The sequence below is a fragment of the Delphinus delphis genome, chromosome 19, assembly GCF_949987515.2.
Source record: "Delphinus delphis chromosome 19, mDelDel1.2, whole genome shotgun sequence".
Lineage (NCBI taxonomy): Eukaryota > Metazoa > Chordata > Mammalia > Artiodactyla > Delphinidae > Delphinus > Delphinus delphis.
Window position 1 is genome coordinate 15262920 of NC_082701.1, and position 52195 is coordinate 15315114.

The 52195-nt window shown below is 55.2% G+C and overlaps 2 protein-coding genes across 2 annotated transcripts; both read right to left on the reverse strand.

Moving 5' to 3' along the window:
• Nucleotides 1–367: 367 nt before the first annotated feature.
• Nucleotides 368–12292, reverse strand: ACE (angiotensin I converting enzyme). Its single transcript, XM_059997939.1, is given in 18 exon segments — nt 368–563; nt 602–770; nt 1284–1468; nt 5276–5398; nt 5794–5892; nt 8289–8433; nt 8558–8781; nt 9054–9226; nt 9305–9351; nt 9354–9401; nt 9533–9615; nt 9666–9802; nt 10579–10712; nt 10903–10987; nt 11215–11337; nt 11339–11374; nt 11958–12094; nt 12193–12292. Coding segments are annotated over 18 exon segments (2244 nt in total).
• A 6926-nt stretch (nt 12293–19218) lies between these two features.
• On the reverse strand, nt 19219–38491 carry LOC132414817 (angiotensin-converting enzyme). The gene is made up of 25 exons (XM_059997736.2): nt 38237–38491; nt 37455–37622; nt 36747–36840; nt 35890–36033; nt 35279–35470; nt 34603–34700; nt 34052–34224; nt 33485–33708; nt 32990–33134; nt 32610–32708; nt 32232–32354; nt 31681–31892; nt 30926–31062; nt 29903–30061; nt 29544–29631; nt 27450–27593; nt 27104–27295; nt 25727–25824; nt 25369–25541; nt 23303–23526; nt 22864–23008; nt 22512–22610; nt 20180–20302; nt 19757–19944; nt 19219–19589 (listed from the first exon to the last, which is right to left on the reverse strand). Exons 1-25 carry the CDS (start codon nt 38489–38491, stop codon nt 19360–19362), a joined length of 3927 nt encoding a protein of 1308 aa, XP_059853719.1. The 3' UTR covers nt 19219–19359.
• Nucleotides 38492–52195: the final 13704 nt, after the last annotated feature.

The window sequence follows — 52195 nt, forward strand, 5'->3', positions numbered from 1 at the left end:
CAGCCCCACAGTTGGGCTCCTAAAGAAAGCATGACTATGAAGAACAAGTTCTGGGCATGAATTGGGGCTGGGGGATGGCTTGGAGGAACAAAGCCCCTGAGTCACTAAAACCATGGTTCCTGCGCCCCCAGGGAAGGAGGCTGGCCTGGAACCCAGGGCGTACATGGAATCACACAGTCACATGGCCTCACATACACGAGTTCACACACACACAGTTACAACTCCGCATGGACCCAGATCTGCCACAGCTGCACCCATTACAGCAGGGCACTATGTGTGCAAGCGGCCCCCTCCTCAACCTCCCCAACGTCCTCTCTGGCTTGGCCACCCTCCTCCTGCCCCCCAGCCTCACCAGTCACACTGGTGTCTAGTCCCAGCTCCACCATTCAGCTCTCATCCACGGGGGCTTCCTGCTGTGCTGTGTGAAAATCCGAACGGTCAGGCCGGTTGAGCGCAGCATCAGGATGAGGCAGAGGCCCAGCAGCAGCCACTGTTCTTTGACAACTTGGTGGGGCTCCATGGCTGTGCCTAGAAAGCAGGCTTTGGGTGGTGACTTGAGTGTCCTGTGCTCTGGTGTCCTGAGTACTGGTGTCCCGCGCACTGGTGTCTTGGGCCAGTGAGCTTTTTTTCCAGGATGTACAGCCTGTAGGCCAGCAACAGGACCACCAGTAACATGACAAAGCTTAGGGCCAGCAACACCCACTGCCTAGATTTGGCCTGGGCAGGGTCCAGCTCCAGACCCAGGAATGCCTCCCTGTCTGTTTCTTTCTCTGTGAAAGACATAGGAATCTTGCCAAGCAGGTGGAACTGGGGAGGGTACCTCATGGTGATCAGAGAGGATCTGACTGCCACGGGCCTTCTCCCTCAGCCTCTGGCACCCACCTTCCAAGCCAAAGTTGAGGGCCTTGCCTGGGAAGGAGAGTGAGAAAGAGAGCAAAAGGAAGAGAAGGAAGGGATGGTACAGATAGGGCTGTGTACCACATGGCACCCAGCAGTGGCTCCGTGCAAGGGTCGGGAGGCAAGGTGCCCACCCCGTGCTCAGAAGCCAGCCCGGCAGTCTAGCTGGAGAGTGGGCAAGGAAGCATCCGAGCGAGCTAGTGGCTGGGGCGTGGGCTGTGGTCCCGGCCGAGGCTGCATCAGGTGCAGACAGGGCTCCACAGCAGAAAGTCAGGTCATAGATGGGCTAGGGGTGAAGGCTGGGTTGCAGTAAGGGCTGGCCCAGGGCAGGCTAGGGTAGGGCTTGGGGCTAGAACAGTGGTGGGATTAGGGTCAGATTACCAAACCTTCAAAGGAACAGCTGAAGTCTGGCCAGCCCAGGATGTCCCCACGCCGCACATTCTCGGTGACCAGCCAGTTCAGCAGGGGCTTGAAGTAGGTCATGAGGGCCTTTGTACACACCTTGGTCTCCCCGGTTATCTTCTGCAGGGCCTCTGGCCAGGGCTTGCTCAAGCCCAGCTTTAGGACATCCCTGGGAGAGTGGGTACAGCTGTGAGGCTGTGTGGGGGAGTCAGCTGATGCTGCTGGGACCCCTCCGTATGCCCAACCCCGCCTTTAGGGCTGTGATACCCAGACTCTTCCAACAGAGCTCAGCACAGTGGATAAAATCATAAGCTTTGAAATAACACCAACCTGTGTTTGAGTCCTCTGTGGCTCAGCTGTGGGACCTTGGGCAAGTACTTAACCTTTCTGAACTACAATTTCCATATCCATAAAATGGAGAAAATAACAGTACCTATCTCCTAGGGTTGCTGTGTTGGCCAAATAAACACAATTCTCGGAGCATACTAGGTAGGCAATAAATGTTTGCCTAATATTATTATTATTATTATTACTACTACTACTGTGATGATTATTGTTCTCCTGGACTCAAATAAGCCTAAAGTCAAGAGGGAAACCTCATGTTTCCCATGAGGTGTTCAGTGTTAGTAGAGAGAGGTCACTCTTCAGTCTCTTCCGGTCTCACAGGGAGCGTTTGGGATGATTAGAGAGATAATAAGCATGGGATGTGTCCTGTGCACTGCCTGCAGCGCTGCAGAAATGTCAGCTCTGTCTCAAGGCACACCTAGTGCTTGGTGGCAGGGGGTCTAGCCTTAGGCAGAGGTAGCAGGAGGCGTATGTTGATGCTTCTCAACCTGTTTCCCCTGATCCGACCAGGAGAGAGGTGGGGCTGAGAGGCCCAGAAGTCAGAGTGTGGAATCTAGACTAACAGGACCCAGGTTCAGATCCAGCAGTGCTAGCTACGGGCCGCACAACCACAGTCAGTTTAACCTCTCTTAGCCTCAGCTTCTTCATCAGTAAAGCCGGGTTCCATTAATACTTGCATTTCACTGTGGTGAGGATTAAGTCACATAATGGCAGCACAGAGGGCTTTGTTGCTTGCAAAGACTTATACACATCGCTTAATAAACAGCTAGGAAAGAATGAGGTGGGGAAACTAAAGGTCAGTGGATCCTTGGAAGAAACCACTGGGGGGAAATGTAGTTATGAGCCTAGAGAAATGGAGGAGAAAAGTCATCAAGATAGAAAGAAAAAAACAAACAAAACTAACTTTAAGTTAGAAGATTTTTATCAGATGCCAGGTCCTGGGAAAAAGGAAGGACCTGGTGGGGGAAAAGTTTCAACCACTCACAGTCTGCCTACTCAGAAATAGTCTTTCAGGCTGGGCGGGACAAGAGGTTTGATGTGGGCAGCACATGAGACTTGCAAGGGTGACAACTGGGCACTGCCTGGAGCCCTCAACTCCAACGTGGCAGCAACGGGCCCCATGGACAGGGTCAGGTCCTCATGGCTGGCTGGGTGAGGCAGGGGACTTTGGGAATTTGGACCAAGTCCACTTTGACCCTCTCTTCCCAGGAGAACCAACCCAGAGGCTGTCCCACGGCAATCACATTTAGGAAGATGAGTCAAAAATAACAAAATCAAGTTTTAAGCTGTGTTAGGCAAAAGAGCAGCCAAGGATCTTGCCCCTCCCCTTCTCCCCTGCAAGCACGTGCCTGCCCCATCCCTCCACAATATGCCTAGTGACGACCGGCAAGGCTTCTACATGCTTGGTGTCAAGTCACACCCTGGGAGCCTTGTGTGCCCTGTGTGGAGTGGGGGTGGGAAGTGATGAGAATGACTGAGCTCAAAAGTCCCAGCGACCAAGCGGGATGAAGGCTCAGAGTCAAAAGTGAGTTGATGTTGGGAATTCCCTGATGGTCCAATGGTTAAGACTCCAGGCTTCCACTGCAGGGGGTGCGGGTTCGATTCCTGGTCGGGGAACTAAGATCCCACATGCCATGCGGTGCGGCCAAAACAAGAAAACACCACAAAACAAAAGTGAGTTGATGTATAGAAAATGGATGTCTGCTATTTTTTCTACTCCTGCGTTGGGGGTCAGAGATCCCTCTTTGATCCCCTGGCATGACCTCCTCACTCTCTTTACATGTTCATCAAAGCCCTTTCTTACTGCACCATCTCCTTTCTTGGATTACGGTTATTGATTTATCCTGTGGCCCATTGCCCCCTGCTGGACGCAGGGCAGGCTGGTTGGCACGTGCACAAGTAAATGTTTGCTGAATGAATAAATGATAGGCAGCCAGAGACATGAATGCAGGAAGCAGAGAGGCCTCTTACGTTTCACACATTCAGAGAAGCTCAAACCTGGGCAGTCAACTAGAATAAACTGCTGTAGTACGAAAAGATAGAAAAGCAAATAGACTAGGCAGACAAGAAGGCATGCAAGGTGTAGCCCTCCTGCAAGCAAAGGCAGGGACCAGTCCTGCAACTCCATCTGGCCTTGTGGTTACTGATGAATGGCATGGTGGAATCACAAATGTGCTCATTAAATTTGCAAAGGATACTAAATTATTGTGGGTAATTATTAGGATACTAAAAAGAGGCTTTGGGGCTTCCCTGGTGGCGCAGTGGTTGAGAGTCCGCCTGCCGATGCAGGGGATGCAGGTTCGTGCCCTGGTCCAGGAAGATCCCACATGCCGCGGAGCGGCTGGGCCCGTGAGCCATGGCCGCTGAGCCTGCGCGTCCGCAGCCTGTGCTCCACAACGGGAGATGCCACAACATTGAGAGGCCCACGCACCACCGCAAAAAAAAAAAAACAAAAAAACCCAAAAAAAAACCTCAACATGACCTTGACATGTTAGGGTAATGGACCTACTGAAATCGGTTGAAACTCAATGGGGAAAAGACCATGTCACTGGGTGGGCCTCATGTCTCAGTGGTTGGAGCGCTGATCTTAGGACCAGTGGACTAGGTCAACTTCACCAGACCAGTATCGTTTAACTTATGGAAGCAACAGGGTGAAAGATATTGTGTTCTGGAGTCAGTTTGGGCCTCAAAGCATGACTCTGCCACTTCCTAGTTGAGCGATGTGCACTAGGGGATCACATTACCTCTCTTAGCTTTGGTTTCATCATTTACGAAATGTGGATAATAATATCCATTTTGCAAAGTTATGAGCTGCTAACGTGAAACACTGTAAGAGCGCTTGTTAGAGAGCCCAGCCTGTAGCAGTAAATGCTTCCCACCATCAGGTCAGCCTCTCGCCCCACTCCAGGTTTGCTTCAGGACCAGAAAGCAGTGCCACAGAGGCAGGGATGGAAAGGATGGGCTAGATACCAAGTGCAGGAAAAAAGACTGCGGGTAGGGGGTCAAAGTAGACCACAGCTGATCAGAGTGTGCCAAGAGGCTGGTGTGAAAGCCACCTGGATCGGCCTGGGAACTGGGTTCAGATGCTTCCAAGAAAAGGTGGAAAAAGCAGAGTGCACCTTATCAAATGCTGCTGAGAGGCTAGGCAAGCGACTTGCCAGGAAAGAATAAGGGGATTCAGATGGAAGATGGAGGCAGAGGCAGGACTCCAACACTGGGTTCTGATCTGGGACAGTTTGGTTTATTGGCTATGTGAGGGAGGGAGGGAGGGAGGGAGGGAGGGAGGGAGGGAGTGTGTGTGTGTGTGTGTGTGTGTGTGTGTGTGTGTGTGTGTGTGTGTGTGTGTGTGTGTGTGTGTGTGTGTGTGTGTGTGTGTGTGTGTGTGTGTGTGTGTGTGTGTGTTAGCAGGAGGGGCTAAACAGTCTCTCTGACCACAAGGGGCTACACAAGAGGAAATGAGCTTTGATTAACATAGGAGAGACTGCAGTCTGACAGAAGGAAGAACTTCCACTAGAACACAAGCTCTGCTCAGGGGGCCTAGGGTGGCCAGGTGAGAAGAGGGGCCCTGGGGCAGGCTTCCTGCAAGGTGGGGAAGGGGAGCCAAGGACAGGGGAGGGAGGAAGGCACTCACTCCAGGAGCTTCCCAGCCAGCTAGGAGTTATAGAAGTCGCATCAGTGCAGGGGCCCCACGTGGCCTGAGGCCTTGCAGAGTGCTTCATGGAACTGGAACTGGAGCACGAGGCTGAGGAAGTACCTGGGGAGAGAAGGCGAGGCTGGCTAGGGAGGGGTGGCAGAGGTGGGCCTGGGTCCGCAGTCACAGTGGGGTAGGCTGGCCCTGGAGCACTGCAAGGGCTCTCCTTCCTAGCCTTCTGAATCAAACCTATGCTGGCCTCCCTCGTTCCTTCCCTCCTCTCAGGGACATGAGACACGCTTTCCCATCAGCTCTGCCCTCCACGCGGGAGCTGACGTAAAAGCCCAGTGGGTTCAGGGCATGGCCCTCAGAAGGCTGTGCCGTCTGATGGGAGGAGGTGGGGAGGGTGCAGGGGGACGTTTGGATCTGCTGCCTTCCTGGAAATCCTCAGCCTGGGTCCTATGCCCCCGACTCCCAACTCGAAGAGCCGGTTCTTCTGGCAGGGCCCAGACCTTTACCGAATGTAGGGCAAGCTGGCAGAGATGTGGAACTTGGCGCCCGGATCAAAGTCATCCTCTGTCCGAGGGACAGTGGGGCACAGGCCCTGGGACTTCAACCTGGGGGCGGGGGGCAAACTGGGGGCTTGATAGTGCCATCCGGTAGGGTTCCCAGAGCCTTTTCCTTTTGAAACATTTGCACAGCTATCAAAGCGACTTGGCATGCAGAGGACACTTAATGCATTTTTACTGATTAAATAAATGAGTTGAAAACACACGGGATTGGGAATCAGAACCAAATAACAATAGTGAACACTGAGCACTTCCTCTCTGCAGGAACCGTGCCAAGCTCTTCACACAGACTCACTCAACATTGTCCTGGTTCTGGGGGCACAGGAGGGAATAAGCTAGGCAAGGTCACTGCTTTCATCCTAATGATGGGGGACGGTTGTAGACCAACCAACAAGGTCGTTTCATCTGATAAAAAGTGCCGGGGCTTCCCTGGTGGCGCAGTGGTTGAGAGTCTGCCTGCCAATGCAGGGGACACGGGTTCAAGCCCTGGTCTGGGAAGATCCCACATGCCGCGGAGCAACTAGGCCCGTGAGCCACAACTACTGAGCCTGCACGTCTGGAGCCTGTGCTCCGCAATAAGAGAGGCTGCGATAGTGAGATGCCCACGCACCACGATGAAGAGTGGCCCCCACTTGCCGCAACTAGAGAAAGCCCTCTCACAGAAATCAAGACCCAACACAGCCAAAAATAAATAAATATTTAAAAAAAAAAAAAAGTGCCAAGAGGATACCAGGGGATAACGGGGTGGGATAAATTGGGAGATTGGGACTGACATATACACACTACTATATATAAAATAGATAACTTCTGAGAACCTGCTGTATAGCACAGAGAACTCTACTCAATACTCTGTAATGGCCTATATGGAAAAGAATCTTAAAAAAAAAAAACAGTGGATATATGTATATGTATAACTGATTCACTGTGCTGTCCATCTGGAACTAACACAACATTTAAGTCAACTATACTCCAATAAAAAAAAAAAAAAAAGAAGTACCAAGAAGAAAAGAGAGTGACATCCCTGTGGTATAGTACTACTCCTATTCCCATTCTACAGATGAAGAAAACCGAGGCTTAGGGATCAGGGAATTGGTAGCAGGACACAGAACAGTCATGGGCAGACCCTAATAACGTTCATGTTCAGGTCTGGTTTTGCCCCTCTGAGCTGTGTGACTATGGGAAAGTTATTGTCACTGAGCCTTGTTGTAAAATGTTGTCTGTGAAATGGGGATAAAATGACCCATCTTTGGGATGAGACAAAGTCTGTGAACAAGCTCATCGTTTCACTGTTGGCCCACTGGAGCCTTGAACTATCCTCTGAGGGAAGTTCCTCTCTCATTGACAGGTTTTTGTTCAAGGACCAGGGAGTTGCCGTCCCTCTCCCTCAACCCCAGGTTTCCATCACTCAGGTGGTGGTGGGCATGGGCGGGAGAGGAAGGAAAAGGTCCTGGGCAGGCACTTCAGATGGCTGGTGGGGGTGCCCTCGGAGGGGGCACGAAGTCAAGACTCCGCCAGTCCCTCCAGTGAGGCCTGGCCCTGTATTCAGGGCGGGGGTGTGAGGGTGAGAGGACAAAGGGAGGGGCGCCCAGCTCTGCCATCCCTGGATGGCGGTGTGACCGCAGGGTGGTCATACCTTCTTCTGTGAATGGCCAACGTAAGGGCCTGGTGCAGAGCTAGCAGGCCCATCAGGGTCGTCTGTCGCAAGCAGACCTCAGCTGGTCAGTCTGAGGCCTAGTGAAGATGGAGGAGCCATAGTCATGGGCAGTTATTACCCAAGCAAACAGCCAGGGGTCAGTGATGGGATGGACACAGGTGCCCCTCGCTCAAGACTGATGCCGCCCGACTGCTGGTGGTGCTCCTTCTGTTGCCCGCAGACAGGTCTGGGGATGCTAAGTCAGAGGCAGGTGTGTGTGCGTGTCCAGGTAGCAGGAAAGGGGGCACTGGGCCTGCCCCTGTCCCATGAGGACTCTTTCCACAGGAGGGAAGTATCTCAGCCCCCCAAACACCCCTTCTGCTGGTCCCACTGGTGGGCACAGAAAGGGAGCGGGGGAGCAGGAAGGCCTGCCCGGCAGGCAGTGTCCTGTTCTTGGAGGAGCCCAGGCGCAACGAATGTGCGAGCTTCCCGGGCTCCCAGGATCCCCAGAGAGGCTAAGGGGGCTGCTCAGCTGGCGCTGCACTCGACGTGATCCCCCACGACTGCACGCTCGGGCCCCACCCACTTCAGCAGGAATGCTTTTGTCCGGTGACAGCAAACAGCCAACGCCACCCCAGGGCTTCCCCATGGCCCCAGGTCAGCAGCATCTCACTCCCAGCTCTGCCCTCACAGGAGAGGCAGCAGCGCTCTTTAGTAGCAGGTGGTACCCTTGAGGCTGCCCTGAAAGCCCTGGGAAAGCCCACAGCAGCGCTGGGCCTGGGCAGTGCGCCCGATCAGCGGTCCTCCCCACCTGAGGTTCCACCACTCCTGGTTGTACACGGCCTTCTCGATGGTGCCGTCAAAGACCTTCCAGTGAAACAGGTCCACCAGGTAGGCGAAGGGGATGAAGGCGATCTTCTCCAGGGCAACGTTCATCAGGAAACTGACCTCCTCTTCTGGGGAAAGTGGGGCCGTTAGGAGGCTGCTCCCAGTTCCCCCTCCCCTCAGCTTTGCCTGGAGAGCCCCAGCTGCAGCCCCAGGCCCAGACTGGCCTCCTATGATCCCCTTGGTCCCCATCACCTTCATCCTGGTGCTGGTGGCTGAGCAGGGCTCTGTTGAGCAGGTGCTTATGGGAGGAGGCCGAGAGGGTGATCACCGACCCCACGGCCTCTTCAAAGGCTGGGTTGGCGCCTGTGTGGAAGATCACAGAGAGGTTCTTGTACTGCAAGAAGTACTGGATATAGCCCATCTGGTGGAAGATGGAGAGAAGATCTTCTATGGTCACTTCAGTGCACTTCTTTATCCTAGGGTTAAAGGGCAGGGGTCAAGGAGCATGGGGATGCCCTGGGAGGAGAGATTTCTCCATTCAGGCTCTGTTAAGGGACGGGGGTGGTCGAGCCAGAGACCAGCAGGGCCTTATGCTGTTACTCCAGGCCTCACATCCAAGCAGCGGCCAAGCCCTTTGCTCTCACCCACCTGGCCCACCCCCCGCCCCCGCTGCCCTCCTGAGCCAGGCAGACAGGTGGAGAGCGGAAGGAGCAGAGGCAGAGGGTGATGCTGGCCATAGGCTGAGCACCTGAAGTCCTTCCCCTCGTAGACATCCCAGGCGGATGCGTGGCACTCCACCTCCCGCCCGTCCGTTGGCCTTTCCATCATGGCATTTTTCCAGAACTCAGGAGGGGTGGAAAGCAGCCCCAGGGAGGTGACGAATTTTTCAGCCTCTTGGAACATTTTCTCAGACTTCCACTGCTGTGAGGAAGAGGAAGTGCGTGGGGCCCCACTCAGGGCTGCGGAGTGGGCAGGGGCAGACCGAGGCCGAGCGCTGACCTGGCCTCACGTGATCTTCGTGATGTCCTTGGGGTGCTTCTCCGGAAGGGCAGGACCAGGTCTAAGACGCTGACCCAGGACTGAGCCCACATGTTGCCTGGAAGGGGAGGGGGAGGGCTGAGAGGAGGCAGGAGACCAGCTCTCCCCCGCCTGAGCGCCTGCCTGCTCGCCTGCCTGCTTGGAGGCCCACTCCGCCCGCCCTGCCTCTGCCGCCAGCTGGGGTTTTACCCAGAACGTGGGCTGGGATGGGCTCCCTCGGATCGATGAGCTCGGGCCCGTAGAAGCGATACAGGGCCCGGCGCACGCAGGCGCACGCAGGCGCACGCAGGCGCACGCAGGCGCACGCAGGCGCACGCAGGCGTGCAGGTTCACGTAGAGCGGCTGCAGCTCCTGGAAGAGCTGCTCCAGGTCTTCTTCCAGTGTGTCGGACTTGTACGTGGACCGCCATAAGGCCCCCATGTCTTTGTAACCCAGGAAAGGGGAGGGGGCTCAGAGGCGCTCACCACCCTTCAGCCTGGCCTGGCTGGCAGGAGACCCAAGCACCTTCTAGGGAAGCCACTTGACCTCCTAGATCCTTAGGGGTCTTCATTTGCCAAACAGGAAAAACACCTCCCAAAGCCACTGTCCGTATTAGATGAGATCAGGGTGGAAAGGCACTTAGCAAAGTACATACTGTGTGCTCTTCCCCTTGCCTGGTTGGATAGGACCTGGGTAAAGCCCTGTTCCGCTCTTCACCCACCTCAAGCCCTACCCATCCAGTCCGCCTTCCTTTAGCTCCTCCCAAGGACTTCAGGATGCTCTTTTCTTCTTGCTGCCTGGCTCGTTCCATCTTTCAGGCCTTGGATAAACGTCAGCAAGGCTTTCCCTGACCACCTAGCTGAAGCAGGGCTCCCCTATTCTCTCTCTGCAGCCCCTTCCTGCTCAGCATTCATCCCGGCTGGCAACAACTGGAGATGTGCGTCTGTCCCCCAGCGAACTGTAAGCCCTAGGAGGGTGGGCACCTTCTTTGTCTTTTCACCTATGCATCCTCGGAACCTCCCCAGCACCAGCACACAGTAAGTGCCCCATCCCCGTTCGTGGAACCACACAATGAGTGAGCTACCTTGCCCTCCCCAGTGGCAGGGCTCAGGGTTCCCATCTCCAGGTCCTACCACCACCCTTCCCCTCTGCAGACTCTGCTTCGCCCTTCCCAGCATTGCCCTGAGCCCCACGCAGTACCTGGTCGGCCCCCGGCTGGGCTGACTGGTAGGTGTGGGGCGGGGGAGGGGCCTCACCGTTGAGCTTCGCAGCTGCAGGTAGCGCTGGAAGGTGCTGCGGAGCTGGTGACCCACAGCATCCCGCCAGCCCTGCCAGGCCCACAGCAGCTCCCTCTGGTCCCGGGAGGAGGCCGTGACTTCCTGGAGGTCTGTGCCCGGAAAAGGAGCCAAGGTGGGACCCCACTCTGGCTGGTGGTCTTCTGCCCTCACCTGCCCCAGGCACCCACTCTCCCCGCCCCCCCCAACAGGGCAGCTGGGACCAGGGTGGGAGTCTAGAGGCTCCTGGAAGGGGCTGGTGCTGAGACTCTGGGGCTGGGAGGGGTGGGCTCGGGTGCTCCTCAGGCTCCAGGGGCAGGCAGGGCCCCTCGTTCAGGCACACCTGGGCCATGCTGTCTGTGGTCTCCATGTGGACCACAATCTGGTTGTACTGGGGGGACGGGTGTCACCCAGGGCAGGCCGGTACCTGTGGGCCCACCCCGGTACGAGCCCCACCAGCCTGGAGAGGCAGGCCCGGCCAAGGCATCTTCCCGCCAGCCTCTGCTTCCCTCCTCCTCCAGAGGAAGCTCTGGCCCTGCCTGCCAACCTCCCTCCTGCCCCCGGCGGCTCCCCGTCAGGCAGCCCACCCACCCTGGAGACCTGGGGGCCTGTCCTCACCTCCCGGAGCTCCTCCTTGGGCAGGACCGCCCTGTCCAAGTTCTGCAGCTTACTCAACATGCGCTTCACGGCTGGGTCCTGGAAGCTGGCGACCTTAAACAGGAGGGCCAGCGTGCCAAGAGCACAGCGTGTGCTGGGACCGCTCCACGTCCTTGTCCAGCTGGAAGGAGGGTCACTGTGTTTGTCATGTGAGGCTGAGGGAGAGTGTCAGGGTCTCACAGCCCCCCAACCTCCTCCCAAACCCCACTTTTTTTTTAAAAGATTTTTTTTTTGATGTGGACCATTTTTAAAGTCTTCATTGAATTTGTTACAATATTGCTCTGTTTTGGTTCTGGCCACTAGGCATGTGGGATCATAGCTCCCCGACCAGGGATTGAACCCGCACCCCCTGCATTGGAAGGTGAAGTCCTAACCACTGGACTGCCAGGGAAGTCCCCCAAAGCCCACTTTAAGGGTTTGGAATCATTAAAAATTTGCTAAGAGGGAGAAAGGAGGGAGCCTGGTCCTTAAAAGCAAGCAGGGGATATCTACAAGGGGAAAGAAACAACAGACTCTTACTTAGAGATCTTTAGGGCTACCAAGAGGCCTGGAGCTTACAGTCTGTTTTGACATGTACTTTGGGGCTTCCCTTTTTCCTCTAGCTCTGGAAAGGGGGCAAAAAAGTGTGGTTCCCCCCCATCCCCCCACCGAGACCCCTGAGAAGAGCAAGGGGAGAAGGGGCTGGGGTGGAAGTGGTACCACACCATCTCCCCGCGGTTCTTCTTGGTGATGTTGGTGACATAGTTCCAGGTGGCCTCCATGAACTGGTTCCACACAACTTGGGCTGTACGCTCATAAAACTGCAGGAAGGCCTTTGCCACGGCCTCATTGTAGAGCTTGTCTGCGGAGAAGGAGACGGGTATAATGCTGCCCTGGGAGGCGTCTGCCCCTGCCTGGTGCCCTTGTTTGATCCCATGCTCCTTCAGGTCCCAGCGCTACCTGAGTTCTGATCAGCCTCAGTCCTGAGCCATGGCAAGAGCTGCCCATAATAGAAGAGCACAAGTAGGGAAGGTCCAGGGCAAGTCCATCTTGTTCCCATGGCCAGGAGAACAGCAGAGCTTGGTGAGGCTATGGGCCAATCACGATCAAGCTCCATATTGTAACATCAGGGGCCAAAGGGTCAGCCATTGAACGTCAGAACTGGAAAGCCCCCATCTACCTTCTGGTCCAACTGTCCCCATTTTACAGGTGAGGAGACTGAGGTCCAGAATGGTCTAGCCATACAACCTGATTCACACAGCTAGTCAGTGGCAGAGCCAAGAGGAGAACCAGGGCTCTTGACTTCTACACCAGAGCTTGTCTCACTCTACTCGGTCACTTCTCCCTGGCACTGGAGCCACCCTTGGCCATGACCAGGGATTGATGCGTCTCCTCCCTCCACAGGCTGAGATTACCTCTGAGCAGGTGGGTGGGAGGATGGATGGATGGAAGGAAATGACATCTCCGGGTCTCTGGACTCTGGAAGCACAGTTGTCTCTCCGTGTTCTTCTGACTTGACCTCCTATGTTCATATTTTTGGCCTTTTTCTCTCTTGTGGGATGTATGACCATCCCAGGGCTGTGCAGGACCCTTCCTCCCTTTCCCTGTTCTTACACCTGCTTCCCCAGGGAGAGCCCGATACTATGAGTTTGCTGTCAGGAGGAGGCACGGAAGGTAGAGGACCATCTACTATGATAAAAATAGTACTTTTTGGTTGTTGTTAACTATTGTCATCATGCTATACATTACATCCTCAGGACTTATCTTGTAACTAGAAGTTTACACTTTTTGACTGCCTTCACCCGTTTCACCCACCCTCCCACCCTTGCCTCTGGCAATCACCAATCTATAAGTTCAGTTCAGTTTTGTTTTGTTTTGGGCTGTTTTTTTGTTTTTTAGATTCCTCATATAAGTGAGATCATACAGTATTTGTCTTTGTCTGACCTCTTTCACTTAGCATAATGCTCTGAAGTTCCATTCATGTTGTTGCCTTCTCTTACATGGCTAAATAGTATTCTTGTGTGTGTGGGTGTGTGGGTGTGTGTGTATGTGTGTGTATTACATTTTCAGCGTCCATCAATGGACACTAAGGTTGTTTCCGTATCTTGGCTATTGTAAATAATGCTGCAATGAACATGGGGGTACAGATGTCAAGATACTGGTTTCATTTCCTTTGGATACATACCCGAAGTGGAACTGCTATATCATACGGCAATTCTGTTTTTAATTTTTTGAGGAACCTCCATACTGTTTTCCAAGTGGCTGCACCAATTTACATTCCCACCAACAGTGCACAAGGGTTTCTTTTCCTTCATATCCTTGCCCACACTTATTTCTTGTCTTTTTGATAACAGCCATTCTCAGAGGTGTGAGGTGATATCTCACTGTGGTTTTGATTTGCATTTTCATGATTAGTGATGATTAGTGATGTTGTGCACATTTTCATGTACTTTTGGCCATCCATATGTCTTCTTTGGAAAAAAAAGTCTATTCAGATCCTTGCCCACTTTTTTTTTTTGCAGTACGTGGGCCTCTCACTGTTGTGGCCTCTCCCGTTGCGGAGCACAGGCTCCGGACGCGCAGGCTCAGCGGCCATGGCTCACGGGCCCAGCCGCTCCGCGGCATGTGGGATCTTCCCGGACCGGGGCACGAACCTGTGTCCCCTGTCATCGGCAGGCGGACTCTCAACCACTGCGCCACCAGGGAAGCCCCTTTGCCCACTTTTTAATCAAATTGTTTTTGTTGTTGTTATTGAGCTGTATTCGTTCTTTATATATGTTGAATATTTAACCCCTTATCAGATATATGATTTGCAAATATTTTCTGCAAGTCTGGGGGTTGCCTTTTCATTTTGTTGATGGATTCTTTTGCTGTGCATGAGCTTTCTAGTTTGATGTAGACCCACTTGTTGATTTCTGCTTTTGTTGCCTTTGCTTTTGGTGTCAAATCCAAAAAAATTCATTACCAAGACTGATATCTAGGAGCTTACCTCCTATATTTTCTTCTAGGAGTTTTATGGTTTCAGGCTTTACATTCAAGTCTTTAATCCATTTTGAGTTAATTTTTGTCTACGGTGTAAGATAAGGGTCCAGTTTCATTCTTTTGCATCTGGCTGTCCAGCTTTCCCAACACCATTTATTGAAGACATTATCCTTTCCCCATTGTATATTCTTGACTTTTGTCATAAATATATTGACCATATAAGCATGGGTTTATTTCTGGGCTCTCTATTCTGTTCTACTGATCTACGTGTCTTTTTTTTTTTTTTTACATGTCTGTTTTTATGCCAATACCATAACGTTCTGATTACTATAGCTTTGTAATAAAGTTTGAAATCTGGAAGTGTGATGCCTCCAGCTTTGTTCTTCTCTCTCAAGATTGCTTTGTCTATTTGGGGTCAAAACATAGTATTTTTAAAAATGCAAAATACAGAGCTGAGATGGAAAGCAAGAAAAGGGACTCTTCAGATGCCTGGGAGACAAGGAGGGCTCATGCAGCAGTGAGTGGGGGCCCATGTGGTAAATCAAAGTTCATCCATGCCCAAAGGGCTGCAGCATTGGTGCCTGCCTGGGGATAGCCAGTCATAGTGGAAGTACTGCCTACATCAAGGGAGCCAGCAGATGGCTTCTTTTCTAAGGGAGCCCTGCAAGAAGCAACCATGAAACCGACCCGGAGGACATCTTCACAACCTGGTGTTGCATGGGAAGGGTCCCCCTGCAGAAGGCTGTCCCACTGAAGATGGCTCATAGGTCAAGATTTCCATGTGAAAGAGGAAGTCCAATGTAGTCGGTGTTAATAATGATTACCAGCCCTCACTGAGCATTTCCCAGGGGCGAGGGACCCTTTGAGGGCTTTCAGGACATGAATCCTCCCAACAAACCCATGAGGTAGGTACTGTGATCAACTCCCCCAGTTTACAGACAAGGAAAATGGGCACAAAGAGGTTGAGAAACTTGCTCATAGTTACATAGCTAGCAAATAGTGAAGGTGGGACTCAAATCCACATAGTTTGACTCCAGAGTCTGTGCTAAACTACAGACACAGGCATGGATTAGACCTGAGGAAGGGCAGGTGTTAGAGCAATCTGAAAGGGACTTAAAATCTGGGTTTTACACCATCTACAAAAATTAACTCAAAATGGATTACAGACCTAAACATAAGAACTAAGACTATAAAACTCTTTGAAGAAATCACAGGGGAAAACTCCATGACATTGGATTTGGCAATGATTTCTTGGATATGATACCAAAAGCTCAGGCAACAAAAGAAAAAAACAGACAAGTTGGACCTCATTAAAGTTAAGAGTTTTTGCACATCAAAGGACACTAACAACAGAGTAAAAAGGCAAGCTACAGAACTGGAGAAAATATTTGCGAATCATAGACCTGATAAGTGATTAATATCCAGAATATATGAAGAGCTCCCCAAATTCAGCAGTGAACAAACAAACAACCCAGTTCAAACATGGGCAAAGGACTTGAATGGACATCTCTCTAAAGATGATATATAAATGGGTAATAAGCACTTGAAAAGATTCTCAATATCACTAATCATTAGGGAAACACAAATCAAAACCATGAGATACCACTAGGATGGATATTACAAAGAAACAAACAAAAAAACCCAGAAAACATCAAGTGATGGCCAACACGTACAGAAACTGGAACCCTCGTGCACTGCTGGTGGGACTATAAAATGGCTCAGGCACTGTGGAAAACAGCGTAGAATTACCATATGATCCAGGAATTTCAATTTGGGGTGTATACTCAAAAGAAGTCAGAGATGTGGTGATGGTTGCACAACAATTGAATATACTCAATGCCATTTTTAACTGTACACTTAAATATGGTTAATGGGACTTCCCTGGTGGTGCAGTGGTTAAGAATCCGCCTGCCAAAGCAGGCGACGTGGGTTCAAGCCCTGGTCCAGGAAGATCCCACATGCCGCGGAGCAACTAAGCCTGTGCGCCACAACTACTGAAGCCCGCGTGCCTAGAGCCCGTGCTCCGCAACAAAGAGTAGCCCCCACTCGCCACAACTAGAGAAAGCCTGCACAGCACAACAACGAAGACCCAATGCAGCCAAAAATAAATTAAAAATAAAAAAAAGGTTAAAATGGTAAATGTTATGTATATGTTACAACAGTTTAAAAAAAAGGTCTTTAAAGGGATGAGAGAAGGAACAGGATCTGTGAAGCAAGGATAGACTTTTGTGGAAACACAGTAGGTTTGAAAGTAACAGAGATGCAAAAATAAAAAATATAGTTATTAAATTGGAAAAACAGTAATCTCGACGCACAGGCTAAGACACAGCTGGGGAAAATCGCTTGGAGCACAGGACAAAAAAGAGATGAGAAATACGAGTGGGAATGAGGAGACACAGAGGACAAAGAAAGAAGCTCCAAGCTGGGTCTGGCAGGAGTCCCGAAGAGGAGACTGAAAAGGACGAGGAGATGACGGCTGAGCGTCTTGAGAACTGATGGAAGCCGAGTCCCTGAAGTGAACAAGCTCACTGCACTGCCGGGGCGAGAGCGTCCGATGGTGCACGGAGGAATCATGAGAAATGTCTATCCAGCTGGCAGTGAGCTGCTCTGGAAGACTTTCTCTGTCTCTCTAGTGAGGGGCTTGCCCTTCCAGCTCTCCAGTTTGCAACTCGAAGGGATGTTTGAAGTGGGAGGCAGATATGAAGCAATCTTTATCAGGAGATGATGCAGTCATTACAAAGAGAGGAGACTAGGCACCGGGAATTTGTATTATCTCATTCGATCAACTGCAGCAATCATGAGGCAGCGTCATAAGAACCATCATAATTATAAGCAGCATCATAAGAACCATCTCACACGTGTGAAAATGGAGGCTCAGAAAATGGAAGTAAATCACTCAAGGTCACATAGGTGGTAAGTGCAGAGGTGGGATTTGACTCAGGCCTAATCCAAAGCCACTGGACTCACTCATGAGCGCCAGAGTGAGCAGCTGGGGGCAGGGTGGGGAGATCAGAGAAACCACCATCACCCCTGGCCTGTGTGCGTCAGAGCTGTCACTGAGAAATGACTGCTTGACGGGCAGCGCAGGGCAGGGCTCAGCCTTCAGGCCACTGGGAGAAAATGTTGGAACAGCCCCTCTTCCTGCTGTCACCACCTCCTCTTCCCTAGGCCACCTCCCAGGTAGACACGGCCCCTCCTCGCTCATCCGAGGAGGCAGAAACAGGAGTCTGAACAGTTTTAATATCTCAAGAGGCCTAGTGGATAAGGCTGTTAAGTCTTCTTTGCACCTCAGACCTTTGGGTGTTGAATGCTGCTGCTCTCACGCTGCCCACAGCTCTGACAGGCAGCAGGAACCTATGTCATTCATAAAGATAGGAAAGGGGTGATGTGACAGTGACCTTCGTCTAGCAAACAGTTTTTGAAACATCAGGCTGGGGAGGGGGGTAATTACAGAAGTCTTTGGTGGTAGAAGGGCTTGGAACTATTTAGAGGCTATGTTTATAGATTCCATTGTTCTAAGTAATCATAAACTTCCACCCTCTTGCAAATCCAAAATACCTCAACTCCACGTCATGCCCCATGGAACAGGCCTGTACAATTAAGTCTATGTACAACATACACACACAGACACACACACACAATCACAGACACATACACACACACACACACACACACAATGGCAGCTGGAGACTGGGGGGCTGGGCAAAAGCTGTGGACTAAAGGATGTTGGGGGACAGATACTAGGGGCTGGGCCAAGTCATCAGCAAAACCGAGAAGAGGCTCAAGGCCGAGGGTCTCCACAGAGGCGGCCAGGCTTTGGACAGTTTCTAGGTTTGGCATTTAAATATCTAAAAAAATAGGTCTAGTCATGTTAACTGGAAAAAAGGTTATACAACTGTAAATACAGTGTGACTCCACTTAAAATATGTGCTGAGAAAAAAAGGCTGGAAAGATATACACCAAATGTCAACAGTGCTTATCTCTGGGTTGACATAAAGGGCTTTTATTTTCTTTATACTATTCTGTGTTTTCTAGATTTTCTACAATAAACATGTAGATAAGAGATTTTTAAATGTCTCTCAAAATGATACTCCCTCAAACCCATAATGGCCTTCCAAGGAAGGCTCAGGGTGAGGGCATGTGCTGGGGGGATGGGCAGGGGTGTCCCCTAGCAGTCAGTCCCTGCGTGGGCACCAGCTACTGCCTAGCTGGGGTGACGGGTCCTGACCCCGGGCCCTGCGGGCAATACTCTGGTGGCTCTGTCCACTGTTTCGAGTGGAAATGGAACTGGGGCAGGCAGGCGCCTGAGGTGACGCCGGGGTCAGCTGGCCAGTTCTACAGCCTCAGCATGCAAGGCGCCCTCCCGAGGGAACCAGAGGGCAGCCCGGAGCCTTCCATCTGGGGGACTTAGCCATTTATGGAACAGCTGGGGCAGGGCTCCAGAAGCCCAGAATGTCTGCTTCCTCTTTGCTGCCCAGAGCCCTCCTGAGTTGGTGTCCAGGCCTGGCAGGGGCTGCCTGCCATGGCAGGACAGGGGCCAGCTGCCCCGGCTGAAGGGGAGACTGGGATGGGCGCTGGGGGGTGCTGGGGCCAGAGCTCTGGGTATTTTCCAGCCTCTTCTTGGAGGAGGATGAAGACCCCCGAGAAGTGACCCCTTGACTGTCAGGAGGTGAGAGAGCTTCCCCTGTCCCTGGCTTCCCTGTGAGGGACATGGACACAGATGGGGAGGGCAGGACCTTTAATTGAATTCAGAGAGAGATGGGGAGGGGGTTCCATGTTAGGTGGCCTGGTCCCCAGGGGCCAGGGGGCCAAGGTGGTTCGTGGTCCAGAGGACTGGAGGAGGGGGGAGGAGGGGCGGGAGGGGGAGGGGGGAGGGAGGGGGAGGGGGGAGGGAGGGGAGGGGGAGGAGGGGCGGGAGGGGGAGGAGGGGCGGGAGGGGAGGAGGGGCGGGAGGGGGAGGAGGGGCGGGAGGGGAGGAGGGGCGGGAGGGGGAGGAGGGGCGGGAGGGGGAGGGGGGAGGGGGAGGGGGAGGGGGGCTGGGGTGAGCCTTGAGAGCAGTGGCGGGTTGTCAGCCCATCCCCGGGCCTTCCTGGTCCCTGGGTCTCCCGGTGGCGCATTCCCCGGCAGGCCCGCCCAGCCCTCATCTCAGGAGTGTCTGAGCTCCACCTCGGAGCCAAACTGGGACCTGCTGTGGGGGTGGTGGAGGCTGTGGTGGCGGATGCTGAAGAGCCGGTAGGCGAGGCCCAGGGTGGCCACCAGCAGGGCGACGCCCAGGAAGAGCAGCACCCACTGGCCCACGCGGGCCTGCTGCTCCTCCAGGTTCAGGCCCAGGAAGTTGACACGGCCGGAGCCCGGGAAGGAGGCTTCCGAGCGAGCTGGGAAGGGAGGAAGGAGAGCGGGCGCTGGGCCGGTCCCGGGCCGCGGGCTGGCTTCCCACCCGCCCCCGCCCGGAGGTCGGCCTCCCACCTGCCTGAACCTGGGGGGGCCTGGCCCTGCGCAAGCCCCAGGGCGGCCTGGGGCCGAGGGGGGTGGGTGGCGGTACCTGAGTTTGGCATCCAGTTGTACTGCGGCCAGCCCAGCTTCTCCCCGTGCCGCGTGTTCTCGGTCACGAGCCAGTCCAGCAGCGGCTTGAAGTAGGTCATCATGGCAGCGGCCGACATCTTGGGCTGGCCCGTGATGAGCCGCATGGCTTCGGGCCACGGCCGACTGAAGCCCAGCTTCATGGCGTCGCTGGGGGAGCCCCGGGAAGGGGACCGAGTCAGAGGGACAGGCCTCGGGGCTCCCTGCCCGTCTGCCCCAGCCTCGTACGGGTTCTCTCTGTACCCCACCTCCCCGCGCCAGCTTCCCTCGGCCTGAGAGGCCCGCGCAGGGCAGGTCGGGGGCGGGCTGGGGGAGGGGCTCCTCAGGCCCTGGGAAGTAGGTCAGAGGGTGGACAGCAGGCAGGGGGACACCAGAGGAGACTCACGCCAGGCGCTTCCCGGCCTCCTGGGACTGGTAGATGTCGCACTTGTGCAGGGGGCCCTTGTGGCCCGCCGCCTGACACAGCGCCTCGTGGAACTGGAACTGGATGACGAAGCTGACGAAATACCTGCGGGAGGACAGGCGAGGCCTGGGACCAGGGCGGAGGGGCGGCGTCACCGCCCCCCGGCCACCACTGCCTCCGCCCCGGCACCTCCCGCCCACGCCCACGCGGCTGCCTGCACTTCTAAGCAGGGCCTACTCTGAGCGCCTCTGGGCGTCCCTCGTGGGCGAGGAGGGGCAGGGGCACTGGCAGAGCCCTTCACGGACGGACGTGGCAGGCTGCTCTGGACGCAGCGAGGTCTCCGTCCCTGGGCTACGTGCATGGAGAGGCCGGGTGTTGCCCAAGGGGTCACCTCTCTGACGAGGCAGGGAGGCCAGCCCGAAGGACCTCCTTTATCCCAAATTTGGCAGCAGGAATTCCCTGCAGAAGTCTGCCGGTCCAGGTGGGGGTCGCCTCTCCGAGCCTGGGGAGGTTGTGAATGTCCTGAACCAGCAGGGCAGGCCTCCCGCTTTGAAGGCTGGGCACAAGCCGTGTGTCACTGACTTTCCTGGCATTTCCTAAAGTGCTTCGCCAAGGCTGCTGGTCAGAATTTGGAGTGCATCCCCTCTGCGCACCCCCGCCTAGAGAATTATCTGTGCTAAGCTCGGAAGCTAAGCATCACATGGGCCTGGCTTCTGTGTGAAAGTGAGTGCCAGCTTGGAAGCTCAGAAATCCTTCGGGAAGGCGGGCGGAGGCCCTCCCTGCGGGTCATCCTGGCACACTGGCCGGGTCAGGCCTGTGCTGCGCCCTTGAGTCTCCTTGGCTCCCTGCCCACCTATGCTCTCTGGAGCATCTGAGCAGGCTTTCTCTTTCTTCCTGGACTCGGGGACAGAATTCACCCACCCTATGCTTACTTATTAGGTCTTGACTATGTGCTGACGTTGTGCCAGGTGCTGGGGTGGAGGACTGGGCACAGTGGGCATAAGCCCTCCCTCACTGCCTTCCGGGGAGCACAGGAGGCAAGGGCTGGGGTGCCCTCTACGTCCTGCCTCACGGGTGGCCTGGGCTACTTGCAGCCCAGGGGCCCCCAGCCCTCTACCCTGAGGTGTCCCCAGATCCCTACCTCTGGGAAGGGCTCCAGATCCTCTAATCACCCTTCCTAGTCCCCAGCAAGTGCTCCCCTGCAGCACATGGAGGGAAAGGGGCTGCGCTGGGTGCATTCACGCTATGGCTGCATGACTCACAACGCGGCTATGTTTCTGTATTCCATTTAAGACAGTGACTTAGGGACTTCCCTGGTGGTGCAGTGGTTAAGAATCCGCCTGCCATTGCAGGGGACATGGGTTTGAGCCCTGGTCTGGGAAGATCCCACATGCCGCGGAGCAACTAAGCCCGTGCGCCACAGCTACTAAGCCTGCGAGCCACAACTACTGAGCCCATGTGCCACAACCACTGAAGCCCGTGCGCCTAGAGGCCATGCTCTGCAGCAAGGGAAGCCACCGCAAAGAGAAGCCCGTGTACCGCAACTAGAGAAAGCCCGCGCGCAGCAACAAAAACCCAACCTAACCAAAAATAAATAAATTTTTTAAAAGAGAAAAAAAAAGTCAGTAACTTAATAATGGTGGGTTATGGCCACCAGTTCCCAAACATGCTATGTATTCGACAGTGTGATAAGAAGTTAGCTCTTGCAATGATCCTGTGAAATAGGATTCCACAGCTGAGGAAAATGATGCTTACAGAGACTGAGGAATTTACTCAAGGAAACAGAGTTGTGGAGACGAGATTTGAACCCAGTTCTGTCTGGGCCCCAGCCTATGACCCCATGCCCCTAATAATACAGACTCCCAATCTAGCTGGGTCTCTAATCCTAGTTCTAGTGGATAGAAGGTATTCCAGGTACAACTTAAGTTATATCAGAGGAAATACGTTCAGTATATAGTAAGGGAATCACAATCTTGTAAAAATAAAAAAACAGTGCTCAGGTCATGATCCGGCCGTGGGTCATGGTTAATGTTAACTAACAAAGGTCTTATAAGCATTAGCCAGTTATAGTGAAGTTTTTGTTTTCAGCTGTCAAGAGGGTGCGGGCTCTTGTCACATCACAAGAGTGAAACAACGGCCAGCCTTGGTCACAGGTGAGTGGCCCGGTCACAGGTGAGTGGCCCAGACACAGTGGGCCATGCAGCCGGGTGCCCAGGTCGCCCTGACGGTAGCTGCCGGGGGGCAGCAGCAAGGGCAGCCCGAACGCTGAGCGGAGGCGCTGCCCCTCACGGCACCCTCCTCCCTTTCCTGTTACCTGATATATGGCACGCTTGAAGGAATGTGGAACTTGGCCCCTGGGTCAAAGTCGCCTTGAGACCTGGCCACTGGGGGACAGAGGCCCTGGTACTTCAGCCTGTTGGGGAGGAAGACACATTAGAGGGAGGGTTTGGGAAGAATCAAGCCGGGAGAGTTGGTGTTTTCGATTTGAAGTATGGCGCCTGCACTGGGCGCTCCAGACTCCTGTGTGCTGTGCCTCTGCGCATCACGGCACTTACACACACACACACCCCTAGACGCCACAGACGCAGACGCACCATGTGCACACGGATACAGGTGCAAACACCCCGCCACGGAGGCCCCCCCAGCCCACAGCAGCATTCCAGAACCTGAGGCTCCACCACTCCTGGTTGTAGTTCTCCTTGGTGATGCTTCCGTCAAACACCCTCCAGCGCCACTGGTCCACAAGATAGCTGAAGGGAACAAAGGCGATCTTGTCGAGCGCCATCTTCATCAGAAAGTTGATGTCCTCCTCTGCCAAGGGAAGGGGGCCCTGGCATCAGATCCAGGCCTGCCTCCTAGCAGTGGGGCTGTGATGGGCGCGATGGGGGGAGCGGGCGGGGCGAGCTGTACCTCTCTGGGTCCTGCGACCTGCCTCTTGGGATGGTATGGGTTTCATCCTCCCACTCTCCCTGCTGGTTGCCCCTCTTGTTCCCCACTGTTCTGTCCCAGCTCTGCCTGTGGGCTATGAAGTCTCCTCTCTCCGCCTCCCAGGCTTGCCCCTTCTTGGCCCCTCTGCCCACTAGGATCTCCCCGTTCCTCTCTCACCATAGCTGCCGTCCCCACTGCTCAGCAGGTTGATCTTGTGCAGGTGCTTGGGGGTAGACACTGAGAGGGCCAGCACATCCCCAATGGCCTCGTGAAAACCAGGGTTGGCACCCTCCCGGAAGGTCACCGGCAAGTCCTTGTACTGCATGAAATACTGTATGTGGCCCATTTCGTGGTGGGCCACCACCAGGTCCTCCATGTTCACAGTGGTGCACTGCTTGATCCTGGGAACACGGGGGTGGGGAGACGGTGTGGAAGGGGGCAGTGAGGATCCCTGGGGCAAAGGGACCTTCTGTCCTTACTGGATGCAGAGCGTACCCACAGGACTGCTTTATGCAAGGAACACAGCATTATGGGAAGGAAAGCCGAAAGGGGAAATAGAGGGAATCTGGGGGTTAGAAGCCCCGAACGTCTGGTCCTCCAGACTATTCCTCTGCCCCCAACTTCCCTGAACAACTGACTCCAGCCCACACAGCCGTGTGGCTTCCTAACTGTACGAAGTATGTGCTCTAGAGGCATGGGGACCCTCGGTCACGGTCCGTGTAGGGCTTGGGTCATGTGAGTCATGTGGTTCCTCATTACGTGCTTTGTCTCTCCCAAGACTTAGGCTTCCTGAAGGAAACAACAGCGTCTGAGCTCTTCTGCATCCCTTGTGCCCAATGCCAGCAAGGATATTCATCCCAGGATTTCTCAGGGCCAGGACTAGAGGGACATCTGCTGAGCAGTCCAAGCCAGAGGCTGCATCACTTTCCATCTTCTGTGAGCCAAAGCAATTCTCCCTTGGATCTAACCAGAGCTCTTCAGCTCAGTTGACCCCCTTTGTCTGTCATTCTAGGGAAAGAGCTGCCCAGCACCCTGGTGACAATGAGGTTGGGAGCTGTCCACCTTCTGCTATGACTCCCCATACAAGGAAGATCCCCAAAGAGCCCTCACCCCCTTGATTCTGTCTGCGCCCAGCCCTACAGCTCTGGTCCTTGTGCCTTTGAAGGAAGGACCCAAGGCCAGGTGAGCCAGTGAAACTGGCTGCTTTGTTCCAGGATCTCTGTGCCCACTCTTCTCATAAGAGACACTTCATCAGCTGTGGCAGATCATCTCTGCCACTTCTCCCGAGAGGTGGAATCTTCTTTACCTTCTCTTGAAACTGGGTTGGCCTTGTGACTTGCTTTAGCCAATGAAATGTGGTAGAAGTGACCTGTCCCAATTTTAGACTTAGTCTTTAAGAGATCTGGCTACTTCTACTTTTGCTCTGGGGATGCCAGCCTCCAGGTAAAAAATAAAAAATCTGACCACCTAAGGCTGCCATACTGTGAGGAAGTCCAAGCTTTCCTGGAGAGAGATGTCCCACCAAACCCCAGCTGCTCCAGCCATGCCAGCCCAGGTGCCCAGCACGTGAGTGAAGGAGCCCAACGTGAACGTCCCTGCCCCAGCACGTGCCACACAGAGAAAAACTGAGGAACCGAACAGACAGCCGGAAGCACAGCCCCAGATAGACGGCCCCACTGAGCCACGCCAGCCCTCTCTAGCCCTGCGGAGCTCTCCACCACTGCAGAGCAGGACAAGCCATTTCCACTGTGCCTGAATTCTTGGCCCATAAAATCATGAGCGTAAGCAAATGGTTGTTTTACACCACTAGGTTTTGGGCTGGTTTGTTATGCAGCAGTAGGTAACTGAAACACTGTCCTCCAATGAAGACAGCTTCTGAGCCCATCAGTGGTGAGAGTGGATCTGTGCAAAGCCCCCACGTCCCCATGTGCCTCCGTGTTAAGGCACAGGCACTCAGGGAGAGGGCCAGCTGTACACAGGGGCCGCCTGAGAGGGAGGGAAGGCTGGCAGCTCACGTGGGGCTCACCCCCAGGACTGGGACCTTGAACGCTGGGCTGACAGAGCTGGTCAGCACTCGAGGAGACCCTGCCACAAGCCAGTGGCTAAGCTGCGGCCAGGCCCAACTCTCTTAACCCTCCGTCCCCTGTTCTGGCTGAGGAGACAGCAGCGGAGCCTGTACTTGACTCGTCTCCTTGTCCTCTGGGCTCAGGACCAGGTCCCCCTGGCCTGTAGCCCAGACATACCTGAAGTCCTTGCCGTTGAAGAAGTCCCAGGCGGAGGCGTGGCACACCACCTCCCGCCCATCGGTCGGCTTCTCCAGCATAGACTTGCTCCAGAACTCGGGGGGCACGGGCAGCAGCCCCAGGGAGGTGAAGAAACTGTCTGCTTCCTTAAACATCCTTTGGGGTGTCCAGCCCTGCAAGCAGAGGGAGCTCTGCCGAAGCTGGGGATTGTGGGGATGGACTGTGTGCCGCAGTGGGAGGGCCCTGGGAGAGGGCCAAGCTGGGAGTCTTGAATCAGAGGGCCCTCTCCCACCTGGGCAGGGTCCCCCTCCCCTGTGCCCTGGAGGAGCAGGGGTGCAAGGAGGGGGTCGGTGCGGACCTGCTTTATCATGGCCTCTGTGGCATCCATCCTGGGGGCTGAAGGGAAGGGTACTACCAAGTCATAGATGTTGGACCAGCTCTGTGCCCACATGTTCCCTGGAGGCGGGTAGAGGAAGAGATGGCGGAGAGAGGAGAGACAGGTGTTAGATCTTAGGCTCAGCACCGTCATGCAGGGGGAGGGAACACTGATCATAATCTGACCAGCCACTGCTCTGTCCCCTCCCTGTCGCCTGAGGTCAGTTTACAGGTCAGCTGGCAAGAACCACCCTCCTTTTGGAGGGGCTGATGCCTCTGCATTCACCACAAGAGTGGAGATAAGGAAGCTATTCAGAATGAGTGGAAAGGTGCAGAAATACATTTGGAGAGGCTCTGACAGCCAAAGGGGACTAAGCTTGAGCTGACATCAAGTGGAGCCTACAGTGCAAACCAGTGAGAGTCAGAGCGAGTGAGAAGCGAGAATGGGAGGGGGGAGCGAGCCTGGGCCTGGCTGCTCTGCTCGTCTTGGGGGCTCAGCTCTAAGCCCCAGCTCCCAGGGCCAGCCGGGCACCTGTGTTCCCTCCCGGGGTCTGTGTTTCTCCACCATGGAGCTGATATTCTCTGGTCTCACAACAGAGGGACCAAAAATGGCTGGTCTCTTGGGCTGCAAAGACCCTCTAGGCTGAGCAGAGCTAGACCCAAAGCTGGACGGGGGGTGGTCTCCCTCTGATTTGTCAATGGTCCATGGCCCCACCTGGCCTCTCTGTTCACAGTAAGAAGCACCCAGAAACGTGTTCCCGATGGCCCGACAGAGACAGGAACCCAGTAGCCTCTACTTTGCCGCAGTCCCCACCATCCCTTATTGTCCTCCACTGCCTGCTTCAAGTGTTCAGGGCATCTGAGTTTACAACCCCTGGAGAATGAGGCGCCCAAAGTTGAGGAGGATCTACACTCTCACAGCTCCCTTTGCCTGAATGTCGTGTCTGCCTTTCTCTCCCCACGACTACTTTCTCCATCTGTCAGAACCTCTCATCTTTCAGGGCTCTGCTCACATGCCACCTCCTGGGGAGGCCTTCTCAGCTCCCACTCACGGCCCCCTCCTCTCCCTCATGCTGCCTGGAGCTGCGACGGGTGATGTGGTCTCCCCACGACAGGCCTATGAACTCCGCCCACTGCCCCATCCCTGATGACCTGTGTAACGTGGATCTGTAGCAAACGTGGCACCAAATGCAGGGAGGGGGCTCTTCTCCCCACCCCCAGCCCCGACCCCACTCCAGCCCTGGCAACATTCCCCAGCCTCAGGTGTCATCTGCAGACCCTTCCCAGTCTGCCCTCTGCCCTCTGGCCAGCCCTGGGCTGCCCCCTCCCTCATACTGTTGACTGTCTCACTTGCCCTCACCCAGCAGGTGGGCTGGGATGGGGCCCTCCAGGTTGATGAGCTCGGACCCGTAGAAGCGATACAGGGCCCGGCGCACGTAGGCGTGCAGGTTCAGGTAGAGCGGCTGCAGCTCCTGGAAGAGGTGCTCCAGCTCGTACTCCAGGAATGGCATCTCGTACATAGATCTCCAGGAGTCCCCTCCGTCCTTGTAGCCTGCAGAGGGGACACAGCCAGGCTCTCAACACCTGACCAACCCCTGAGCGTCCTGCCTCCTCCCCCCTCACCTCTTGGGTTTCAGAGGACCTTTCTGAGGGCCTCGCGGGGGGCTGGGACCCGACAGCCTGTGACACTGGCAGAGAGGACTCACCATTGAGCCTGGCAGCCTTGTTGCTGAGCTCCACATATTGGGGGAAATATGGGAGGATGGATCTCCCCACCTTGTCTTGCCAGCCCTTCCATGCCCACAGCAGTTCTTCATAGTTCCGGGATGTGGCCATCAGATGTGTCAGATCTAGGTGGGAGGGATTGGATGGCTTTAAGCCTCCAGCTCTTGGCTCACCTCCCACCTCCTTCAGAGGTGGAATAAAACTGGAAAGGGACTGCACAGGCAGCAAGTCGAGGGAACTTGGAGACAGGCTGGTGCCCTTTCCATGGGGCTTACAGGGCGCCAGGCCCGGGGCTCAGCGCTTCCCGTACACAATCTCAGGCAACTGCAGGGCTGCAACAGCCCTGTGAGGGATGCCCTTAATCCTCTTTCCACGCAAGCGGTTTGGTGACACGGCTGCGTTCCCCAGCCAGCAAGTGGCTGAGCTGGGGCACAAAGGGCCCAGACCCCAGAGCCGCTGCTCCCAACTCGTTCCCTGCCCACCACCTCCCCGGGAGAAATGGCTTGGAGGTCAAAAGACCCGAGTTCTTGTTCGGTTTCCTCCTGACCTCGAAATCACCTTGGGTGAATCAAGGGACCCCTCCTTCCCTGACTATGAAATGGGGATTATGCCGGCCCAGGGGCAGGACGCCCCTGGGCAGGGACAGTGCCTCCTTCATCCCCACGTCCCCACAGGGCCCAGGGCATCTTTCCCACATTGTGACTGGACTGATTAATAAAAGAACAGCTGTGAAGGCAAAGTACAGAGATCCATTCAAGCATCATCAGGGAGCCAGAAATCTTGCGTTTGTGTCCTGTCAAAGCCGTGACTATACGAGTGGCCTCCTGGCTTAGGGATTACACGGAGCTCACATCTACCTCACAGAGCTGGGATGAGGATGGTGTGAGCTCACGTGTCGGTTCTGAAGGTGGCTCCCCTTCCTGCCCGGCCTGGCCTGAGACGGAGGCCTGAGGGCATCCACACCTCATGGACTTGTGCTCTATCCTGAAACATGCTATGCGCTACCTACTCTTCACAGACAAAGTACATTCAAGTTAATTTTATTGGGGGAAAAAACATATCTTGAGAATTTTGTCCTCTGCTGATGTGAGTGTTCTGTTTTTGTGGGTGCTTCTTATTTTTACTACTGGCAGTGACCTGATGGCCCAGCCCTGGATTAAGGGGCTGACCGATGGGGGGTGAAGGCCATACTCCCTTTAATGCTCTTCTCCATAAATGCACACAAATGCACATCCCCTTCCCCCCACTTTGCGTGCCTACCCACATACACAACCCTCAGGCCAAACCCTGTCCCAGGAAAACTGTTTCTCTCTCCTGTTTATTTTCCATTTCCCCTTCTGTTTGTCATTGTTCTAATGTGGGAGCTGGGCGGAGGGCCAGGAAGAGACTGCTTCTGGGTGGAGACTCCTCAGGAAAACTGTTTATGCCTCTGGCTCCTCGACCCTGGGAAGCACGGGTCAGAGAGGGGAGGGGGTGTATCTGTGCGCAGGTACTGGGGTGTCAGGGCTGAGCTCCTTCAAAGAGGAGAAGGTAAGAAGGACCAGCCAGTCTTCTGCGAGAGAAACAGGACAGGCCAGAGCTGGCCCACTCCTTCCAGTGACGAGTGGCGGCAGAGGGAGTGAAGTGGGAATGGCGTGGACGTGGCTTCTGCTGGCTGAGGCTTCAACTTCTGGGTGGAGGAGGGGGCCAGGGAAGGGCCAGGGAAGATGGGGAAGGTGGATCGGATCAAGGAAAGAGCGCAGACGGGAGATGCCTAGAGTTACTCTCCCTACTGGGGAGTCCAAGCCCCTGAGAGATGAATTTGAGATACACCTGCTCTGAAGGGCAGAGTGGAGGGAGGAACAGAGGGGACCCAGCGGGAGCGGACGGGCGGAGCCAAGGGCAGGGCAGGGGACCAGGGCAGCGATGAAGGAGGTGTCGGTTCTAAGCAGGGGCAGAGGAGCACCACCGGTGGGAGACAGGGAAGTGAGTCTCCCGGGCGCGCGGACCCCGTGAGTCAGACGTGAACTCCGCCCTTTCACGGCCAGCACCCCTGACCTCCCCAGGCCTCCCTCTCACTCCCCACGTGTGCTCACCAGGCTCGAGCTGCAGACAAGTGCCGTTGCTATGGCACACAGAGGCCACGCTGTAAGTGGTCTCCATGTCCAGCAGGATCTGGTTGTACTGCAGGGGGAAGGAGAGGGGCGGCCAGCTTGAGCCCTGGGCTCCCTGCTCCGCCCCCGGCACCATCGTGGACCTGGGCTCTGCAGCTGAGGCGGGTGCTCCCAGAGCTCTGCCTTCTCAGTAAGTTTGTAGGTGTGTGTTGACGTGCCAGATGTCACGACACGGCAAATCGAGGAAGGGGAAGCAGCATGAAGGCCAGACGCTGTCCCCCGAGCTAGGACCCTCCCCTGACCCTGGATCCTCCGCCCCATGCGCCCCACGAGGCACACACCTGCTCCAGCTCCCTGACAGGCAGCGCCGCCCGCTCTAGATCCTGAATCTTCTTTATCATCCGCTTCATGGTGGCGTTCTGGAAGTTGGTCACGTCAAACTTCCTGGCCCAGGTGCCGTACTTGACAGTGTGGTTTGCCATCTGTACGTTCTTCTCCAGCTGAAGGCACGGGGGAACCGTATCATGAGGCCCAGGAGCTCTAGAAAGGCCTTCTGGGAGGAGGCACCTTGAGGGGAGCCAAAGGGACTGAGGGTGTCAGGGTGGGGCCGGTTTCACCAAGTGGCTGCCTTTGCCTATGAAGACCCTCTTCGACCCAGACTGTCTATAACATCCTGTGTGCAGTACCTGCCCCTCAACAGATGGCCATTTCGAGCAAGACATCTGATGGCAGCGGCAGAGAAGGAAACCCCACCCCGTGTCCTAAAGGCTGTTAGGATAGATGCAGCCTGGTATCTGCTCTGTGGCCTCTCTGAGCCTCAGGGTCCCAGCTGTAAAATGCGAATAAGGTCACTGGTTTTGCAAGGCTGTTGAGGAATCAATGAGGCAACAGATGTCCAGTGTCAAGGAAAAGTGGCCGGCACACAGTGGGTCTTCAAGAAATGTTAGTCCTCTGCGGCTCACCTTGGTTAGTCAGCGCTCAGCCACACAGGTGGGGAGGGGGGTTGGAGGGGACGCACAGCCCTCTCAATGGTGGCAAACGGGAGCGTTCAATCTTTTTAAAAACTGACTTTAGCATCACTTATTTATCTACAAATTATTCCGTTACCAACAACGGGTTGGTTGTGAATGATAAGGCAACTTGTTTAGGCACTGGGTGTGTGCCTGAAATTGGACGCTTTTCAATATGCCATTGGGATTCTTCACAAATTCTGACAGCCTGTTCCCACTGAGGTGACGTCGGGGGCGGAAGGGCGGCCTGCAGTGCCTTGGGTTTCAGAGGGTGGCCCCCGGGGGAGGAGCAGACGTGTGCTGAGTCTGTGCGCGAGCTCTGGTGGGGGGAAGGGGGCGTGCAGGGGCCCCTACCAGTATCTTGCTGCCCTCCTTGGTGATGTTGGTATTATAATCCCAGCTGGCCTCGGCATACTCGTTCCACACCACCCGGGATCTCCGGTCATATTCCTCCACAAACCTGCTGGCCTCAGCCTCGTCGGACACCAGGTCTGTGGGACAGAGCAGAGAGACACAGACAGGACTCCCCCTGCCCTTCCACTGCTGCCCCGGCCTCCCCGCCCCGGCCCCCAGCTGGTCCCACTTGGGCTCTGGGTTTTCGGGCTGCTGGTTGTCGAGTGGTGGGTAGTCGTCTGGCTGCTGGCTGTTCCCTGGCTGACTGACACCTGGCCGGTGGTCCCCTGGCCAGGGGCCAGCAGGGGGCGCCCACAGCAGAGCAGGAGGAGGAGGAGGAGGCGGGACAGTCCCGGAGCAGCCCAACCTTGGCCCATGGCAGCAGGAGAGCAGAGTCCTGCAGCCCCTCCCCCTGGCCTATAAGAGCGGAGCCTGCAGTGTGACGTCAGCGTGACCTCATAGAGCAGTGTGCCTGCCAGCCAACCCCCGGCCGGGGCCTCAGATCTGGGCCTGCCCTCCCCAGGATGCTGGGAAAGATGTGCCCGCCCCACCCCAGGGCCCTGCCAACCAGCTCAGGGGGCTGCCTGGCCCTCCAGGCAGGGCGCCAGGGCCCGGCTGGGAGAAGCTGATGGGGAACCATGAACCGGGGGCCTGGTCCCGAGCCTGGAACTGAGAACCTGCGGTAGCGCCCCGCCCCAGGCTCCCTCGGGCCTTACCAATGCCCTCTGGGTAATTGTCGGGCATCGGTGGGCGCCACTGATATTCTGGCCAGCCCAGGACCTCGCCATTCTGCCGGTTCTGCTCTTGTAGCCACTGTGTGACCGGCTGGAAGTAGTTGAGCAGCGGCTGAGCGTCCAGGGAATCTGAGCCGACCATGTCCTTCAGCACCTCCTGCCAGGGCCGTGAGGAGCCTGCCTGCAGCAGTGCCCTGTCAGGCAGAGCGGGCACAGTGGGCACAGGGCTCTCGGGCCAGGGGCCACTACCGCTGCCCTGGCCCACCTGCCCCATCTCCGGCCACTTCTGCCCCCACTGGATGGCAAGAACAGCAGCATTAAGACCCAGGGCCTAGGAGCTCTGTGAAGGGGGGAACGTATGTTTTGCCCCATGCCAGCCAAGAGGCCCACTCAATAAACATTCGACGAGAGAAAGAAAGGGAGGGGGAGGGGAGAAAGGCCCCCTCCACTGGTCTGGTGGTGGTGCCCTCACTGGCATGCCCTTCACTGGTCGCTCCCCTCACTTCCCACTGCCCTCCCTGTGCCCCACACACCGGAGCTTGGCCCCCGCCTGGGTGGACTGGTAGATGTCGCACTGGTGCAGCGGGCCCTGGTGGCCCGCCTCCTTGCACAGGGCTTGATGGAGCTGGAACTGCAGGACAAAACTCACGAAGTACCTGCAGGCACAGGGTGGGCATGAGGGGGATGGTGGAGGCCCCTCGCCCAGGTCCCAGCCAGCTTCCGCTGGGCAGAGGCCAGACCAGGGGCTGCCTGGGGGAGAAGGGAGAACCGAGCTTGGCTCAGGAGAGAGGCCCCCTCAAATTCCAGGCCGTTGAGGGGTCCAGAAGGGTGTGGGAACAAGCCCTGGGAATGGGGGTCCCAGAGTAGGGGGAAGGGGACTAAAGGTGTGCTGGAAGTGGGGGCAATAGTACCTGATGTATGGTGTCACATTTGGGACATGAAACTTGGCTCCAGCGTCAAAGTGGGTTTCGTTTCGGACAACTGGAGGACAGATCCCCTGATACTTGGTTCTGGAAGAGGATGTGGTTAAATTGTCTTAGGACCCAAGGGTTGGGTCCTGATTTTACCTTTGCAGAAAAGTCTGCTAAGCAGACATTCCCACGGGCCATACCTTCCCCATCCTGGCGAACCAGGAGAGACTGCCTGACGGAGGAAGTTTTAGGCAGGAAAGAATGCCTTGCGGAAGAGGATGGAGGCATCATTAGAGAGGAGGGAGGCAGGAGGCAGGTTGCCTGGGAGCGGGGGGGAGGGCCGTTTGGGATTAGGCCCTTCCCGGTCCTGCTTTGCTCACCGAAGATACCACCAGTCATAGTTGTAGAGGGAAGGGGGGGTACGCCCACTAAAGACCCCCCAACGCCACTGGTCCACCAAGTAGCCAAAGGGCAGGAACGCAATTTTTTCCAGTGCCATCTTTAACAAGTAATTGATGTCGCTTTCTGTGGGGAGATGAAAAGAGAGAGGTCAGAGGGAGAGGGGAGTCCAGCTGGGACAGGGTGGGCCTGGGGAGAAGCCAGCAGGAGGTGAGGCTGGGCAGACGCATAGAAGGGAGCGCCAGGCTTTGGGACCCTGGGGCCCCGCTTGGAAGAGGGAGCTTGGGCAGTGGAGTTGGGACTCAGGGTGGGCTGTGAGGGTCTGGGTGGATCCCCAAACCTGCCTGACATGGGGCAGTGAGGCAGAAACAAGAAGGGCAGAGGGGAGCGGGGACAAGTGCGGGCCTGCTGTGGGATCCAGCGGGGTCTGGGGGGGGGGGGCGGCTGCACTGGGCTCTCTCCACCCACCCCCATACCCTTGTCGTTGGTGACATGGTCCAGCAGCCCAATTTTGTGCAGATGTGCAGGAGTGGAGACGGAGAGTGCCATCACATCCCCGATGGCCTCATGGAAGCCGGGGTTGGCGCCTTGGCGCAGGGAGACGTGTTGGTCCTTGTACTGCAGGTAGTACTGCACGTGGCCCATCTCGTGGTGCACCGTGGACAGCTGGTCCATAGTGACCTGCGTGCACTGCTTGATCCTGGGGTGGGGAGAGGGCGTGGGTGAGGGTGAAGGATGGGTGGGGCAGGAACCAGAGAACAGTGGGGCTGGCGCCTGAGGGAAAGGAGCCAGGCGGGCACTGCCCCGGGGCTCGAAGGAGCGGGCGGAAACAGGCAAACACTTTCCCCTGCCCCAGCCCACACTCTGGCCTTTTCCCTCCGTTCCAAGGTACAGAGCTGACTGCCTGTCAAAGCTGCCCAGGGAAGGGACCCCGCCCCCAGCCAGTGCTGGGGCTGGGTTAGAGGCGGGCCTGGGAACTGGCTTCTCCGTGCCCAGGCTGCCTGCCCTGTGGGAGCCCCAGAACCCTCCTCCCGAATCGAGACCTGAAGTCTTTCCTGTTGTAGAAATCCCAGGCGGAGGCGTGGCACACCACCTCACGCCCGTCGCTTGGTTTCTCCAGCATGGACTCTGCCCAGAACTCAGGAGGCATGGGCAAGAGCCCTAGGGAGGTGAAGAACTCCTCTGCCACCCGGAACATGTGTGTAGCGTTCCATCCCTGGTAGGGGTGTTCGCACGGGTCAGGGGCCAGCCGCTGGAGCCCGCCATGGCTGCCCCAGGGGCACGTCTGTGGTCCCCCACCCAGCTCAGCTCCCTGCTCATGAAAAGCACCTCTGCTCTGGGGCCTCCCTTCCCAGATGTCCGGCCCCTGCTGGCTAGAGTGGATGGACCGATGCTCACAGCCCCCACTCCCGAGGGGCCCCGGAGGAGGGATTGGCAGCTCAGCGAGGACGAGGACACAGACCCCAGCTCATGGCTTGGACACACACTCCAGGCTGCTGCTCTGTAGAAAGGGAGGGACTGAGGTCCCTTCCCGTCCCTCTCCTCATGTCTGGTTCACTCCTGTGGCCCCCACCTGGCCTGACTCCGAGCTTACCTTCTGCACCATAGTACTGGTAACGTCAAGATTGGGCTTGTCAGAGAAAGGCACCACCATGTCGTAGATTTTGTCCCAGCTCTGGGCCCACATGTCCCCTAGACAGAGGAGGGGAGCCAGACAGCTTGGCTCCCAGTCCAGCCAGTGCCTGCTTCCCCATGTGTGTCACTGAACGGCACCCTGGGCGCCTGGTGTCTGGACCCAGGGTGCTGCAGGGCCACTGCCCTCTCAGCTGGCTCACACATCAGTCCCACCCACACCCCCGAGTGCTCCACGTTCCCTGGGGCTGGCAGAGGCCAAGTGTGAGCCCAGGTGATGCTGCTGGGTCCTTTCTGATGGTGCCAGGGTCCCTGCCTCCCAACCCTGACGCAGGGCCACAGGGCTGGCTTCCTGGGGCATAAACTAGGCTTATTTCTCCTCCTCCACTGGACCTGGAGCTAAAGCCTCCAGTGTGACTCCTGGCTCTGCCTTTTAATAGTTTTCTGCCCTCTGCCAAGTCACTCGCGCACCCTAAGCCTCAGTGTCCCCGTGTGAAAAGTAGGAACAGTAGTGACCATGAGGAGGGTCACCTGCTTTATGGGCTCATGTGCAGGGGATCGAGCAGTGCGGGGCTCTGAAATGTGACACACGATGAGGAGGACCCTGGACATGTGTGGTGGCAAGGCCAGGTCCTTACCCAGCAGGTGAGCAGGGATGGGTCCCCTGAGGTTGATGAATCTGTCCCCGTATCGGCGGTGCAGTGCGCGGCGGACGTAGGCGTGGAGGTTCAGGTACAGGGGCTCTAACTGATGGTACAGGTGCTCCAGATCCTCCGTGAAGGTGCGGGAGTCGTACCAGGAGCGCCAGTAGGCCCCCGTGTCTGAGAAGCCTAGCCGGAGGGTGGCGTTGGGGTGCAGCTCAGGCCCCAGGCTCTGGCACCTCTGCCTCCCAGCTACCACCTGGCCGTTCTCCCGGCTCAGGGCCAGTGTATCTGCCTGCTAGCTGGAAGGGAGAGCTTGGGGGTTGCTGCTCTACAATCTTCTAACTACGGGTTGCTCCAACTCCAGCTAAACAGATCCTAGAGAGCAGGAGAGGCAAAGTTGAGCCCTAGGGCTGGGAGGAGTGCCAGGAGCGCAGCATGAGGGCGATGGGGCTAATGCCCATTCCACCATCCACTATCTGTGTGACCTTGGACCAGTGTATGGAGTCACTGTAATAGCCGCTCTGCTTGCCTCAGGGGGCGGGGCTCAGTGGAGAGAGAAGAGGAGAGGGAAACGCCCACAAAAGGGACAGGGTGGCCATGCTCACCATCCTGCTTGTAGGCCGCGTTGCTGAGGGCAGTGAACTTCTGGTACAGGGGTTTCAGCGGGATGCCCACAGCGTTGTGCCAGCCCTCCCAGGCATAGAGTAGCAGGGCATAGCTTCGCGACGCAGCCAGGATGTTGGTGAGCTCTGAGACACAGGTGAGCAGGGTCAGTTTGGAGACTTCTGCGTTGAAGTCAGCAGTAGCCTTCACCAGAGCTCCCACACCGGTCCTCACCATCTCCACCTACTTCCTCAGCATCATGATACCCTCAAAGTCAAGGGCAACCTACAAGCTGGACAGGATGGCACTGGGAGCTATACAAAGTAAGGAGCCAGGCAGGGTCCTGGTTCCCAGGAAATGATTATTCTAAGGTGGCTGACACCAAGAGGACACCCACAACTTGAAACATAGGCAGACCCTTCATGGCTCCTTGGACGGAGTGGCTGACCTCAAGGCTGCCTGGTACGTGGCGGGGCGGGGGAGCTGTGGGGGGAGAGGAGGAGGTTTGCAAGGGAAGCCATGAGGGGTCTAAGGCCTGTGGAGGACTCTTGTGGGGAATGAGAGGACCCATGAAAGGGAAAACCAGGCAGCCAGGAGGAAAGCCGGTTGTGATGAGAGAGGAAAAAGCACACAGGCATGTGGGGGTGGAGCGGGGGCTGGAGGCTGGAGATTCCAGAAATCAGTTTGCCTGGAGGAGCAGGGGTCTGGGGGCATCTGACAGTCCAGTCCCAATTGGAGGTTAATGCCTTTGAGTTTACCCACTCTCTCTGCAAAAACACGTCATCCTCCTGAGTGCAGCAGGCCAATGGGGAAGGGTAGGAAGCCCCCGAAGACAGAGAGAGTAGACACAGGGCAGTACCTGGGTCCAGGGACCAGCAGGTGGCAGTCTTGTTGGGGAAGCAGACCTTGGCCGTGGAGTAAATCCTGGACATGTTGCTTAGCAGAGAGTTGTACTGGGGAGTTAGAGTTGAGAAAATGTTAGCGATGAACAGCCCTTGGAGGTAATCTGGCGCCCTCTACTCTTTCCGCTGGGAGGAAAAGGGGAGATGCCTGGAGAGGGGGACGTGGCTAGGGCAAGGCCACGCTGTGGCACCCAGAGCACAGCTGAGCATGAATGCACGGATTCCCCTTCCAGTGGAGCAGCCTGGGAAACTAGTGTCCTGAGAATTAGGGATCAGGGTTCAATTCTGAGCCCAGCCACCACCTTGAGCGAGGGCAAATCCCTCTCATTCTCTGACCTTGATGCCTTCTCAGCCCTTCCCAATCTTTCTGAGGAAGCCCATAAACCAAACCACCTATGGAGAAAGTTTGAAAACCCCTGTTTCATCCTTTTCTCTTTATTTGAATTTTGCTTTCTGCTCCATAATACTTGCTTTGATAGAAATGAACTTCTCTCACTCCAGCTCCAAGGAAGATCAGTACTTCAGGAATCCGTTCTGTGTTTGCGGGGCTTCCCCTACAGTCGGGGCCGGTAGAGATCCCAGGGTCCCTCCCTGCCAGGCCCCACCCCTCCGGGGCAATGGGGGCACCCAGGCCACTTCTGCATCCACCGCTCCACCAGGCCCACCTGCTGCCGCTCCTCCAGGGGCAGGTTGGCAGGGCCCAGGGTGCGCACGGCACTGATGATGCGTCGCAGCGTGGGGTCGGTGAAGTGCTGCCAGATTGGGTCGAACAGAGCCTTGGCCTTCTGGCCCCAGACCTCTGAAAACTCCTGGCTGATTAGGGCTGCCTCCTCCTGTGGGTACCAGGAGGGCACGAGAGGGTAAATAGGGGAAGCCGTGGCGCGGGGGAGGGGAGGAAGGCCAAGGGCTTCAGGAGACTGGGGCTTGTGGGAGCACGGCTCCCTCCTCCTGGGCCCTCGGGGTGAAGAACTGGGGGAGTCTGCCTCAGGGAGGCGGTGGAGCAGAAACTGGGGCCAGGAGAGGCGGGGGAAGAGTGTGAGCTGTGGTGAGCGATGACAGGCACAGTGAGAGAGGGGTACGTTGCAGTCGGAGAGGATGAGAACCCAGAGCAGAGCGGGCACCCTCAGCGAAGACTGCCGCTGGCCCAGCCCGTCGTCAACCCCAGGCGCTGCCACCTGGGGGGACTCGGGGTCAGAGGGGCCAGCCTCATCCATTCGGTTCCTTACTGGGCATGTGCCCAGCACCGTGCTAGGAAACCGACCGCCTGTCTTGCTGGGACGGCGTTGGGGTTGGGGGTTAGCGGGGAGGCCGGCTGGCCCAGCCCGGTCCCCACCGCTCAGGGGCCGGGGGCGCACGCGGGGCGATGACTCCCCGCCCCCCAGCGCCCGTCCGCCCGCCTGTGATTGGGCGCCCGGGCCCCGCCCCCGCCCCGGGCCCGCGCGCCCACCTGGCGCCGCGCGTTTTCCTCGGTGATGTTGGTGTCGTGCGCCCAGCTGGCGGCCGTGCTGTGGAACAGCACCTGCTCGGCGCTCGAATTGAAGCTCTTTGCGAAGACCTGCGCACCGGCCTCGTCGGCGGAAAAGTTCCCCGGCTGCAACGCGGGGTCGAGCGCCAGGACCACAGGCGGCGGTGGTGGCAGCAGCAGCAGCAGCAACGACAGCAGCGGCGGCCGCGGCCACCGGCGGCCCGACGCGGCCCCCATGGCGCGGTGCGCGGTGCAGCCCCTTCTCCCGCGCCGCGCCCGCCCCGCGGGTTATAAAACCCGACAGCCGCCGCCGCCTTCCGACACACCCTCACCTCCCCGCCCCGCCGCGCTTCCTCCTCGGCTCCAAAGTCCCCCGGCCGCTACGCGGGCCTAACGGAGCGGGGCGGGGACCGAGGCTTCCTGGCCCGCCCCAGGCAAGGGCGCCAGCCCGAGGCGGCCCCCTGCGAGATGCAGCCCGGGGGTGGCGGATGGGCCTTAGGTCAGGTTCTCACAAGGGAGGCTAGAAAGAAGCCCCCTAACGCACACACACACCTCTGAAGCTGAGGGACCCAGCAGTTTGCTGGAACACCCCAGCCTGCCAGCGTGCCCTCCCCTTCCATCTCACAGCCTCGGCGCAGGGACCCGGGGCCCAGCGGTCTCTGACGCTCAATCTCCCGGCCTCGCCGCCCCAGGGCTCTCTGGACTCGGGAGTGACAAAGTGGGGGAGCTGTCCGCAGTGCCGCTAGTGCTGCCGGATAGGGTTAAGGATGGTCGCCCGGTCCAGCTTCTTCACGAGGCCCTGGGGGGAGAGGGTGTGGCCTGCGCGGGTAGGGGAGAGTTTAGCTTCCGCAGGCGCCTGGGGCGGTGCTCAGAGCCCCCGGCTCACCTGCGGACTGGGGAAGGGGGGCTGTCAGAAGGCGGGGGGAAGAATAGAGGAGCTGTTCTGGGAGGAGGGGGCGGGTAATAAAGCCAAAGGAGCACTGGCACACCTGCTTTCTTCACACGAGCTGTCATTCGCTCAGGCAGAAACAGTCACAGACTTGCCGACTTTGAGAGCTAGCTACAAAGATGAGCGCAGAGATGACAGCAACCTCTCCTTCAACAGGGGAAGACATGAAGACTCAGGTTGAATGGCTTGCTCCAAGTCACTCCAGGTCTCCACACTCCCCATCAGTCTTTCCCTGTCTCACCACGCGTTCCTCCAAGTGACAAGCACGGGGGAGGAAGGAAAGTGGCATCCTCTTGAGGCGGCTGGGGAGGCTGAGGGCTCGCCCCTAACTCCTCAGCATCATGGTGTCTGTCCCCAGAGGCGGGAGGACCTACCCCCAGCAGACGCCGACAAAGGTGTGGGCAGGGCGACGGAGGAAGCACAGGCTGGGCAGAGGGAGCAGGGAAGGAGTCAGTGACAGCTGCTCAGGAGACCCAACCCATCCGCAGCTTGGGCACCTTGGGAATCACCTGGGCTCCTGGGTATCTGTGTGCAGGATGGCACCTGGGGCTCTGAGGGACACGTGGGCTCGCTGTGCCCTCTGGAGTGTGTGCAGGAGGCTGTGTGGCCCGAGGCCGTGCTGAGCGGCCAGGTGACATGGTGCCAGGGTGGTGTGTGAAAGGGGGGGTGAGGGAGGAAGGCGGGGAGAAGAGGAGGGTGGCTGCCCCAGCCCTAGGAGGGGGAGCAGGGCATCGTCAGTGCTGTTGTTCAACAGTGTGGGGGAAGGCGGGAGGGGAGGAAGAGGAGTCCTGGGCCCCTGGCTTTCCTTCACTCCAGCGGACACTTCAGGGCTGGCGAACTGGACACCTGTGATCAGAGCAGCCCCATCGAGGGCAGGGGCCCGGCTGAGGGCGACACAGTGAGCCTGGCCTCTCTTCCTCAGAACTCGCCAGCTCTCGAGTGGCTCTAACAACTATGTTCTCCAGGCTTTGAGGGCAATGGGCCGTGTGTGCACAGTGAGCTGCTGTCTGCTGGGAGAGAGCAGTCTCTCCACCAGCTAAGGCATGGGTGGGGGGGATTTTGTGAGTGGCACCCTTCAGGGCCCAAAGAAGGGGTCCTGGAGCGGAAGGATGGGCAGAGGGGGTAGAGAGCCTGGCGCTTAGCTTGTGACCGGGGAGCCCTTCTCTTCTACCAGGAAAGAAACAGCGTGGAAAGCTGAAGGGTTTGAGCAGGTCTGAGCAGGGCCTTGTCTCTGAAGAGCTCTCGAGCGCCGTGTCTGGGAGGCGGGTAGGGCAGGGGTTTTGCTCCACGGCCCATCCTCAGCTCTAAGGTGGCCTCGTGACGCTGTCTATGGAGCATCTGGGTTCAGCATGGAGCAGTCTCGGCCTCATTGGAAAACCATAAGAGCAAAGGCTAAATGGGGCTGGAAGATAATCTAAAAGTAAATACAACTTACATCTGGATAGCATTTTAGACCTTTCTGAATTCTTTTTGTGTAAGTGATCTTATTTGATATTTATAATAACCTTGAGAGGTAGTAAAGAGATAAGGTCCTTTGTTCAGTCAGCTACCTCCCAGCTGCCATCAAAACAATGGAGATGGCTCTGAATCCTGCAGGAGTATGTAATTATGACCCCCCAGAGGCCTGACACACCAAGGAAATGCAGTCTGCTTGGGAGAGCTCCCCATCTCTCCACCTCTCTTCCAGGGGAGGACAGGTCACAAGTCACCACAGTTTGAGAAAAATATCCCTTAGAAAATATGCCCAACAATGGAATAAAATTGAGACCTGACCAAGAAACACATGAAAAGATGCTCAACTCCATCAGTCATTGCAGAAGTGCAAATCAAACCACAGTGAGATACCACTTCACACCCACCAAGAGGCCTAAAGTCAAAAAGACAGACGATAACAAATGTTGAGGATACGGAGAAATTGGAGAACTTAATACGTTGCTGGTGGGATTGTAAAATAGTACAGCCACTTTGGAAAAAACATCGGCAGTTCCTCAAAACTTTAAACAGAGATGCCATGTGACCCTGCAATTCCATTCCTAAGCATGACAGCCCCAAATGGGAAATAACCTAAATGTCCACCAACTGATGAAGAGATAATCAAAATGTGGTGTATTCATACCACAGAATATTATTCAGCCATAGAAGAAATGAAGAATTGACTATTTGCTACAGCATGGATAAGCCTCTAAAACATTATGCTAAGTGAAAGGCCACCTGTTGTATAAATCCATTTACATGAAATGTCTGGAATAGGCAAACCCATAGAGACAGAAAGTAGATGAGTGGTTGCCAGAGGCTTGGGGGAGAGGGGATGGGAGTGACTGCCAATGCTATGGAGTTTCTTTATGAGATGATGAAAATGTTTTGAAATTAGTAGTTGCACAACTCTGAATATACTAAATATACTAAAAACCACCAAATCATACAAATTAAAAGGGGGAATGTTATAGCACATGAATTATATCTCAATAAAGCTGTTATTAAAAAATACGCCCAAATGTTGATTTTTGTCATTCTATGTTCCTCAGGAATCTCACGATTATTGATTGGTTTTCAGAGGAGCCGTGGTTCTCTCACTGGATACCCACCTGCTCTTCTTTGTTTAGCCAAAACCTACCCATCTCTCAAAGACCAGATCAAGTCCTGCCTCTAACATGAGCAGCTCTAGCTCCTCAACCAATGATAACCTCGCCTTTCGATATTTATTCAGCATTAACTCACATGGACTCCAAAAGCCAGGTGTAGGGGAGATAGCACTGGATCGGGAGCCAGAAAAATCTGGGCCACACTTACAAGCCTTATGACCTGAGCAAAATAACCTCTCTGAGCCTCAGTTTCCTCATGTGTAAAACAGCTATAGACATTTTTACCCATTCTCCCTCTAAGGGTTGCTCCCTGAGTTGAGGAAGAGCTAAGGCACCAGTGCGGCTGGGGCAGGGGGAGACAAGAATAGGCTGAGTGTGGACAGGCGGCCAGAGCAGGGACCCGGTTATCTTGAGACGAGAACCCAGTGCAATTGTTGGGTATTGGTGACAGGCTTTCATTTTTTAAAGTGTCCTCTTATAATGTAATATGTGTTACATAGAATATAAGTAGTATGTATATATGATATCTAATGTATATGTAAGTTATGAAGCATAATAAAGTGAGGACCCATAAATCCACTGCCCAACATTACTCTTGTCTAGCTGAGTCTGGTCCTTCCCTTTCCCATCTCCCTCCCCCACACCCACATGCACCCACACCAGCTCCCCTGAATGCTATCTTTATCATTCTCCTGTGAAGAAGAGTTTCAGCACTTCGTATGTATCTCTAAACATCACACTGTTTAGTTTTGCTTGTTTTAGAACTTTATAAAGACGGCGTCACCTAGGTATGTACCTAAGAGAAATGAAAACACATCTGTGCGAAGACCTGCGTGCAGAGCAGTGTTACTCAAAGGAGCTGAACAGTGGAAGCAACCTGACGTCCATCACCTGGCGAATGGGTAGACAAAATGTGGTAGACCCACACAATGGAATATTAGTTGGCGATAAAAGGGAATGAAGTTCTGATACATGCTACAACGTGATGGACTCCAAAAACATTATGCTAAGTGAAAGAACCTAGACACAAGAGGCTACATATGGTATGATTCCACTTATATGTAATGTCCAGAAAAGTCAAATCTATAGAGACAGAATATAGATCAGGGGTTGCCTGGGGCAGGGGGTGGGAATGAGGAGTGACTGAAAATTGGCAGGAAGGTTCTTTTGAAGGTGATGGAAATGCACTGCAATCTTAAAATAATCTATTAATCATTGAATTGTACACTTAAAATGGGTGAATTATGCTAAAACGTGGAAATGTAAATTACACTTTGATAAAGTTTTTTTTTTTTAAAGGCATCATATTAGAGTCTTCTAAGGTTTGTTTTTTCTCTTACAATTACGTTTCTGAGACTTTGTCGTTGCTGTTGCATGTTTACAGTTCATTTATTTTTATAACTTTTTCATAGTCCATAATAATCCATCATGTGATTACGCCACATTTTTTTCTTCCAACCTCTAATCCTGTCACTGGACATGTGAGTTATTTCTTGTTTTCAGTTACTACAAAACAATTTGCCAGCAACATTCTCGCACATGTCTCCTTGGTATACATAAGTAACTTTATGTCTGTTGAATCTAATAATATCAGGCTTGTATACTGTATGTCTATTTTCACTTCATTTTTAGGAATTCATTTTTACTGTATTTTACGAAAGTATTATTCCCCCAACAAATTAAAAATCAAAACAAAACTGGTCCTCATTGAGAAATATTGCTCTAGGGAGTAAAATTTCTGGGCCAAGGATATGCAGATGTTCAGAGATATGCAAAAGTTCAAGGGGGTCCCAATGTCAAACTGCTTTCTAAAATAGTTGTACTGATTTGCACCCCTGTCAGCAGTGGATGGGAGCTTGCACACTGCCCCACATCTTCATCAACACTTAGTGTTCTCCTATTTTTAAATTTGTGCCAATTTTGGGGGCATGACATATTTTCATTCCTTTGTTGCTAATGAGGTTGAACATCTTTTTATATGTTTATGGGGCAATTGTGCTTCCTCTTCTGTGCTGTTCCTGTTTGTTTCCTTTGCCCTTTTCTTTTTTCATTTTCTTATCAACTCATACAGTTCTTTATATATTCTGAATATTAGTCCTGTGTCATTTAAATGTGTTGCAGAAATCATTCCCAGTATGTAACTCGTTTGAATTTCCTTGTGGTGTCTTTTAATAAGAGAAGGTCTTACTTTTTTTTCTCTATTTTTCCTTTTTTTGGCTAGCTCCTCTTCATTCCTTGCAGATCATGCCTATTTCCTGGTCACAGCCTCTGCATGGTCCCTGCTGAATTGATAAGCTCTGAGCAGAGCATGGACGGCCTCCTGCATCCAGCCTCGTCTCAGTCCCACTTTACACTCAGTAGTTTGTTCTGGAGCTCACATTTTCACCCCTGAGTCTGTCCTGGCTGCAAAGACTTCCCTTCATCTGCTCGTAGAACCCCATCACTCCTCAAATCCCAGCTCTGGCACAACCTCCTCCCTTCCCCTCTGCTCCTCTTCCCTTTCCCCTCCCTCTCCCTCTCTTCTCCTTCTCTCTCTCTTTTTTCCCCACAGTCCAGAGGTCTTTACTTTTTTACAGCTATCAAGCCATGAATTCACAGGGAGTGCGTTCCAGCAGTGCAGGCTCCTCTCACTGGTTCTCACAAAGCGGGACTCTCTGGGTGGAGCAGGCTGGCGCTTCAGTTGAACCCAAGTAAATTCCTTCCTTCTTTTTCTGATCAGTTTCTTTCACACGTTTCAGGAAGCTGTCTCTGCTGGTGGAGTAATCCTAACTTAATTCTCTTGCCAAGAATCTTGCCCTTGTTTGTTTACAACAATGCCAGCCACATGCTGTGTGCACGGGAGACTCTTCCTGTTTTGCCATGGGGACACTGGTGGGGCGTTCCTTTTTAAACGGTGCCCCTTCCCTTCACGTCTACAACATCACCTTTCTTGTAGATTCACGTGAATGTGGCCAAAGGAACCGCTCCTTGTTTTCTGAAAGGCCTGGAGAACGTACAGTAAGTGCCTCTCCTCCCCGCTTTTGTGTTGGTCACTTTGTGAGTTACTGGAAAATGGCGGCTCGGGAGGAAAGGCACAACCTCCTCTTCACAGAAGCATTTCTTCCTTCCTTGTTCAGTGGGCCCCAAGCCTGGCTAAGCATCAGATAACTGACAATACACAGGTTTTTGACTATTAAAATGGAATAAATTTTACTTTGCATAAGTACAATTTATTAAATAGATACATTATTATCAAACATGGGATTCGTGAACAGTGGGATGTTCGGAAGGGGAAGAGAGGTTAGGAAACGCTGGTCTCCTGCCAGTGATGGCCATGATATCCCTGACATCATCCTGCTTCCATGAGGACATTTCCAGGGACAGGAAGCTCACCACTCTGGTGGGCCGGATTGCTCCAGCTGTTAGGAACTGCCTTCTTCTGTTGTGTCTCCTGCCTCACCATTTATACTTACTGTTCTTCACTCTGCTCTCTAGAGACACACTTCGTCTTTTCTCTCTTTGGCACGACCATCCTCCGACAGGAGAGGTCTGTCTGTCCAGGTCTCCTTTTCTCCAGGAGAAATCCATCACCTCCAGTGACTCCCGGGAAGAGAGGGTTTCCAGATCTCTCCGTACCAGCTCATCCTCCCGTGAATGGATTGCAGAGCTTCCATATTCCTGGTAAACCGCACGCCCGTGTTTGAGGAAGACCCCAGGGCTGGTCTAACCTCAGGGCTGGGGCAGAGGGGTCCTGATCCGGTTAACGTGAGTCTATTGGTGCAGCCCGAGGGCCGTGGCTGTTCTGGCAGCCTCATCGGCCCTGTGGCTCGTACGGAACCTGGGATTTGATGAAAACCCTTAGATGTTTTTTCATGTGAAAAATCACCAGTTTGTTTCTGTGCATCTGACTTCCCCCTTGTCTGAACGCAGAATATATGTAAAATTCAATCTTACTGCTTTTGACTCAGTAATCCTATCTTTTGAGAAATTTTTCTTACTTTCATGTCTCACTTTGTTCTTCCCCTCAGCTCCATGGCAAGCACAGATTTAGTCAGCAAGATATTGTTTTTTTTAAATTTTGGCATCCCCAGGACAGTGCCCTATGGCAACTAAGCATCCGTGGACCCTGTCTGCTCTGTGCTCTGCCTTTGGGATGTCAGGCCCCTGACCCCAGGAAGCAGGGGAAGGGGAGGTGCACCGCATCCCTACAGGCCCAGGCTGAGGCCCAGCTCTGCCACAGCTGTGGGCGGTGACGGTCAGGTCTGTCTCCCAGGCCGGGAACATCTGAGTAATCTTTAACTCACACCTGTCCTGTCTCCTCTTGCCTAATCTTGCCTGGTCTTCATTAAAAATGTCTCCCTCTGGGGAGGGGGAAGGGTGGGCTGTGACGGGGTGAGAGGGTGGCATGGACATATATACACTACCAAACGTAAGATAGATAGCTGGTGGGAAGCAGCCGCATAGCACAGGGAGATCAGCTCAGTGCTTTGTGACCACCTAGAGGGGTGGGATAGGGAGGGTGGGAGGGAGGGAGACGCAAGAAGGAACAGATATGGGAACAAATGTATATGTATAGCTGATTCACTTTGTTATAGAACAGAAACAAACACACCATTGTAAAGCAATTATACTCCAATAAAGATGTAAAAGAAAAAAAATATGTCTCCCTCCTTTTCTTTCATTCACTGGTTCCTCTGCACATTTCTCTTGAGACCATGGGGTGCAGGCACTGTGCTTGTGCTGAAGATGGTCTCACCAACACAGAATCCCTGGATGTTTTCTTTAGGGACTCTGGCGTGGCATGAGGGATCTTAGTTCTCCGACCAGGGATGGAAACCGCACACCCCTGTACTGGGAGCGCAGAGACTCCCTGGATTTTTTTTTTTTATATAAATTTATTTATTTTTTGGCTGCGTTGGGTCTTGGTTGCTGCATGCGGGCTTTCTCTAGTTGTGGCCAGCAGGGGCTACTCTTCATTGCGGTGCGCGGGCTTCTCATTGCGGTGGCTTCTCTTTGTTGCCAGCATGGGCTCTAGGCGCGCGGGCTTCAGTAGCTGTGGCATGTGGGCTCAGTAGTTGTGGCGCACGGGCTGGAATCCGTGCCCCCTGCACAGGCAGGCGGATTCTTAACCACTGCGCCACCAGGGGAGCCCTCTCTGGATGTTTAACAGCAATTCCCAGAGTGGTGACAGGCCCTGTGCCCCTCTGGGGGGTGTTGCTTGGGCTGAGCCATGAAAGGAGGGGTAGGACTTGATCAGGTCAGTCGTTGGAGGACTCACAGTTGAAGCAGATGAAAGAGAAAGCAGTTTCCCCCCGTCAGCACACGGATGTGAGGGGGGTCTGGAGAGTAGGCTGCGGCTGCCAAGTCAAGGTAGGCAGTCAGACTTCCTCCTAAGGAAGGGCTCGCAGAGGGCAGTGCCAACGCCACAACTGCATTTCAGGGTGTTCGGTGAAGATAAGTGATTAGCAAACTCTGGAGGCCCAGAGGTGGCAGGAGAAGATAGGGCTCAGGGTCCCCCAGAGACTGAGGGAGGTGGTAGATTCAGGGTCTGCTGAGGGAGACAGGGGCCGAATGGATGAGGGCAGGGCGGGGAGGAGCTGAGGGGTGAAGGTGCCTTGAAAGGCACGTTCCCAGGCAGCAGACATCCTAGAAGCAGGCTTCGGGGGTGGGGGGCAAGGAGATGAGGGCTTGGTTTTGGAGGGCACTGGTCCTTCGCTGGGAGGAGGTGGGTGACTGAGCAGCCAGCTCTTCTCACTGCTGCCACCACCGGGCATCCTCCAGTCTGCTCTCCCTCCTGCGGCCCCCAGACCCTCTGCCCCCCTTTCTCTGCCTGCCTCCTGCCACTGGACCAGGCATCCACCCCAGAGAAACTTCCAGGAGGTGTCGAGTCCCTTCCCGCTCCTGGGCTCAGTCACAGGCTCACCAAGTTTCCATCTCAGTCAGCGTTAGGTATGTGTGGCAGTGGCAGGGAAGAGCTGCCCCAAGAGAGCCCAGGAGGGTTCAAAACCCTGCCCAGCACCCCGGAAGGCAGGCTCCGAGCCCAGGGCCTTCCACGAAGCCAGGCCTAGTATTTTCACCAACATTAACAACCCCTCCTATTCTCTGGGGGCTGTGTGATTGCTGGGGATGTGACAACGTATAATAATATCAGGCCATCTCTATGGAGCTGGGCATCTAAGCGCTTTACATGTCTTAATTAATGTAAACCTCCCAGCAACCCTATGAGTTAGGTACTATTCGGTTCCCATTTTACGGATGAGGAAACTAAGGCACAGAGAGGTTAGGAAGTTGACTAAGGTTGCACAAGAGGTGGAGCCCAAGTGCAAAGTCAGACAAGTGCCCCCACTGTGAGCTGCCCCACTGCTCACTCCTCCCCCGCCTTCCAGAATGCTCACTGCCTTGGTCTACTCTCACCGACTGTCATGTTTCATATTCTTTACAGTCAGGATGTTCTTATCTTTAATCCCAAATCCTAAGCCCACTTCCTCAGGTTCTGCCCCTAGTGAGGTTATCTCTCTTCACGGTCCCTGTGAGAACGTGAATGTGAGAGCGGGATGACACCTTCCTCTTCCTAGCTCCTCCCCCTTCTCCAGTCCCACCACTGTCCCCGCCTTGGGACAGACCCTCATCATTTCTGCCAGCTCCCTCCGCCGGGCTCCCCCGTCTCTCTCCCTCTGGTCCATCCTTACAGCTGTGAGAATGAATGCTCGTCCCAAAGCACGGATCTGACCACAGCATCTGTTCCCCGAGAGCCCCTCCTGGCTCCACATCAGCTGGGGGATAAAATCCAAACTCCCGAGTGCATAGTCCAAAGTCCTTCCCGGTGTGGCCCCTGCCTCCTCCAGGTCCCCAGCTCCTGCCCTGCCTCTACAGGCCCCTCTGTCAGCACTTCCCAGAGGCCAGTCCACTGGCTGGTCTGGTCTTTGATAAAGTGTTCGATAGTCAGCAATAAAGCAAGACAAACAAGAACAGTGAGATATATAAAATCGATCGGCATACATCAGCCAAATTGCTAGCTGCCCTTTCTTGGTCACAATATCTTTTAGTCTAAGTATTCTATTTTTTTATAGTGAAAATACGTCTTTCATAAAATGGTGCTGAGAGAAAAATGATGGATTTTTTTCCCTTAATGTCCTTACTTGGCAAACTAAAAAATGTCTGCAACTCTAGTCAGATTCCTTTTTTATTCTGACAATTCAGGGGTTGATGGAAGCTTGCCCCACTGGCATGCCAAGCAGACCCTGATCTCTTAGGTTCCTGAGTCTTTCCTGCCATTCATTCCTTCCGTCTGCAATGCTCACCCCCTGACCCAGTGTTGGTCATCATGCACCGTGCCTCAGGCCTGACCTTCCTTCTCAAAAAGCATGTCTGCAGCACCATCATATTCACATTTCCAGAGCCTGGTGCAGGCCCAGCCACCCATGTACTTGGAGGTTTGCTGAGAGCCTGACGAGAATGAATGAATTCCAGCCTTCTTTGCAGCAGGTTGAGTGTGTGGTGGTGAGGGGCAGTGGGTGGAGGTGTCCAGGCTTCCGCTGGCCTCAGCTGTCAGGCCGGGGCACGGCCAGCTCTCTCCTGCTCTGAAGGCCCGGTTGGGTGCCAGCGACTCTTCCCCAACCCCAGTGGGGCCCAGGTCAGAGCTCGGAATCTTAACAGGCCCTAAAGTGCTACCCGGCACCTGTGTGTATCTCACTCATTGTTCCCAGGGGGTCAGGAAACCAAGTGAAACCACCCTTGCCCTGAAATGCTGGAGATCATCATCTCCCTCCTGGAAGCCCAGGAAACGTCAGGTCAGCCGGGAAAACAGAGGTGGAGGGAAGGGGGAGAGACTGAGAGAGAAACTGAGAAAGAGAGAGACAGTCAGGGGAAACAAAACAAGGCCTGTTGTGGCAGCAGAGAGGGCAACGTGGGGGACCCAGAGAGAAGGGGGTCAGGAAGGACAGCTGTCATTGGAACGGTGGGCAGCGGAAGCCTGGAGCCGGGGGTCTGGACAGCCTCCTGCTGGGCTGGGGAGAGGCATCCTCCTGCTGCCCCCTAATACGGTCTCTGTCATAGGAGGCAAATGCACCTTTGGGGTCTGCCCCCACCTCTACATGTCCAGGGCCCAGCAAGGCCCTCTGAATGCCCCGGGCCCCTGAAAGGCCTGCAGCCCCCCTGCCATCTCCAGCAGCATCCTGGTCTCCACATTCCTTCCCTGGGACCCTTCAATAATCAAACTCCCTGGAAGGCATCAAGGATGGGTCAGAGGAGGGGCCCCTAAGGGAGAAAATGACATTTTGTCTTTTAGTTAACTCGGCGTAGTTTGCTTTGCTTTAGCAGGTTGAGAAGGCCATTTTTTTTTTGGCCGTGCCGCGCGGCATGCAGGATCTTAGTTCCCCATCCAGGGATCGAACCTGCGCCCCCTGCAATGGAAGCATGGAGTCTTAACCACTGGGCCGCCAGGGAAGTCCTGAGAGGGCCTTTTATGCAGACATCAAGAAGAAAGTCTGGGGACTTCCCTGGCGGCGCAGTGGTTAAGAATCCGCCTGCCAATGCAGGGGACACGGACTCAAGCCCTGGGCCGGGAAGATCGCACATGCCACAGAGCAACTAAGCCCGTGCGCCACAACTACTGAGCCCACGTGCCACAACTACTGAAGCCCGCGTGCCTAGAGCCCGTGCTCCGCAACAAGAGAAGCCACCGCGATGAGAAGCCTGCGCACCGCAATGAAGAGTAGCCCCCGCTCGCCGCAACTAGAGAAAGCCCGCATGCAGCAACGAAGCCCCAACGCAGCCAAAAATAAATAAATAAAATAAGATAAATTTATAAAAAAAAAAAAAAGAGGATGAAAGTCTGTTGAGGAGATGGAGGCAGTGGCCTTCTGTGGCTGGGCAGAGGCCACCTCAGGTCACGCCCCTTGAGAGGGGGGTGGGTGGGTTGACCAATGTGCATAAGAGGAAGAAAGAACCTGAGCTGAGACCCTTTTGCCTTAGCAGACCTTCTCTGACGGCCAGCTGGCCAGGGAGGTGCTGGGGCTGCTGGGGAGAAGCCTCTCCACGGAGGAACGTGGATGGGGCCGGGCTCCGCAGAGGGCCCAGTCGGACTCAGTCATCTCGCGGGGTAGCTGGTGCTGTTCACTGCACCTGACGGCTGCTAACCTGGCCACCTGAGCGCTGCAGCGAGGCCATGGGGGGCGGGAAACGAGCACGGGGTCTCTAACGAGCTTAGAAGCTGGGCTCGCTGGCAATGGCACCATTGGTCTTGACTCTGTGGCCAGCTGAAGCCAGGACTGAGCCCTGGGCCGGAATAAGCTCTTGGAGGTGCCTGGGTTTATCCGATGAGGAGGGGCCTGTGGAAGGGGAGAAAAACTCCTCCAGATGGATGACAGCACTCAAAGTTACACCCGGTTGGACTTGACACTGCCTTCCAAGCTGTGAAGGTACCACCGACAACGGGATGTTGGGGTGGATGAAGACTCCAAGCAGTACCCTTGCCTTCCAACAGCCTCAGTCCATGGAACCCGAGAGATGGCACTTAGGGTCATCATTTAGGGGCCCTGGAGCTCTGGGGTGAGCTACCCAGAAGCCTATCCAGAGACCTGAGCTATCCATTGCTGCAGGAGCAGGAAGGCCTAGCTCTGACCCCTTGGATCCCTGCAAGAGCAGGAGGCATGACGGCCCCACAGGAGGCCATGAGGCAAGAGACTAGGGGACCAGCTGAGGGGCGTGGTTCTCCCTGGCACCAGCCCACCTCTTAGGGTCTCCCACTGGCTGGGAGGGATCAGAGGAGTGTGGCTTCTTGCGTGAGGGGAGTGCTGAGCTAAGGTCAGCGTACCTTCTAATCATCTGCTCTCAAATCAGGGACCAGATGGCCTGATAGGAGCACTCAGGCAGGAGGTGATGGCCAAGGTCAGGAGAAGTATAAAGGACGAGGGGAGGGGCAGAGCAGAGCGGGGCAAAGTGAGACCTCTGACTCAGGACAAGCAGGCTGCTGACTGGCTGTGACCTTGGGAGAGTCACCAGCCTTCGTGCCCTCACCAGGGACAGCGCCTGGCCTGGCCTCCCCTTCCTTCTGCTCCTCTGGGCTCAGCTGCATCCTGCTCTGGGGTCATCACAAAGCTACAGCCGGGAAGCGCTGCCTGAGCCTTTGCCCGTCTCCCGCCCGGGCGTCCTCGGGCCGCGGCTTTGTCACCCCACAGCTTCGGCTCAGGGTGGCCTCCACATCCGCAGCACACTCCTAGCATGAGGCGTGCGGCTGAGAAACGGGGGGTGTGGAGTCGGAGCTGGAGTAGCTTCAGGAGCCAAGATGAGCTCTCAGCTGTCACGGGCTCTGAACAAAGTGCAGGAGTCCTGGCCCTGCGCGGTTTATGGCTGCTTAGTGGAGGCGATTAGATGGCTGTCAGCAGCAGCTCATGCCCTCCCCCTTCATGTCTCTGCTGACACCACCCCAAG

What these genes read in the sequence shown, in the direction of transcription:
- LOC132414817 (XM_059997736.2), bottom strand. Translation starts at nt 38,491, where the DNA reads ATGGGGGCCGCGTCGGGCCGCCGGTGGCCGCGGCCGCCGCTGCTGTCG. An exon ending in CAAGGCTGCCAGGCTCAATG is followed by an intron (nt 27,296 to 27,449) that starts GTGAGTCCTCTC and finishes TCCCCTCTGCAG; the next exon opens with GCTACAAGGACGGAGGGGAC. An exon ending in CAACTGGATGCCAAACTCAG is followed by an intron (nt 19,590 to 19,756) that starts GTACCGCCACCC and finishes CTCCCTTCCCAG; the next exon opens with CTCGCTCGGAAGCCTCCTTC.